At 39.3% G+C, this 72,089-nt stretch overlaps 1 protein-coding gene across 1 annotated transcript; it reads right to left on the bottom strand.

Moving 5' to 3' along the window:
* Window positions 1-11,697: 11,697 nt before the first annotated feature.
* On the bottom strand, window positions 11,698-60,674 carry LOC128360494 (cGMP-inhibited 3',5'-cyclic phosphodiesterase 3A-like). The gene is made up of 15 exons (XM_053320934.1): window positions 59,769-60,674; window positions 26,450-26,695; window positions 23,278-23,423; window positions 23,087-23,202; window positions 22,751-22,994; window positions 22,571-22,647; window positions 22,069-22,265; window positions 21,121-21,258; window positions 20,660-20,771; window positions 19,290-19,397; window positions 18,691-18,890; window positions 17,471-17,674; window positions 17,111-17,272; window positions 13,556-13,820; window positions 11,698-12,014 (listed from the first exon to the last, which is right to left on the bottom strand). Exons 1-15 carry the CDS (start codon window positions 60,672-60,674, stop codon window positions 11,698-11,700), a joined length of 3,438 nt encoding a protein of 1,145 aa, XP_053176909.1.
* Window positions 60,675-72,089: the final 11,415 nt, after the last annotated feature.

Raw genomic sequence — 72,089 nt, 5'->3', positions numbered from 1 at the left:
TCTGAATTGATTTATCTTTTTTCACTATTCTGTAACCTTTATCTACTTCTTACAACATAAATCAATTTAGAGGAGATTGTATATCTCTCCAAAATACAGAGTTATAAGCTGAGAATTGTAACTGCATGTTTACATCGAAAAACTGTGATATTTTCTGAAACACTTCTTTATCTTTTGTGATGTTTCATGCTAGTCCAAGTCATGGCAGAGGCTTCAACTGTGTGTCATCCAACGTTGTATATGGAGGGAATGAAAAGGACTTTTACTTTTGCTTAAAATAGCTTCTCCCACTTCACAAGGTTTCCCTCCTCAGACAAAGAGAAACCATTTCAATCTCTTCTTGCTCTGGTTGATTTCCCTTTTGTTACATGGCACATTTCTTCATAAAATGACCTCGTCCACACTACAAAGGGAGATTGTTAATTTACTCACACTTTTTGAAAAGCTCTTTCTTTTGGTCTAACAAATGACTGTTCAATAAAGACATAATGTTACAGGTGGATTAGGCAGGGGAGCCATAAGGGGTAGAAAAGTTAGGACAATTGACTGACAGGGGCCCTAAAAAAATATTAGAACATTAGTCTACACAGTGTTATATTTTCACAGCTTAATGTCAGTAAATGAGTTAGTATTGGACTACAAGAGCCTTCACAGGTAGAGGTGTGGATACAGCAGTTGTACATAGTTGGCGTCACCTGTTTGTAGTGGTGGGGCCCAATGTGATCTTTTCATGGGGCCCAAAATCCCTGGCGGTTCCCCTGGGGGTAGGTAGGGTTGACGTGTGTGGCTGAGTGCACCAGTACTGTTATTTGCTTAGCTAGTTAATCAGCTAATTAGTTACACTCTCTTCTTACTCCCCTCATCCCCATGTATTCATTTTGGGAAGGTAACACATAATAAGATGTATTTTAAATGTAAACATGGTCTTAGTGCGATAGATTAAATCATGCAGGGAGAATGTGAAAGGTCTGCACCTGTCTTGTTGATCCTTGAGCAGATGTGAGTGGTGGTGAATGGTGATCCCTCCTCTTGTCCCACAAGGCTTGATTCCCATGCATGCTCATTACCCACAGAGGCCCCAAGGTTACATCTAATAAGGCTACGGATTATAAGGAAGGGGGGACTGGATGAAGGAGAGTTGAAGATCTGAGATAGTTGTGGAGACAGAATGATGGAGGAAGAGAGAGAGGGGATCATGGCAGAGAGAACAGAATGAGCAGTGACGTCTGCAAAGGATATGGAGATGGTTTACAAGAAAGCCAACAGTGTGTCTGCAGTGTGTATAAACTGCATGTTGCCCTTGTAGAGGAATAAATGACATGCATAGATGAGAGCTTAAGTCTGCCCTCTGACCCACTTACTGTATATCATAATTCATAGATCGTAGAAGATCAAGGGCAAGATGTTGATATCAAAGTATGAATAAAGCAGTATATTCTTAGTTCACACAGTAGTTAGAGGAAGAGGCCATCTCTTGATATTTAACCTTCGTGTCGTCCTCACTGGTCAAATTGACCCCATCTGTTTTGACTGTTCCTTCTTTCCTCCCTTCCTTCCTTCCTTCTTCCTCCTTCCCTTCCTTCTTCCTCCCTCCCTCCTTCTTGTTTCCTCCCTCCCTCCTACCATCCTTCTTTCTTTCCCTTGTTTCCTTGCTTCCCTCCTTCCTTCCTTCCTCCCTCCCTCCTTTCTTCCTACCTTTGTTCGTTCCTCCTTTCCTTCCTTCTTCCTCCCTTCTTTCCTCATTTCTTTCCTCCTTTTTTTCCTCCTATCCTTCTTTCTTCCTCCCTCCTTTCCTTCCTTCCTCCCTCTTTTCCTTTCTCCCTCCCTCCCTCCTTCTTGTAACACACCCAATTGTAAATTCTAAGGTCTGGGGCAAAAATTGATCAGACAAAGAGTACTTCAACGAGAAGGCAGCTTCAGTGAAAACAAGATTACCAGAGGGATTTCCTTTCAATCTATACTGGACACAACATGTAGTCAATTCATTAAATGCTCTATCAATAAACACAAAAAGCACCAAGAATTTAACAATTGGTTGATAATGAAAAGCAACAAGATGCAGAAAACAGTCACTACAACAATAAAGTGCATCTTCACATCCTGGATCCTTCTGCCTGCTTTTCCTATACACAGCATTACTGCATGTATTATGCATTACAGAACAAATAGGGAACTAACAGAGACATCTACACAGGAAGGATTTCAGCACTAACCTTTAAAAGGAAGGAAACATTAATATTATCATATTGTACATGTCATGTGTTTTTCTGTGTTTGGAATTTCTGGACTTTTTGTATTTTGGGGTTTTGGGTTTTGTTTGTTGCAGATGGAAAGGTTGAAGCATTGTGTATTTGGGTTTGGGTTTCATGTGTGTTCTGCTATGGTTTTATGTGTGTTAGTTTATTTGGAAGAGGGTTGTTTATTTAGGTTTTGGTTTTCTGTTATGCCTGTGCTTTTCCCCTGTATTGATTTTCCGTCCTTTGCCGTCTACACACCTGCCCTGCATCTAGCCTTGTTAGCCCCACCCTGCTTTTAACGCTGGATTTCAGTTCAGTCTTTGTTGGATCCTTGGTTTTCAATTCAATATACTTGTGCTGTATTCTGTTCTGACCTGCCAGCCTTGTTTTGCATGTATTAGCCTTTAATGAAAAAGTTTATTCAGCCTTGCTCAGCTTGCTATTCTTCTTCTAAACACTTTGGGGCATCACTCGACTCATGATTAACAAAAAACTCTTGTTTAACTCATAGTGGTGCTTTTTGCAGCCCCTCAGTTCAGCCTCTGCCTGAAACAGGTCGTTTTTGCTCCTGGCCCACCTCCCAATGTGCCCACCCTGAAACCTGCATCTCAGCTAAATTTGAGCTGCTCTGTAGGCACAATTTAGTAGTAGAAGGAATTATTTTCATTTTCTCGTCCTTCACTTGAAATATCAACTTCTCTAATACATCTGTACATGTTTGAACGGAAATCAGATCCAAAATAGTAGACAGTACAAACAGCTTTTTGAAAAACTGCTATGGAAGAGACAACCATTTATGTGCATGTGTGTCAAGTATGTGCATGTATGTCAGCTCAGCAGCAAGGTAAAAAAAAAGCATAAAAACATTGCAAAAAGCATTCAAAGCAGGTTGAAAGTTTCAAAGTGTGATAACACCAATAAAATCAAATTTTGATAGTGTAATGAGTCCTTTGATTGGGGTTGTGACACTTAAAATAATGTATCCACTGTTTTACAGATGTTTTTGGGCCTGTTGGATCTGGAAGTTGTTATTCCATGGTTTGACCACTACGTCAAAATTGGCTTCAAAGCCCAGTGCTGTTCCTAGGGACCTGAGATTGAGGCTGAAGCCAACAGGAAGTACCTTAAAGTATAATGCCACCTTTGAAATACTAAGTCAATCTTTTTTGTTTTTCAATTCGTTTTTACAGTCTCAATCCGAGCCCCCTAATAAGTGTTCTAGTAGTCATTTTGTTGTGGGAAGTGAGTGTGTGAGAGTAGTGCTTATCCATAGTCACGGTTCATGCTGCTTAAGGTGGTTAAGTTACCATAGTCCATAAGCTCAGAGCACAGCATACTTAGAGGCTAGTCACCGCCTACCAGCCAGGCTAAACTGAAGTAAATTAGCCTAGAATTAGCGGTCTGGAAAGGTAACAGTAATCAAAGTTCATGTTTGTGTAACGTTGTAACACAAATTATTGCAGACTGTGTGAAAATCTCAGCTAAGTACAATAACAATTTGTGAAAATGTGCATGGAAAAATGCAATTTAACTGCTTGTGTTTTCCAGGTGATAATCAGAGTCCAAGAGAGCTGCAAAGGCTTCAACAGGTGAAACTGCTGAAATGGACATGCAATTGGGCATCAGCCTGCATTAAAATAGTATATTTTTGGTAAAAAAACCAACCTAATAAACATTTAATTTTAAGATTAAGACCGACCTGCAGAGCCAGAGAGCAAAGACCACTCCACAAAGACCTGCCCTAGTCTGTCTCTGATTGGCTAATACTTGTTGCCTTTGTTGATTACATGGTTGAGTGAGATTGTTAGGATTAGGGTGAAAATATCAGGGACAGAGTGGGTCTTCGCAGAATGCAGGTATGACAAAGACCCACAGTTTTAGATGTGCGCATGTACAACCAATTTGACCCTGATATCATGCCTCCACCTAACCAACAAAGGCAACGAGCATTGGCCAATCAGAGGCAGAGTAGGGGAGGTCTTCACAGAATACCGGTGGGAAAATGAGTCCGAAAATTGCAGCGTTTAAAACTGTGGAGTTGATGTTTCTCACTTCACCAAGAAAACGGACAATTTATTTCAATAAAGCTACCAGACGGAGATTGGAGTCTTTACCTGTGTGTTTTCATTTGACTGTTTTAGCACTTTGGCAGACTGGGGCCTTGTCTCAGGTGTGTCATGTCTTTTGTCCTGTGCATGCTGGATCACACTGACCCGCTAGTGACCCAGAATCTGATTTGTTGACACTCATTGCGTGAATGAAACCTGAAAGAAAAGCCCTGCCACTAAACTGTACTGCACTTGGCTGCACTTCCATTACAGAGGGCTAAACACGTGGTGAGAGGGCTAATTAAAAAATATGAGCTTCAGCCAGAATCAGAAAATGCATTAACATCTAACAGCATTATTTATGACAAAGTCACACAGCCAGAGCCACAGTTACTGTAAATAGGCTAAACATAAAGCTGATGTTAGAAAGTGCTTGGCTATATGTCAAGTTGCCTACTTTTGGCTAACAGGACTAGAACAGATACCTGAATGAAGCTAGAATCACAGTGTTGTTGGTATAATATAGCTAAAGAACAAGACAGACACATATGCAGCATTTATAAATCTTATTATTCAACAATATTCACATTACAACATCAACACTGCTCTGCTAGTGACAGGTTCTAATAATCCCAATATATTGTATAGTTACTTTGTAATACATTATCAAGAGGCACTTCCAGTATGTCTGGCAATAGAGGAGCTACAGTATTGTGTCTAAATTACAAAACAGTAAAAATAAATATTTTTCTAAAAGTTTTTTTTGTTATAATATACTTTTAAATCTGTACAGTATATATTTTTTTATACAAAGTCAAACAATATCAAGAAATAAAATGTCATATTCCACTTAAACAAATACTGGTGAATCACACAATTTCCCCATCCTGTAGGTATTGCTACATGTGTTAAGTGCAAGATACTGGAGAGAAGAAAAAGAATTGAGTCTGTGAAGCGCCTGCTATAGTAGATAAAACATACCAGCCTTGTTTGTCTTGCTTTAAAGGTGATGGAAAAAAAAAAAAGTTTGTTTTGGTTTCCTTTGTGGCAAACGAGGAAAGCTGACGAATAGCATTCAAACAATGTATGCATACATACATACATACATACAAGTGAAAATGGTATGGCACAGGAGCATAGCCCCCTTTTAAAATGGCTGAAACAACAAACAATACAAAAAGGAATGTTTTTGGTTCAAACCATCAAAAGAAAGTACAAGGGCTTCGGTCTGAGCACAGAACACTCGGTCACTTCCATTGTAGTGCTACTGCTGCCTATTGACACGGCAGTGAAAAAAACAACAGACATGCGGACCAGACCGTGAACCCAGGTCTGTTAGATGAAGGTTAACATGGTTCTTATGTTGCTTTATTTTGTCCTGCCTTCACATAAGAACTGTTATATATGCATATCCAGATATATATCCTCACCATTTTTCTGGATTCTGGATAACACCGACAGAAAAAGAAGATGCAGGACACATGCACCTTTTTAGGGCTCTTTTTTTTGTGCAAATCACAAAAAACCACAGAGTTCAAAAAGTTTCTTTGGTTTGCACAAGTTCATCCAGTGTGCAGCAATCCCCTTCTTCTTGTTATTTAAAAGTTACCACTTATACTGGCTTTGATAAAAAACCAACATAGTAGCAGTGGACCCTGCACTTTTATTGTTTTCTGGACACGTTTTCATATGATGATATTGTACAACAAGAGGTTTATGATAAAACACTGGCCTGTGTAGCCATGACGACCAAGGCCAAAAAGAAACCGAAAAATGAGCTCTGCTTAATATATTTAGAATTAGAATAAATAATTTTGACATAAATATTTCTGTCTGTTATTGAGAGCCAGCAGATAGTCAATTCTAAGAGACAAATAATAAATAATGTAATACCCTAAAAAATCCTGTTCTTGCTTCAATGATGCACACGTGTTACTCCAAGGTGTGTCAGTACACCATGACATCACTGTTGGGTGTGGTTACCAGAGAAACACAGCTGACCACACCCATCAGTGATGGACGAGCTGTGGTCAGAAACTTTCAAACTTTTAACCAGTGAGGTTGGTGACTGGTATTAACTTGCTCTTTATGGGACCATACCAGTGGTGTCACATATTTTAACTACAGATTTCTTCACGAGGAACCATTTGACTAAAAGTGCTGCAGAGTTTTACACATTTGGATTTTACACAGCATAAAAACTCTTTAAAATTGCTTGAGTTATATAAACCAGCTAACATCAAATAAATATGAATTATATTATTAGTTACATTATTGTTGTTAAAAGCAAGATCGTTTTTGTAAAATCAATCTACAGTTAAATGATCATTAAATAAATAATATAACATTGACAAACTGTAAAGAAGTAATTCACAACTCAAGCAAGTTTCAAGAATGCATTCATAGATTTTCATATTGAGAGAAATGAATGGAGACTAATGGCTGCCTGAAACTGTAGGAAATATAAGTTTATAAAAATAAATGTATAGGCTGCATGATTTGTTGTTAAGGAGCTAAAGCTTGTTAACACACTGGTATGGTCCCGCAGTGAGACTGTAACTTTTGGCGTTTTCAGACCTGTACTTTTTTAGTCTGATTGAATTGGTCTCTGGTTTGTTTTCCCCTTGGAAGGAAATACAACAATAGTATCATTTGGAGGATGTGGTTTCAGTCCAGTCCCAAATGGTTCGTTTGTTGTGGGAGTTGTGGGCCTGACTCAACTACTAGGCATATCCTATGAGTTTGAGGTACACAGCATCCAAAGCCAGGTCTTCTTTGCATACTGGGTGAGCAAATGTAACAGTTGCTAGCAATTAGATGGAAAATGAATCAATGTCAGACCTGAACTTGAAGTATTTGATTTCTGGGCAGATAGGATCTTCTTCACAACTTTCTTCCTGTTGTATGTTTTCTGTCTTGTATGTTTTTGCTCAGACCAGTAAGCAGTGTGAATGTTCTCACATGGCTTGTAGGGTTGCTTGTATTTTTCTAAATGTGAAAAGGAAAAAAAGTGGAAATCACATCAAGTTTACCATCAACTGATGATCACTCTTTGACTGAGATTTGAATCAGAGCAAACAAACATTAGGTTTGAAAACGCCTGACTGGGGCAAACTGGACCAGTTGACTAATCCCACATGGCTTCCTCAAAACCACAACATGGTGAGACACACTCAAATGTTTTGTATTGTTTACGACAAAAATAGCTACCCCAAATTCTATCACAGCTTTGAGTCTCTTTGATTGCTGCACTATCGTGTACACAGTTTGTGAGGCAGGGCTGAGAAGGGAGATCAGAGGAGGGAAGCGTCTATTTTGACTAACTCGATCCCCCCAGGTAACCTTTGAATTTTCTAAATCACACAAAATTAAAGCAAAGCGACTGTGAGAAAGTCCTCGAGCAATCCTAAACTTAGAAGTGGAGCATGGAATGATACAGGTGAGAAATGCAAGAAAAAGATCCATTACAAGAGTATGTGCATTAGATTGCAAGTGAGGCATCAATATACTGTATGGTGAGAAGAAGGATATTTACAGTGCGCGGAGAGCTCTAGCTCATTCATGTGTGCTCAGATTCCTGTGTGTACAGGAGACAGCAGGCTTGTACAGCTTTATACAGTCTTGGTTACTTTTAGAATAACAGAAGTTTGAAAGCTATGTTGCTGTACAGAGCGTCAAAAATACCTCTTTAAAAAGACCCCAGTTGATGTCATACGTGACCCACAGCCGTGTAGGTCAGTCATGTATTAGCTGGTGCATTTATAGATTTTTTTTTACAGCTACAGGTGGATTTCTCATGACAAGCCGATGCAAGGAGACACAACTGGAAGACGTTTGGTCCAGGGGAAGGGAATGCCTCTTGCTGCATATGCTAGAAATATGCTACTGTCATTCGTGTTGGCACATTGGACCAACATTGTTTCAGGGGCCAGGTGCCAGCTTGCCGCTCCCTTTTTTCTCTTCTTTCTTTTTTTATTCTTTTTTAATTTTACATGATTTTTGTGCGGGGCTTCCTGTCATTGGAGGTAATTTCACTTCAAATCAATGTATCATTCTGGATTCCAGTTGGTAAAGCAAAACCTGGTTTGGTTTTAAGTTTATTTTAATATGTTTTTTTTCCTACGAATGTCTGCAATGACTACTGCATATCAAATAATAATAATAATAATAATAATGATAATGATGAATCAGTCTTTCAACATCTATTAAGATCTCTCAACTTGAACTAAAACGCTGATAATGAGCTCAGGCTTTGGTCAGCACAGACGTTCTTTTTCTTACAAGTAAAAACAAGCTCAACCACTGCGCAGGGAATAAGCAGTCAAGGGCATTGTGTTTAGCCCTCCTTTGCACAATGGGCATTTTGATAACAGTGCAATGGATACAGCTGAGGATTTAGACAGTATTAGCGTTCGCAAAACTCTAATTGAGTTAAGAAATTGGGTCACAGTAGGGCATGTACAGCCAGTAAAAACTAAGACAGTGTCTGCAAACAAGCCTGTTCAATAGATTGGTTAGTCTGTTTTCATCCAGCATACAGTATGTGTGTATAATGTGCTGGTCTGGTTGCATAAAGGGATTCAATCCTTAGTGGTTGTTTGTATATTTCTGTCACATGCTCCTCTGTCGTTTTTCATGTCGTTGATATTTCTGTTTCAATTCTATAACTATAACCATGTCATCATCGTAGTGATCAGAGTGCTTGACCCTCACCCAGAAGGTCACCAAGCAGCAGTAATGACAAATAGGGCATGCAGTGAATGTTTATGCTCACATTAACAGGGACATTTTGCACATGCATTGTTTAAACTAAAACCTAATGAAAGTTGGCTGTGTACCTACAGAGCTACAGAGCTACAGAGCTGGAGTGATACCACAGATGAATGCTACTTAAATACCTCGACTAGGGAAACAGCAGATATCACCACAGTCCCCACTCTGCTTTACCCTAGAGTTAACATTTTCTAAGCACCTCTGCATTTCACTTCTTGAGCCAGTCTTAGGCAGCACAAACTAAATGACAGTTGCCTAGCAATGTGCTCTGTTTCAATTAGCAATTTTGTCATAAAACACATGCTACAGATCAGAAAGTCTTAAATGTCCCTAAAGTTCCTATGGCTTCTTCAATGTCAGTATAAATACACCATTAAATCCCTGTATCATAGTCTGCACACTTTGAAATGTAGATCATCACATGATTTTGAATCCAACAAAACTGGCTCATCTTCAAAGAGTCACGACAGGACTCAGCTAAAATGTGACAAAAAAAATAAAAGATCTGACACCTCTCTGACCATTCCTAAGCAGCCACGAGTCAAAGCCAAGTGGCCTCTCCCTCTCCTCCTTCCTCTTTCATTACGAAGCCTCATTATCCAGGCTGTTCTCCTCATTCACACTTTCCTCTTATCACCACAGATCTGAATCCCTGAGGACATCAAAGGAGAGATCCGACCGAGAACCTGTTAGGCCACGCGCTACAGTATGTTGTCAGTAATGACTACAAATGAAAGAAAAAAAGCCAGAGGTGTGGTGAGTCTGCTTTCTAATCATAACCTATTGCACATTTGACCAAAATCTGCAAAATTTAAAACAACCAATGCAGCATGCAGGGATTGTTTTTTTTCCCTCTCCTGTCTTAGCACACTCAATATATTTTTTCTCCATATCTGCATTATGGAGAAGCAGCATTTGAGACTCTGGGATTTCAGTAATGTGCTAACAATTAACATCATATAATAACAACATATTAATTGTGACTGTCTTGAACATGTTTTTTTTCTTTTTTCTTTTCTGTGTTTTTTTTTTCTTTTTTTTTACACCTTTTGCGTCTACAGTTGTGCAACAAAATAATGAAAGACTTTTGTGTGACTGAGTGCCCAGATTCTTTTTGTGGGTAGTGGGTACACAGCACCTCCTGGATGGGAATGGTCTCCACAGAGAAGTTTTTTTTTTCTCACTGAGGTAAATCCTCTTGGGTGATTTGGAGCTGTGAGTCAGCTCTGGCTTGGGCCACTATGGCTTACTGGATTGCTTCACTTTCTGACATATTTGGCCTACATACCAGGCTATAAATTATATTGCACAGAAGAAAGAATTCTTGTCATTAGTGAGGACATTACTGTTAGGTTTTAGCAAACAAGTTAGGAAGTGACAAAATATGGAAATAAATGTAGCTTAACAAAACACATAACTGTATTAGCTAGTTTTGTGTCTTGTAAGTTACATTAAATGCAATAAACCCTGTAATCTGTTATGGTGTAGTACAGGAACCAACGGACACTGACATTGAGAGAGTGGGAAAAATGAAATAGAGTTGCGATATAAACTATATTGTAATCAATCTTTTTTTCCTTTATGTTTCCTTTGTGATGCACAAAGAACATTTTGAAGTAATGGCCAGTATAAAGACAAGGACACTGCGAGTCTCTTTCTCTGCAGGTTACTGCCTTCCTGAGTTGTATGATCTGAAAAGTGAAGGTGTACTGGACTGAATTTGAGGAACAAAAGACAGGGAGAAAACATGCAACTAAGGACAAACACTGTTTGACATGAACAAAACATTGTTTTGCATGTTTTTCCTTGAGCAAGAATAAAGCTTTGAGAGCAACAGGGTTCTTTGTCAAACTTCCTATTCTGTTACGTGTACGGAAAGTGCTCCTACTGTAGCATTGTGAGTGTGTGTGTGTGTGTGTGTGTGTGTGTGTGTGTGTGTGTGTGTGTGTGTGTGTGTGTGTGTATGTGTGTGTGTGTGTGTGTATGCGTGTGTGTGGTTTGAAGCTTGTGTGAGTGGATGTCTGTATACACAATGAACTACAACTGGCTCTTTTTTCCGTCTTGCTCTGAAATCCACATGGCTGAGCCTCAGTGGACACAGCTTTTTCCCTGGCTTTCATCCCATTGTCCTCAAGGAGAAGGGGCTTGTTGCACATCCTCAACCAGCCGGGTGGCTCCACACAGTGCTGACAGCATGGGAGCAACAAGATGGGTGGGAGGGCTTGTGACAGTGTATTACTCACTGGTGGAGTGAATCTGTGAATCAGTGTGGTTGGCCCATACAGCAGAATGGGCGGCCTGGGTGAGGGCAGGACACCAGATCCAGACTAAAACACTACAATAAAAACAAATACAGTCCATGTTCATTCTCTTTTTTTCTTTCAGCTTTTTCTTGTTCTACTCCTAAATTACTTCCTTTGCTCATCTTACCTGTCTCCCCTTGTTAGATGCCCTGGGCATGCATCATCCCTGTCCTTAAACCCTGTTTTTGTTAGGCACATATTACCCAAAACATCTTCTACAGTGTTGTGTCAAAGTGATGTGCTGGCTACCATATCAAGAGTTTAGTTAGGAAAGAAACAAACATTTTTAGACAACGTTCAGATTCCTGGTTTAAGAGAAGGTGAAAGTTCATAATATCACTCTGGTTCCTCCTCTTTTTCCCCTGAAGTCTCTGATTGCGGAAGGATTTCTTCTTCCTCTATAGCCGGCACCTCTTCCCTTTCATCGAGGCTGTCTGCCGACTCCTCCTCTTTGCTTACTTGCTCCTCCTCTTCCTCATGGATGGCTGTGATTGGATCAGTGGGGCTACTGATGCAATTTGGATCTTCTTTCTGGGCTTCCTCCTGGACTTCTGCATCAATGACTCTTTTCCACATTTCGTGGTTCTCCAGGATATGCTGTGTGATCTGGCAGAACACTTTCCTCCTGCTTTCTTTCTTTGTCTCTTGCCTCTCTGTAAGACACCAAGTTGGGAAAGAACAAAGGCATAATGCACTCAACAGTTAGACGAGCACCAATACATCTCTGACATGAGCTGAGCAATTAAGCAATTCAACAAGTGTATTTTGTAGCTGCACTACACAACACTACATTCATAGCAAATGGTTTCACAGTTAGCTTTAGCAGAGAGGAACTCCCGAAGAACCTGAGCAGCACTGACGATTCTGCTGGATGAGAAAATACCATAGATTGTATAAAAGAAATGGACGTAACATCCGTGACGTCACCCATTGGTGTGTGGACTGCTGTTCGGAAGCCAATAGTTTCGAATCTTGGCAGCGCCATCTTGAAAATTTCAGGTGCATGCTGGGGAAAAAAACCCCACGGATTCTACTTATATGGGCATGAGGCGGGGCCAACTCAGCCAACAGCAGAGCGGGGAGGTTGCGAGGGCTGGATCTCGAGGACATTAGGCAATCAACCTGTCAATCACGACGTAGCCACGCCCTAATGCATACCCTGCTTTATCGTCAAATATAAAATCAGGGCGGCCAAAATTTCACAAATGAACATCATACTGCATTGAAGAAGGCTTTAAACTAGCAATTGAGACCATAAACACATTTTGAAAATGTTTACTGAGGTTAGAAATCAAGTGAGAAGTTGGTGAATTCTCCATTGACTTGTATAGAGACGGTCGCCCCCTGGTGGCCTTTTGATAGAATGCAGCTCTAAGTTACTTCCACGTTGGCTTCATTTCAGAGGACCGGAACTCCCCGCCTGGGAAATACCCGTAAACAAACATACATTAACATTAAACCACTCAATCTGCAGAATGAAATACATTTTGACACTAGAAGGCTGTTTTCACATTCAATACCAAGCGTTGTTACAAGGCTTTCAGCAGAGTAACAGTTAAAGTATCAGCTAAGTACAGCTTATCACACCTGTAGCCAAGCAGCTGATAAATGAGGCACTGATGTTGAACCATAACTTCAGAAATCGATGCCAATCAGCTGATTAAAGCATGACTTTAGTGCTCTGCCTGAACTCATCCAACGTTACATTTGTGACAATACTTCTTGAATGATAAGCCAAAACAAACTACACTTTATTTAATAATTATGTGATGGGAATCTAATGCTCACCTTCAAACACCACAAAGTATGTTTTATATTAAGAAATAAGTCAATGTCCAATTACGATATGACATGAATAAGACCTTACAAGTACATTTTGTCAAATAAGACACTAAAACCCAGGACAGAGATTTGTTAGTTTTTTCACATTGGCTAAAAATGAAGCCTGTTCCACTCTAAATCAACCAAAGCTCTTCAGACTATGTTGACTTATTCATTTTCTTTTGTGAATCAGCGCTGGTGTTGAATCCTAATCAGATTACTTTAGGTTCCACGAAGCAAAAGCACATAAATCTCACGGCTTGATGAAAGATTTGGGAATCTGTTCCATTCCGTCCACATTATTTGGTCTGTGTGTATACTACTCTGAGATTTTTTTGGGGAAATAATGCATGAATAATTATGGTTTACGTACGGGAGTTGTCAGAACTTGTAGATGCATCTTCTTCCGCCATGTCTTCCTCTTCCTCCTCTGTATCATGCTCCTTTCCCTCCTCTGGCTCAACCTCTCCCTCAGGTGGGTCAACCCAATGACCCGGCATAAGAGCAGCAGAGTCGTAGGAGGAGCACAGAGGTCCCACTATGTGAGTGATGAACGACTCCTGTAGTTTAGCCAGTTGTGGAGCGGACCGGTCCATGAATGGGCTGATGGGAAGGCCCAGGCTCGCTTCTTCGTCACCCTGGGAAAGTGTAATCATAGACAAATTGTTAATATGCTTGGACAATTGTACAAGAACGAACAATTTTCTCACCTGTAGCATATTTGCATAGCTCCACGGCATCAGGCTTGAAATCCACCACTAAGTAAATTCAGTCCACTGAACGTTCTTAAGAATTTGATGTTTGGATTTAAATTCATTATCACCAACCAAAAGTTTAGTTTCACCATACATTAATTCTAAAATTATGTTTTCTTTATTTTTATTATAGATCTTTTCTCACGGGAAAAGCTTTTCACTCTGTGGGTGAGAAATCTTGATGTCAGATAATATATTCAACCTGTTTACCTTTTTACTCTCAAAAAGAATAAAACAGGCACATTCATTCTATAATAAAAATTATGCAAAACCTCTTAAATATAAGAAATATGTTTTCATGTTGTGAATGTTTTTTTTGCATTTATTTCCCTTTGTGTTGTTTCATTTGTACTTTATTACTACACTGTTGCCCCTAAAGTTGGAATAATTTTGTTTTCAGACACATTCCTCTTTTTATTTTCTATTTAAACACATCACTAATCACCTTTGACCAGGTGTAATGAGACTGATCAATACAATTTTGAGAATATATACACTTTATCTATCAATAATAAATCACATTGTCACAATCATTTCATGAGATGAAGTAAAAAGTATTTTATTCCAACTTTATGAGCAACAGTGTAAATATGAAGCAAACTTTAAATTTATAAAGAAAATGATCACATTATGAATATTAACACCATTATTAGTATGTTGGTACCAAAGCAAGAACAACCCAGTTTGCACATGTATGTAAGCTCTATGTGACTCCAGAAATGTGGCACATCCTGTACACAGCGGACACACTGTATGTCCTCTGTACAGTACGTGCCACATTCTCCACTGGATAGCACAGAATGATCCAGATACGCCGCCTCTGGGTACGTTCTCCAGAAAGTAGGTCAACAAGACTGCAAATAGAAAAACATCCTATTGCTGATTTGTAGGTATCAATCATGCAAATAAGACTGCCGGCAGAGACTTCAGCCTCAGTGACGGTGACTATAATCTATGTATTTGCTTCCCACAAGGTTATCACTGATAAAAATAGTCTGAGAAACTAGCCATGGCCACGAAATCTACACTTCCCACACCGTATCAGATGTACTGTATGTAATCGTGTTTGTTGAGGGAGACATTTGTGTGACAGCCATCTGAACCAAGGCCAGCTGAAGACGAGCCAAAGTAAAGCCATCCTGTTCCCTCCCAGGCCTTGGGATGCTTTTCATTCGTGCTTTTCTATTTTTCTGTTCCATTTCTCTAATGTGCATCCACAAACACAGAGTTATGGTGGATGCATACTGTACCAGTGAGCTAAGATGGTTGGTATCTTATATTTGGATTTATTTTGTTTGATTTCATTCTTTCTGACATTCATCTTCACACAAACTAAGCCCATAAGTAACTGTCAAAATTCACCTCTAGAGAGGAAAGTCCAGCTAAATGGATTGTTCCGGATAGAAAATATATAGAAAATGGAATAATATGAAATTATTCCTCAGCAGAAAAAATACATATATCTCAAAAACTTTATTATTTATCTATCCTTTTTAACTTAATTTCTTGATAAATAAAGTGGCTCAAAGTCAAAGTATGTGTTTTTGTGTTTTCCATATAGACTGATAGAATACAATATATGTATTGTGCTTTCACATATTGTCACATTCATGTGTTGTGCATTTGTTTCTGACGTCAGGGCTTTCAAAGTGATCCACTAGAAGGACAGAGGAGCAAAGGCTCCTATCACTATGGCAACCAGAAACCTGGATGGCGTCAGTGCACTATTGGTTCATGTAAGAGATGTTTGTGTTTATACATTATGTATAGTAAGTAATTCAGGGAGAGCATGAGGGAAGAGAGAGGAGGGGGGGGGGACTGTTTCTCAATACTAGAATTTTCTACCGGTATAATGCATAGCATAATGCATAGCATAGCTTCCTTTGTGTGTGACAGTGAATGAGCACTGTCAAGGATGACACATTTAGGTCATCTGTCTTCCCTCTGAAAAGAAAAACATACGCACACCCTTCTGTCTCTCAAAGGACAAACATATTTCTCAAAGCTATTATAAGAAATGAACATACGGTTTGAGTAGCAATAAAAATCTAACACATCAGAGGGAGGACGTTTCCCCTCAGCAATCACCACAGAGATTTCTTGTTGCTTACATAATGTTCTGAATGATATCCTCGATGCACTATTTACCTTCATTAAAAATTAGACTAAATAAACAAGATATGTACTGATACTAAGTTTGCCAAGTGTCAAATAACCTTCTGTCACAGCTTGTACATCCGTTTGGAGAAGAATGGATATCATAGATGTATCTGAACAATTATTCTTACTTATCATATTTGCCTCTACATTATCATAAAATAGCTTCAATTATTAAAAGTCTCTAATTACTATTCCACTAACACGTCATTGCCAGGTAAGTAATGATAGCTCAGAGACTAATCTGATTATATTTGTATCACTTGCTCGGTGCAACCTGAACTGACCAATCACAGGCATTGGTGGTTAAGAGCGGGATGCGTTTCCAAGGCGTCCATCTACAGTAGTTTCTAATAAATTCATGAGCTAGTAGGTGCCCTTTTATTTTGTCTGTTCTAATTGTGTGGGAGAGGAGCATGACACAGATAAAACCTTACTGAAGGGTTATTGTAGAGACTGCATCCCTATCATCTGCAGCTGTGTTGTTAAGCAGTTGATTGATTTGATGGTTGCTCATTAAGTCATGAATATTCCATGTTACAGAGAATAGTTACCCGAGTCACATGGGGTCAGCAGGAACAAATGGTGAACAACACACTTCAGTATCTCACCTTTAAGGTTATTGTGGATGTATTTGTTAGCAAGCAGTTATGGAGCAACCGTATCATTCTTTTAGAGTCATGTTTTTATTCACATGGTAAATGTTAAGTCCAACATTCACTCTCATCTAGTTCCGTTTTTTTTAGCTCTACTGACTCATGAGGGAAATATCCGTCTCTTTAATTGCTAAATGCTCCATCATGTTCACCAGCTTCTTTTTAGAGCTTTGTCTCTGAAAACAGCTGTGGCCAAAAACAACACTATGAGATTGTTGAGATCACTACACTTTGACATTACACATCGTCTTTTTATGCTTTATTATTATTATAAATTATTGATTATAGCTTTTTAATCAATTCTTTTTCTTTTAATCCTCATCCAAAAAACTGTAGGATTGCATATGTTTATAACCATACTTGTTCGTAGAACTCGTTGACGATCCCTTCAGTCCACTGCAGGTGCAGCTCCTTACACTTCAGTGGTCCATTAACATCAGCCAGCTTGATGCACATCTGGCACACCAGCAATCGGTCGTTTTCATTGGTCCAATCAATACCGGACACTCCTTCATCACCCACCTGGGGAGATGTGCACAGGAAGGTTTGTGTGAAAAAGAGAAAGCCTTGTTATGGATTGTGAGGAATTCCCACTGATTGATTGTCAACTTACATTTAGGATAACCTGGAAGAAAACATCATAGGGACAAAAAAATTCAACAAGAGCTCAATAGACATAAAAGGGACACAACAGTGATGTCTCACAAGGTTTTTGTTTACCTTTGCATTAAACTCTGCCAGGAAGTCAAAGTGCTTTTTGAGGTCAGTGGCCAGGATGGCTTCAATGACTAGAAAGCGGAAGCGCTTGAACTCAACGTGTTCAAGGTTAACCAGGAAGTTATACTCAGGTCGAGACATGAAGAGGTTCCACGCTGAAGCTGCATGGTGGTTTTCCAAGACTGAGCGGTCGTTGTATAGAAGAGCCTACAGCGGACAAAAGAGTGGAGAGGAGAATGAAAAATTAACACTTAATCTTTCAAGATGACACATAGAAACTTGCATGGCCCCTTTTCTCACCTCATAGCTTTGATTAGATCTAGGTTAAAAACTCTCATCTAGAAAATAATATTAATAATGACATTTAAGACCTAAATCAAAGTGTCTATGACCTGCATACATGCTGCTCTCCTACAGATCGGACTGTGTCATGGTTTCTGTTCTACCTAGTTATAATCTATATAATCATTTATTTGTTATGACTTCATCATTTTAAGATGTTTTAAACTCTGATGAAATACAAATCCCAATGTTGGAGCATTATGAATATGCACATCATTTCTTTTTTCTGTAACATTACCTTCACACATCAGAAAAGCAGTCACATTTCTACAAATTATACTTACTCAGCTTAGCATCACAAAATGATTTCAGCTCAAAACAATGGTTTTATATGACAGCTTCTTTCAGTGTTCTCCATATTATATGTGCATATGGTTTAATCTGCTGCTACATTGCCAATCTTAAACTCATTTAATGCATTAATGGCTATCTACTACTGTTACATTTCATAAAAAGAAATCAACTTCCCTAAGCCATTAATTTTTTTGAAAATAACATGATTAAGTTAATGATTGTCTGCTCCATTATTGATGTCTGATGTCTTGGCTTGCTTGCCCCACAACACACAGAAGAGTTCAGATGTAGCTAGTTTGGGGCTCTGTATGCAGTTTCGGGTATTATTGTTTTCTCTCCCCCAATTTATAAGCTTGGTGCTGGCTTTTGGGAGATACTCTATACATAATCTATATTCATTTAAGAATACACTTGATTGGTCACTTCAGTATATTGAAACTTGATTGAACTGATGACAAGAAATCTCAGTTCAAGCCACCCTGTTTGTTGTGAAACCCTTAGTATATTCATCATGCATATATATCTGTTGATCCATTACTACACCACCCCTCCTCTCCAGGGCAACTGAAAAAGGCCTGCTTATTTACCTGTGGTGCACTGGTCGCTACTAGAAAGGCGTTGGTTCTTCCAGGATGGTCATAGTCATGCATGGCAGCCGCTACATACAAGGCCATAAGCTCCAGGGCAGGGATAAGGCCAGACAAGGAGCCATAACCTTCCTCCAGCAAAGAGTTCATCTTGGACACCAAGAAGCCTGTAGCACCAGGAGTAATGCCATTCTCTGAGTCTATGAGCAGAGAGAGAACCAAGCTCAAACCCAGTCACTGATGGTGCTCTTAGACTGTTTTATCCTGGAAGGAAGCATTTGAGCATTTTGACTCACTACACCTGCGAGAATGAGTCATAAAGTGATAAAACAACAACAAACAACAACAGGAGAGGAAATAAATACAGAAACAAAACGTGAAGGTGAAAATGAAATAACTATTAATTCCTATCACACTGAGCTTTTGACCTTTTAACCGATACACAAAAATGTAAGAATAGATGGATATGAAGCATTCACAGAAGTAGTTGAAGATGCAACACTTTATTAAATACCAGGAAAAAACAGTTTAAATTCTGTCTAGTTTAATGAATAGGAGACAGGTTTCACGTTTGGTCTTCTTGAGTATTCAGAACTCACCAATGTGTATCCCATTCTCAGTCAGCAGGGTTGGCAGGCCTGGCACAGACTGCGTGGTGAGATACCAAACAGCATGCAGCACGTCAGTGGCATGGATCCGGTTGTGATCTGAGGAGAGTAAAATAAACTGCTGACTCACACCAGTGGAGGGCAGTAAGACCACTGTGATGAAATCTCAAACATGCTGCTTCTCAGCTGGAGCAGAAGGAATATGAAGCTATTAAACTGGCAAAAAAACACAAACAGCAAAGCCTCTTATAGACAGGGAATATGTAACATTTCATAATTAATAGGGTTTTTTTTTTGGTCTTTTATACATTGGGTTAAGTTATGGGTGATTTGTTCCATGACGACCCTGTTTATACATGACAACAGAAGGAGACAATGCTCCTTTGTTGTTGGGAATTTGGCACAAGACTTTTATTTTTTTTATCTCATCTGTTGGAGGGAAAAGTAGCTATGTCATTTTCAGATAGTTTTATAGATTTACATACATATCTTTAAGTGTTGTGGCTGGTGTCGCATAGGTATGATACACTTAAGATACATCAAAAGTAGAAAAAAGTCACAAGATCTGATGATAGTATAGATGTTACATTTACTTATTAAGGTTTTGGAACTTTTTGGTTATTTTCTTTTCTTTTTGACGAACAATATAGTTTCTGTTTTTATGGTAACTTAATATTGTTTACCTGATAAGAGTACATTTTGTCTCTGTTTTTGGCTTGTTTAGCTTTTATTCTTTGTTTTATTGATTCATGTCATTTCAAATGAGCAGATAGTTTTATTATTATTCTTGTTCATGTTGTGTTGATCCCAGTTAAGCTTTTTGTAAGGTATCCAAAAAAGGAATACATGAGATATCTGACAAAAATAACACACTGATCAGGGGCCTGAAAGTGATGGACTATAAAAAATAGAGTATATAGTATGTATTAACAAGCACAGTTACATCTGTTTCATTTCATTTAATAAATAGAAACTAAGTAATAAAATACAATGCTAATAAAAAAGTAGGCCTGTGTGGTCTAACATCAATAATATACTATAGTAATATACTGTCATTTAAATCCCTGCTGTCAAATGATCTGAAAGCTAATGCTACCTGTCAGCGCATAGTGTCTATACCCGTCTTCACTCTCAACATGAATTGATTTGATATTTCAAACTAAAAGGTCACACAGTGGAAAACTCAATATCCTAGCTAATTCTTAAATGTATTAACATCCTACAACTGCTGACTCAAAGCAGAGGGCAGGTCTGTTAGAGGGGCTTTATTTAAACGGCAAAGCTATACACCCACCTTGTGGTAGATGAAGGTAATGATAGATCTTATTTTTTTCTTTCACATAAACAATTTGTCAACTCACAAGGGATGTCTCTGTATCCGTTCTCCAAAGCATGGAAGTAATTCATAAACTCTTGTACAGGAATCCTGAAGGTCTCAAACAGACCTGTGTCCTCAAAGAGCCTGTAGGAAACCTGAGGAACACAACATGAGGGAAACATCATCACATTCAGATATGTAGTCATGCCTAATAAAAGCTATTCAGTACATTCTTGACTGATGTTAACACCAAGGTAACACATCTGCCCATAAACCTAATTAAACTGAATTAAATTGCTTTTATTCAATCTAACAATGTCGTTAAAAGCTGAAGATGCAGATTTACTCTTCCCGCTGACTAAATTGAAAGCTAATTGAACTCTGATGGTTTGTTAAGCTAATAATAACATACATAAGTTGCCTTTAACTGAGTGACTATTTATAAGCTTTTTATAAAACAAATGTCGTATGGGTTCTGATATTTCATTGCTCATTAGTGCTCACCTGGCTGAGGATGCAGCCTGCTTTGCCATGAGTCTTCTCCACTAGACTGAAAATGGGAAAGTTCCAGTTGTTGAGTTGACTCATCAGAGGCTCCAGCGTCGGCTTCACCAAAGGCTCCGGGGCCAAGATCGGCTTGTCCTGTGGGTTAGAGGCAAATGTAAAGGGGGAGGTATGCAGATAAAGACAGTTTATACCTAATGTTGTAAAATAATATTCAACTTTTCAGTCAACACAGTAGTATGATGATCAAGAGGAAGGTTTTGGTTGTAAGGCCCCATTCTCTCTCTCTAGACATACACTCTCATGCTGCATCAGAGACTGTTTTCCAGCATTTGAGAAACCAGTAAATAAAGCTTAAAATGTTATGAAAATTCAACCTAACCATTCTATGATAGTGTCTGTAGCATTTACCAAATTCAGACTTTTTAGGGCCTTAATGATGCCACATACAATGCAATTTTGTGAGTTTTTTTACAGTCATACTGCTCAAAGAAAAAGCAGTAACAATTATGTATTACAAACACACACATAGTAACATGAATACACAAAAACATCCAGATGTATGTAACATTAATTCCTGTTAGAAGACATTAATAAACATGACCCAGACAATGTCAGAAAACTGACGTAATAAAATAAAAATAATTAATTAATCTTAGTTAAAACAAGTATTGTCTGAAACTGTCACAATCAACTGTTGCACCAGCCTCACTTGACTCTTGACCACCCACATCTACATGTTGTTACCATTACCTTCATAAATCAAACTTTTAATGTCTTTAAATGCCTTTTTTGCAGGGAACTGAATTCAATACTTAAAAGTCTTCAACCCCTGAAGATACCTTGTTAGAAACCACTACTCCAATTTTTTTATTTCTGTCTGTCTTTAAAGGAATTAGCAACACATTTGTACTCATTACTAAAAGGAAGCTTGTATGTTTAGTCTACCTCTGGTGATGGCAGGAGTGGGTGAAGAACGATGCCCTCTGCTGGATACTCCCTGCAACCTCCCCTTGCTTCAGGCTGCTTCCTGCCTCCCTCTCCCTCCTCTTCATTCTGTGCAAAGTCACTGCTGTCACTGTGGTTGGTCTCGTAGGTGCTGTCGTAGGTGCTGTCGTAGTCTGATGACGCTACTGCACGCTCATCTGAAGGGGAAATGACACATGTTAGAAATGTGCAATCTTCTGTAACCAAGTTGGTGGTTATGAAAAGTTACAATAGGGAGAAAATCAGTATGAGTAAATCAAATATCAGAAAATAAGCTTGAAATTAGAGAAGATAATACTAATCAGGTAACAATAAACTCTTGAAGTTTTGGAATACCTCTAGTCTTGGTGGAAATACTGCACATGATTTAATTCCTCCTAATACTTTATGAATCTATTATAGCTGATGGATGGATGTGTATTATGTCAAACAGAAGCTGAGATGCTTGCAGCGCTGAGTTTACCTGGATGAGGTATTCTGTCTGCTTTGTCGACAGATTCTACCCCGTGGTTTAGTCGATTGTTGAACGGTCTGCCGCAGCTGAAAGACAGAGAGCAGAGAAACATTTCCATACAAATGGATGCATTTAGACATAGATGCTTTCAAAGCCTTATTCCAGTTTTTGTAAATTCCAGTATATTACCTGCTACAGAGCGATGGAGGCCGCCAGTGAGGGGTGGTGGAGCTGGGGGCACTCTGGCTGTGAGTTAAGGCTCTGTGGTGGCTCTTGGGGGCCACAGAGCTTGGGGTCCGCTCTGTCAGGGGCCCAGCCGGCTCAGGAAGCTGCACTGAACATGTCTTGATGGTAGGGCTGGAAACAGGACTGCCCTGGACAGGAGGTGATGGGCATGGAGAGCCCAGAGGTGATATGTTGGAGGGGGGGAAACCTGAAAAAGACACAGATGCTGTTTCTGCACAGAAATGACTCCGATATTATCAGTCTCCTTCTTTCCTTTCATGATGATATTGAAACACACACCTGGTCTTCCCAGTGGTTTGCTGTAGATGTGGTTGGAGGTGACAGTGGCAGCACAGGAGGCAGACATGGAGCGGCTCTTTGAGATGGTCATCATCACTGAGTTGTTCCATGATTCACTGGTTTAATGTAAGGAAACAGTCAGATAAATGAATTACTGTAAGCCTACATTGTATGTGAGTAAATTACATTACCTGTCTGTGGTGTGTTTGATGCTGGCTGAACGGTCTCTGCGTACAGGGCCTGGCTCGATGGTAGGCAGCCCTGTGGCCGAGGTGGTCGTGGTCCAGGTTGATGAGATTCTCCTCAGTAATCCCGGGGGAAGGCTCCGCCTTAAACGCTGTAACATAGATACACAAACACACGATTACACACTCACAAAACACTTTCTTCTAAACTTCTAACTAACAATGTACATACTGAGGCCTACATGAGTCTACTACACACACATGTCTACATGACTACACACATCTGTAATTGGAACCTACCATATGAATTGATAATAGTTTATTTTACATTACAGTTTTGGTGCTGAAAAGTCTTAATTTCTCCATGTACATGAACATTTCTTATAATCACTGGGACTCTTGATAATCATTTTCCTCTGCCCTTTTTGATCATTTAAAAATGCCACCATACCATGTCTAAATTTGTTTTTTGCAACATGTGTTTCTAACAAGTTTCATGTAGATGTGAGGCCTGATTAAGCAGCAGAGTGTCAGCCATTTGTTTGGATGAGGGTTGGCTTCAAAAACAGTTTAAAAGGTACATTAGGTTTCTAATCAAACTAATACAGCTAGATAAGAAAAGGGAAACTGCCAATGAAGCCAGTAGGGCCAGCCAACATAAGGTCAATCTAAGCAGATATGATATAGATATTAGGCTGGATCAAGCTGCTAAGTATCTGTACTTTGTTTGGGTGAGAGTACGATTCAAAGGCAGTTTAAAGATATATTAGGTCAAGGTTGGAGAATAGTGTCACATGTCAGATTGGATAATAGATTTATGATTTTTTTTTATTTTGATATTTATTATTTTACATTAATAGTGTTTCATAGGGCTGCTCACCCAATTTTTGGCCGATTTACCTATGTGTATTATTAGTTATAATAAGTGCTGCAAAGTTTGTCAATGTGACAACTTTTTAATCTATATCACTTTTTTGTTTAATGTATACTACCTTTTATTTGCTGCTGGAACAATTTCCCAACATTGTTTCAAAGATTATTTATGTCTTGTCTTGTCATGACACAGTAACTCTTACACTGTTTGGATCTTTTATGAACATAACAGGATAATAAAGAGGAAAGAAAACAGTTGTGAAAATATATAATTCTTTTCATTAGTTAAAATATGACATATAGCATCAGGCTTGTTGTGCCTCCTTTTTGCCCACATCAAAAAAAGCAAAGACACTGAACTATAATCATGCCATATTGTTTCTTCCAGGCCATTCCTGTTTTTAAAAAGCATATGGGGGACAGGATGGTAAGTAGATAGGAGACATGCTTGTTTCCCCCTGCGGTGTCAATCTATCCACTGTTGTAAATGTTGTTGTAAAGCCATGAGCTAAACTCAGTTATTTGTCAGTTTGAATATTTGGTTTTCTAAAAGGCTCTCTCTATCTTTCTCCCTCTCTCTCCCTATCTCTCTATGTCTCTCTCTTTCTCTCTCTGTCTTTTTCTCTCTGTCTCTCTCTCTGTCTCTCTCTCTCTCTCTCTCTCTCTCTCTCTGCCTCTCTCTCTCTCTGCCTCTCTCTCTCTCTCTCTCTCTCACACACACACGCACACAATCATATTCAATTCACATTCTACTGAAGAAAATAACGTCCATCCTACTGTCTCTAATCACTTCCATACACAAGCATCACTTCCTTCCAAACACACAGACTCTATGAGCTCTATTGGTATATTTATCTTCCAGAGAGAAGGAAATCTAATCAAACATCTCTAATAGTGTGCAAAAGAAAGAGAGAAGTGGAGAGATTGAGTAATATAGAAACAATGGGTGAGTTAGAGAGAAAGAGACATTTGGTGGTAATCAATCACTGTAAACATCACAGCTGTTTTTAGTGTTGGGAAAATGTGACTTGTGCAGTTATGCAGTTGTAAGTGCAGATCTGAAAAGTCTGTACTGCATTAATATGCGACAATAATAAAAAAAAATAGACATAATGTTTAACTGTGATGGATTGGTGTTATCCTCAAGTTTAAGTTTGGGATATTAACAAATGACCTCACCAGAAATTCATGAAGCATAAAATATCTAAAATTCAACCTCAATGTATGTAAGCAAATAACCAGAAGTGCTAGTGTTGAATCATGGAAAAAGAGTGAAAAGTGAAAGCCAAATGACAAGTGTGCTGCCAACGGGAGTAACAAGTAAATTCAAAAAGTTGTACAAAGTGCTTTGCTGTCCAGTTAATCTGCTCAAAACCTGAGTGAGTGAGAAAATGTACCTCAGTCAACAGTTCTGATTACCTTTATGTAACAGCTATTTCTGTCCTCAGTTCAGAGCCATACAGCAGGGCAGCACCAGTAAGCTGAATCACAAACTTTACCCATTGCCACATGCAGACTCACAAATCCCCAATGAGCTAAAATGAGGCAGCAACTCATTGACTTCCATTACATGGGCCGAGCATTTGAGTGCACTCAGGCAACGTTAAAGCTGCTAGTCACTTTCCTGGTAGGCTATCCTGCATTGCATCACACACTTTATTTAGTTTCTTTGCCGCCTTAAGTGCCTGCATACATTTTGAAGTACTGGCCTTGTAAAACATTAAAAAGCTCTGTGGAAGGCTGTGCGTCATTGTTAGCTACGTTAGAGCCACACGCTACGCCAGCAGTGATGCAGAGAGGAAAGGGGGGAGGGGGGGGGTGTTTGCAGGATGAGGTACACCTGGGTATACGTGTGTGTGTGTGTGTGTTTGCTTATTGACACACACTGCAACATATAACTGATCTAAAAGTGACTTTGCTGAAGTCTTCCTCCACTGATTTTGATGTTTGCTTCCTAATAATAAACATTTTTTAAAGGACAAGTTCACGTAATTTCACAGCCCTCCTTTCATACAAAATTGTCTACAAAAAATTAATTTATAGCTAACATCCTTCCATAGCTAATATATGCTTCAGCTGACTTAGTTAGTCAAATCAATTTACTGCCTTCTAATGTCTACAACGAACACAAAGTATGATTACAGCAAATTTTTTTGAGCACAATAAACTCTTATGATGACTTTTGGGGCTTCTGAATCACTCCAGTCGGCAAAATCAATGTTTATTGTTTGGACAGTATCACAAATGTGTGATGGGGGATGGGTGGGGGGGCATGGATGAACAGAAATGAGAGAAAAACACTCACCTTTGGAATGGCCAGTCTCTCTGTTTTTTCAGGCCCATCCTCAGAGTCGGAGCAGGCGTGTGTGTCTGCTGGGATGCGAGGCCGGTGGAGTGGCTGGAGGTTAATCTGGGTGCTGAGGAGGCTGCTGACGGCCTTCAGAGAACTGCAGGTGTTAGGGGGTAGCGACGGGTCTGCCAGCAGGTCTGAGATCAAACCGTGGGCCTCACCCATCACCGTGATGTCCACTACCACACTGGTGCCCGAAGACTAAAGGTGAGAAGACAGAAGAGGAAGATACAGAATGACATTGTCAGTTATGTATCAATATGTGATGTAAAAGTCTCAAAATGTGACTGCAAATGTTGATGGTATATTGGGACAACTAGCTGGGTTGACCATGTAAAGGTTAATAAGGAGTGTTAAACATATCACAGCAATGAAAACACCATTAACAGACACATGATAGTATCTTTATAAAGACTAGCACACTCTACTCCCATTTCCCTTCCTCTCTCCTAAATTTAGCAGTCACCGATTGACGGTATTGACTGATAAGCCCCTAAGGCTCAACTATGTCAAAGGTCAACCATGTGTAGCTTCAGTAATGGATTCCACTGTTAACGTCAACATGTGCTAATCAGCTCTTTAGCTTATAATCAATTTCCACACACTTTGCAACACATGTACCAACATTCACACTCATACACAAATATAAACGTGTGTATAGTATATTTTAGTGTATCCAATTACAGGTGAGCTAAGGGGAAGTCGGCCCCCCCTGAACAGGACACAAGCTTCCTTGAAAACCTACCAAGAGATGTATAACCCTTGTGTCGTCCTCCCGGGTCAAATTGACCCCATCTCTTTTGACTGTGCCTTCTTTCCTTCCTTCTTCCCTCTTTCTTTAATTTTTTCTTCCTTCTTCCCCTTCATCCTTTTTTCTTTGCTCCCTCCTCCTTCCATCCTTCCTTCCTTCCTCCTTTCCTCCCTCCCTCCCTCCTTACTTCTTTCTTTCTTTCCTTCCTTCCTTCCTTCTCTCCTAAATTCCTTCCTGTTTTCATCCTTACTCCTTTTCCTTCCTTCCTTTCCTTCCCTTCCTTCCTTCCTTCCTTCCTTCATTCTCTCCTAAATTCCTTCCTCTTTTCATCCTTCCTCCTTTCCTTCCTTCCTTCCTTCCTCCTTTCCTTTCCTCCCTCATCTCCCTCCCTCCCTCCCTTCCTCCTTCCCTCCCTCCCTCCCTCCCTCCCCAAAAACGGTGCACTCTTAGGTTATATTTTATTTTCCGTGTGTTTATTTGCGATTACATTCCATTTTCAGAACATCTGTCTGCACTAATTGATACAATTCTGTGTCTATTCCTGCTGTGGCCATCCATGCACGGCAGCACTGCACTTTAATTCCAGGTTTACGAAGCCACCTGACCCCTTATTGAATGGTTGCAGACCAGTATTTGAATGGAGTGTAAGCTAAGTCAACAGACATCATGTCAAAACAGGAGACAACGCCGCCTGCTGGAACAGTGCTTTTTGTGGTTGTAAACAGAACTTTTGGTCCTAATTCAATTTTCCATTTTTATTTTGTTGCAATCACACAGAAATTGAAATGTCAGGAAAGCGAAGGGACAGAGCAACAGAGAGGGACAGAGATTGACAGAGGGAGAGAGAGGGAGCAGGGTGGTATGTGCATTTTTAGGTCATTCGATTTTCTTTTCAGGAACGAGTATTGAAAAAATCCAAAAATGTGGTTATTTGATTTTCATTTTAAAATACCAAAGACTAAATTGAAATACAAGCTGTTTTTTATTTTTCCTGGTCAAAAAGGGATGAGGAGAAATTTTTAAAATGGTTTGATTTTCTTTTGTCGTCATCAAGGCAAGAGCACAATAACGATGAAAAAGTAGTTTAACACTGCTGCAACATATATGCATAAAGCACGTAATAACAGAAGGACAATCTGTGTAAAGGACTAGTACGTAACATTAACAGGCCTTTTCCATTGACGTTGTTGGCTTAGTTTGACTTGGTTTGACTCCACACGTCAACCCAGCATGGCAGGGATTTGCATCTCCATTACAACATAGCTACTGCTTGAAAGTGTGTCTTTAACTGATGACACACTGTTCTTGAGACGAAAAGCAGCAGGTTGTATAAGTCATAGCTGTGAATAGTCAATGTCGCAGCTGTAAAAGAGCGGATAAACACTTTTCATTCCCTATAAATTCTTCACAATAAAAGCCTTCCATTAGTTTGTCAGCAGGAAATGTTTTCATCAGCAGTAACTTAACACAGCTCTGACATGGGTAATAGTGATCAGGAAATGGTATATCTGAATATCTGATATCTGAACGTAGAAACAGTAACAGTGAAGAGAAACTACATTTAAAACCACAGTTAAGGGGCGTCAACACTGACAACGATAACTATAAATGTGTAACAGAGGAGAACGATATCGTTGGAATCACTTTCAGAGCGATTTGATGAACCATAAAAACGCAGACTGTCAATCAAAATCATTATTTATTTATTTGAATGCAGCTTTGCTCCTCTCTCGCCACAGACTGACGCGCTGTTAATGGGGTCAGGATAATTTATTTAGATAGGTCTTTATTATTACAAAGTAGCTGGATCTTTGTTCTCTATTATTATTACAAAGTAGCTGGATCTTTGTTCTCTATTATAATGTAAAATAAACAAAGTTAGCAGATCTTTGAAAGTGGATCTGTGCTCATACTGTGTGTCACTGCTTCAACATCTGCTGCAGGTCAGTTTGGTCTGTAAATACTGAAACATCACAGCAACTAGTGTCTGAAATACTTCTGATCAACACACTGAATCAGCACACACCTCTGAACTCTTTTGGTTTTCTTTTTATTTCCTTGTACAACATACAACAACTCGTCAATGACGCTGTTACAGGATGTTATCATTCTTAGTGTGGACGCTCACATTGTTGTTGTCATATTCATAGTTATAGTTATCATTCTCAGTGTGGACGGCCCTTTAGACGCAACAAAAGTACTGAGCACTGAACACACAGAAAGAGTTGAGTCTCACAACACTGTTTGAGTGGGAGAAGAGGGGATTGGCCACATTTAGTGAGCCATCACTGCAACCCGCTTAGAGGCAAGTCGGGCCTGTTTTGGCTCTGAGGATGGTCCATCTTGGGCATGACTCAGAACAATTTAGCATGTTTAAAATGGTAATGGAAATGCAAATCAACACAGCATGGTTTGACTCATCCAAAAGTGCCAATGGACAAACCCCATTAGTGGCCCATCTAAAACTGAGGATGTAGATTATAACCAAAGGAATACCCCTTCCATTCCAAGTTATTGTGTGTTGCTGATTTCGGTAAAATTGTTGATGGAAATGCAGGAGGTAACAAGGACAACACTCACTCATTAAAATTACACTAACTCATGGCACAAACTATTATTTCTCACTCAATCTTGTGATTTCGGTTCTCCCTGTTCCACTTGTAAAGGTCAGACATGTTTAAAACAGTCAAAAGGCAAAAGGCAAAAAATAAAGGGAATAACTAGCAATGGGAACAGAAAGAAAACATTTGAATTCTTATACATAACTAAAACCAGCTTGGTCTGATTTGTCTTGATGCCCAAATCAAAATATAGTCATCTTACACTGACAATAGCACTGGTGGTCATCTGTTGATAAAAGAGCCAATACAATATTTAGTTTTCAGTACAAATACTGAAACAATACTTTTTAAATACCCCCAAGAAATATAAACATCCTTTTTTATTATTATTAACAAAACGAGAAATACACTGTTGTTTAAATGTCATCTAAACACCAGCAGGTGTCCAAGAACTATGCCCAAATAAAACAAATTAGGAACTATCTGAAACATTTTGGTTTTTGGTTGGTACCAAACTACCAATAAAACAATGAGGTTTGATACGAAGCTGTAACTAACAATGTGATGCATGTTTGTTTGTTTTTCTTAATTTTCAGATAAACTCTTATTTTAACCCTCCTGTCGTCCTCCCGGGTCAAATTGACCCCGTCTCTTTTGACTGTTCCTTCTTTCCTTCCATCTTCCCTCTTTCTTTAATTTTTCCTTCCTTCTTCCCCGCCTCCCCTCTTTCTTTGCTCCCTCCTCCTTCCATCCTTCCTTCCTTCCTTCCTCCCTCCCTCCCTCCCTTCCTTCCTTCCTTCCTTCCTTCCCTCCCTCTTTACTCCTTTCCTTCCTCCCTTCCTTCTCTCCTTACTTCCTTCCTCTTTTCCTCCTTAAATTCTTCCTTGAACTGAAATTAAGGACAATTTCTAAGCTTTTTTTTATTAAATGTGATCATCAATAAAATATGAGAAAGTGATGTAGTGAGTGTATATTACAGGCTGTGCAGCATTACTCACAGGTCTATCAGCATTTAACACAATGGAATCTGGAGGGGAAAATACATAATCACTACATTTGTTGCTCTATCATGTACTTTATCTATGTATTTAACTGGCTGTCAGTACAAGATGTGGTTATCAATATGCCTGCATTGAGGCAAAATCAGCTGGTAATATTGGTTTTCAATTATAGGCAAAGCTACCAAAACATAATGCTGTGAATGTAAAACAGAATAATCGTGAGAAATGCTCAACATCTGTTAGTACTGATATGGAATTATGTTTGATTACTACAGTAGGTAAATCAAGACATCCAATCTGCCCCAGATGTTTTCTAGTCTTCCACTCCTCCTCTCCTCCTGCATCCTTCTCTCCCCCATTGTGCCAACACACGAAGCAAAGGAGCTCACATGATCACTCCATAAGCCTTCGCTCTCCATCTGCCTGCCCCCCCTGAGGCCATATGCTTGGCGACTGGCAGAGACCTCTGCTTTTGCCACTTAGCTTGTATCTGTGCCTAACTTTTTCACTTCAGTGTTTGTTTTTTTTAATATCCTATATAGTTGAATGCTTTTTGCTATTATTATTTTATTGTATTTATAGTCAGGTCTTTAGGGAATTAAAGCTATCACTTTTTCCTCTAACCTATGCTCATATATTAGTCCAAGCTAAATCTTAAGTAAGAAAAAAGAAAGATGAGTGGGTGGTGTGAAGGGGGGAACATTAAAGGTAACAACCCCTCTGTATTCAAACAAACTGACAGATGATTCTCATAATTTGCTTCCTTAAACAGATTGTATTAGCTCTTCAAACATGTCAGAGCTCAGGGCTGTGATGTGATGAGTAAATGCATTGAGCACGCAGGAAGACAGTTTCCTGGAAGAGCGTGTGTCTGCATGTGTGCATGTGCGAGTGTGCATGTGTCACCTCAACCTGAACAAAACCCATTAGACCACTCCAGAGCTTTATGACATCCTGCTATTGTGACATTCACCCATTACCTGGCAGTAATGGACTCTGTTCGGCTAATGTCAGGGAGAGAGTGAGATAGAGGGAGCTTGAATATGTGTGTGTGTGTGTGTGTATGTGTGTGTGTGTGTGTGTGTGTGTGTGTGTGTGTGTATATGGTATGTGTCACTTTTCTCAGTAAGAATTCTGATATTTAACTTTTGCATTCCACCTTATAGTTAAAATTATTTTACAAAACCATATGTGAGTGCATTTGCAGTTGCGTGCAGCGTGACATTCGGAGCATTTGAGCAGATCGACCACCACAGATCACTGTGCTGGTATAGAGACAGAGTGGTGAGGCAAGGCAAGGGAGAAGGTTATTGATTCCTCCCAGCATAAAGGCCCACAGGAGACAGCAAGGGGAGCGACGGTCAATGAGTAAATCAACAGCGGACACACACACACACACACACACACAGATGGGAGTATATACACACATACATAGACGTGCATGGACCACAAGTGCCCCTCGGGATCTGTCAGTACACACTGCACATAGAAAGATGGGTCATAATCCCTCAACAAATGCAGCGCACTGTAACAGAAGACAATATTAAACATTGGCCTGGGATGATGTACACTGATTCAAGCTCCTAACAATAGAAGCAATGATTTAGATAACTAGTCAGGCTTAGTGTCAACTTTAAAGAATAAACTAATATCCGTTCAGGGTTTGGCATTCAAGCAGACACACAAGGAAATACTTTTCACAACAATTATACTTTCAATTAAACCAGAGTTGCAACAATTAGCCGATATGTATACTTAATTATCTTAAATATCTACATCTGTACTATTTTGATAATCTATTAATTGATTTGTAATTTGCTGGTTTTCTTAGTCTTTAGTTATAACCTGAATATTTTTGGATTTTGAACTGTAGGTTCAACAAACCAGGCTATCTGAAGACGTCTCCTTGGACTTCAGGTTTTCAGATGTTTCATAGAGCAAACCATTAGTCCTTAAATCGGCAGATGAATTATGAAAATAATTGTTAGCTGTGGCTCTAAATGAAACTACACTACTTCTAGGCTAATGGGTTGGATTGAATTATATTGTTTTTTTGGCTACCCAGCTAGAAAGAGTAAAATCTCTCATCACAGGAAATCCTCTTGATCATTATTTTTCTGTTTTAAATTACACTGAAGTTTGGTGATTTGAAAAGCAGCCTAGTGTAAGAAACTCAATGGAGAAAGTCCACACAAATAATATGATGTAACTTGATTTGAAATGTTTGAAAATAACTCCAGCATTTAAAAAAAGATACATTATGATTTATACATGAGCACAGATGTACTGTATGCTGAAATGATGTGGATGTACATCATTATCAAACTCAGAGTTGGTGCTCATTCCACAGAAAATGGGATGATACATACACAAACACACTGATGAGTCTCCTTTTTTTCTATTCCTTTTCCTTCCTTCCATATTTCCAACTATTTTTCCTCTCTTGCCCCATCCCCCAGCTATCTCTTGAGAGACAGTTAGGAGATATGTAGGCAGATCAGGCATAAAGGCAGATGGCGAGAGCAGAGAGAGAGAGAGAGATAAAGAGAAAGAGAGGGAAAGAGCGTGATAGGCAGACAGAGAAAGAGAGGAGATGAGTCCACAGGCAGGCCATGGCCAGTCAAGTGAAAAAGAGAACAGCTCTATGTAGCAGACCAGCTGAGCTCCTCCACAGTTTAATCTCCAACAACTGAACATACACCCCTACAGTGGTGATCTGCCCATTGTTTCTGCTTCTACTATAGCACAGTAAAGAATAAAATAGGACTTTAAGAATGCTGAAGCGGTAGAAGCAAACAATGCATATCAGAGGCCAAGTTCATGTTCTGGATACGGGAGGATGAACACAGTAAATGCAAACAGTTGCAGGATTGCAGAACAGGAGCACCTCACAGCTGCAAGACTATTGATCCTTAACAAATGTATATATTGATTTGTCAATAACGATTAAAGTAAAAGTGAGCTGACATGTGTTACATTTTTCATTTTGCAATAAATCTACCTTTTTCTCATATGCATGGTGTTTAAAAGTGAGATATATATTGATATTATTCTAAGGTTACAAGTATACATAGATATAGGTAGAGATATCAAACCATTCTTATAAGATATGCTGCTCAACAACAAGGACCCATTTGAATAGTGACACTGAATGTCTCAGCAGTGGCTTCACTCTTCTGTTTATGGGCACCAGTCTCACATGCGTAATTGACCTAAAAACTAGGCTGTATCAAGACGCTTAATTTGCTTCAAGTTGTCCTATTTAAATCATCTCATCACGGCTGATTAAATGGCTTTCTTTTTTTAAAGTGCGCACACACAGAGCACAGGTACATGCACATTCACTTCATACTGTCCAGACAACAGCGTACACACTCCATTAAACTGATACTGAACCTGTTTAGGAGGACGTGTGTTGTCCTGATGATGTCCCATGATGATACTTGCTGAATGCCTCCTCTGCATGATTCGTGTTGGGTCTCAACACAACCAGTCAAACCTGATCTAAGCTATCAAGATTCTTATGGATATGATACAACAGCCTTCTGCTCTCTTTCCTTTTTTTTAACTGTAACTCAAATACCACATCAAGTAAGAGTCTAAATCCAAAGCAACTGACATTTCAATAATGTAGCCCACAAACACTTCCTCGCCCTCTCTTCTCCTCTTGCTCTCCTTTACTCTGCTGCTTCATGAACCTCCCTCTGTCTTCTCACCCGCCCCTGTTTCTGCATCTGCCAATTGCAAGTGTTCATTGGTGGTTCAGGGATAAGAAGACCTACACAGCACATAGAAATCAGTTGTATTGAAAATACCTGGTTGCTAAGATACATCAGGACAAAGATCAAAGTGGCTCATCTATGGACTATAAAATTGTTGTTTGGGGCTCAGTTGGCTACGGATATACTACGCCCACTACTTGTCAAGTGTTTCCTGTGATAGCAGGTGATGCATGACAACCGAGCAGCGAGTAATGTGTATTATCAGAACAGGGCTTTCTATATCAGGACACTGAGGCATATATTGATCACTAAATGTTTATTAATACAGTGGTTTGGTTGTTGGCTTAAGCTTGATCTGAATGTCCAGTATGAAAAAAAAAGATTGATGACTGAAAAATCATTTGCGGGGGTAAGTATGAAGTAAATGTAATCATCAAAAGTTCAGAAGACACTGACTTCAAAACTCTGGGAGGTTTGGTGGGAGAAGTCAAACCTGGGGCATCTATAAGAGTGATTTCATTTTTTCCTTCAATTTAAATGGCTATACTTTTTTAATCAAAATGTTTGTCTTATTCAGTGATTTGTTTTGTGTTGTTTTTGAGTTTGAGTTTCTATAAAAATTCCACATTGGTCCTTTACGACAAGCAATGTAATAACTAACGGGTGTAATTACATGTGCATCAGTTATTTAAAAAACAGTACAAATGGAAAAAGAGAAACACACATCAAGCCACAATTTTAATGAAATAGACAATTTTACGATCCGAGTTGGATCTTCGTCAAGTCCAAATGCTTTTGAGCAATTTTTTTAAAGTCAGAAAAGGTCTAAAATTAAAAAAAAATAGGAAGGAAGCTGAGTTGACTTAAGAAAGAAATTAAGAAAAAAAAATTTAGATGAGTTCTTTTTGTTTTTAGTTTTAAATCATCAATTCATTCAGGTAACATTCATGGTTGACATAACAGCCAACCAAATTATAGGAATTTAGTCTGAGCAGATCTGATCTGATCTGATCAGTGAACTCACTAACTAAATGAAAATGGTTGTTGAAAAATGTTCCACATTAACAAGTCAAGTCTGTAAACTGAAAAAAACAAAGACAACCACACATCCTTCCTTCTCGTCCTCTCTCTGCTGCACTGACCTGGGATCTGCTCAGAGCCCTCTTGTAGTCCCATTCTGGCTGGCACATAATCTGGAGATAGAAGGATACAAACAGAAGCGACTGTCAGAGACCTGTCCACTCTGTGACACTATACAGCAACTAACTGGGCGCAGGAACACTTTTTTCTTCTTCTTCTGCTGTCTCTCCTTCCTCCTCCCTTCATCCGTCTCTCCGTCAAACTATCTAAAAATAAAAGAGGAGCAGGCGCTGCCGATGAAGGAAAGGACACATCATACTTAATGCTGGAGGGCTGATCTACATACAGCTCCCCTTCACCACCACCACCACCTCCCTCCTCCTCATCCCCGCCTATCTCTCCCCCCACTGGAATGATTTTCCATTTGAAACTGTAATTCAATTTCACAGTCGGATGATGAGATTCCAAGTGGATTTCACTAAATAAGACAGCTTTGAAGTTTTTTCGGAAGGTACGTTTGACACAGTTAGCCATTTCCTCCTGCTTCCGGTCTTTGTGTTGAACTGGAGCTAAACACAAAACATTCCAGACCCAAACTTTGTTCTGCAGAGCTGAAATGAATATTGATCTCCTCAAATGATAAGGTTTGGCAACAAGGGTTATTTCCAAAAATGTGGGAATGTTGTTGAAAGCTGCAGTAGACAGCTGGTGGCCCCAAATGGCAGTGGAAATCATGCAATGTTGCATCAATAAAGTGTGCACTGCTTTGACCTACATTGCATTTGACTAACAGCTGGTGTAGTGGAGATGAAGAAGAGGTTAAGCCAAAAAATGATAAGTCCAACACTCAGTGAATGAAGAACTACAAATTGCTATGTTGGAGAAAATGGAGCATTTTGTGCAATAGTTTTGATTCATTACTTCCTGTACAGTACATAGAGAGGGCTTCCCACTAGTAATCATATCTGACAGCAGAGGTTAATTTGGGAGCTGTGGCATCTCAGCTGAGGTCGACAGGATGTTCTCCTCTGCAGCGAGCCTCACAGCTTGATCTGAAAAAAACGGGTTTACAATAAAAGATCCTATTCTTTGCATATTCACTGTAACACACACTGTATTATTTTTGTCATCTTTGCTTTACAGGATGATAAGTCTTCACAAAATATATACATCGTGAAGCTTTAAGGTTTCACTGAAGCTGGTATCTTCCATATAATTTCAAAATACAATTTGAAGTATAGATATTGTTTAATCATCCATCTGTGGGTGTGTGTTGTGTCTGTGCACTGCCCTAGCTGTCATAGTTCATAGGCTGATGTCATAAAATGAGATGACCTGACAGAGCAACTGTCATCCACAGGAGATGACTTTGCATCTTGAATGGCAGATGAGATAATCTGCCTAATACAGCGGACTCATGTTTTATCTAAGCCCCTCAGGATGGGATGGTTGTTTAGAGGAAAGAAACAACATGAATGCTGCATCACCCTCAACTCCTTGTTATAATGTAAATATGTAGAACTTGCTTTTTGAATGCTGTTTGTACCTTTCTTTGCTTGTTAGGGGAAAAAAAGTGGTGCAATGTTTAAGTGTAGTTACAGTGCAGTGTTGTATGGCAGAAATCAGACTTGAGTAAACCAAATTAGTCCTTTTTTCTATCACAAACAACACACTCCCATCATTCACCCAGGCCCTTAAATCTTCCTCTGTGCTCTGCTGTCCCTTGACGACCTCCATTACGGCTCAAATACACTTCTCATGTCAATGTCTGTAAGAGACTGGGAAATCGCAGGGCCCTAATGGACTTCAGAGCCACATAATCTTTGACAGCTCCATCATTCAGTCATTCAAGTAGACTGCTACTAATTCCTCTCATGCTTATATCATAGCTTCATATCAATAGATGTGTGTGCTGCCGTAAGAAACATCAACATCATGTGTCACGGATCTTGTCTGACACACACACGTGACACACACACACACATGCACACACACATACATACACACACACACACACACACACACACACACACACACACACACACACACACACACACACACACACACACACACACACACACACACACACACACACACACACACACACACACACAGTGCTTTATTGCTGCTAAGACCATCACATGTACAAACACACTGCAAACTGAAGGGGGAGCTCTTTTTGTTTACATGAACACTGGGAGTTTCAGGGGTGTGTGTAGTATGCAGAACCTAAACCAGTCCATAGAGACAGTCAAACCTATGCAATAAATCAGCACCAACAAAAACATGAAGTTACAGATAGACAATCAAACCTAATTTTGCTGTTATTTCTTATTTTTTCTAAGAACATCACACATAAAGTAAATGAATGAATAATAGGTAGTAAAAGCTGACAAAACCTTTTTAGACTGTCACCATATTTACAAACCCCTCAGGCTGTATCCTATCCCAGCATACACTGGGAGGACAGCAAGGGGACACTCTTCACATCACAGTCCATCACAGTACTAACATAGACGTTCAAGGAATGTAATCCCAGGTTTGACTAACTGTTGTGCACTGGGGACTTTGTTTAAATGCAAGGAAGGGCTGTAACTACGGATTATTTCCATTATCAATTCATCTGTTGATTATCTTCTTGATTCATTGATTACTTGATTAATCTTTAAAAAGACAGAACGTGTTGAAAAATGTCAATGACTGTTTCCCAGAGCCCAAGTTGGAGGCTAAAATGTCAGGTTTTATCCAACTAGCAGGTCTATAACCTAAATATTTAGTTTAGTATCATACAGACTAAAGAAACCAGAAAATAATCACATTTAAGAAGCTGGAACCAGATATTTTTTTTCTTCTTTTTATAAACTGACTCAAAATGATGAAACTAATTTTCTATAGAACAACTTGTCAATCCATCATCTCATCATTGCAGTATATAGTATACAAACTATTCCCAGAGGGTAACAGGGGTCCAAGCACATGAACTAATGTTGTCACTTACAAATTAGAGCTTTGTCCTGGACTGACATTACTGAATAGACTCTCCCAATGAAACTACTGTTATCTATATTATAGATGTGTTAGCTCATAGTAATAATTGATAATACTCTTACATGACATCTACTGGATGTCCTACATTCATTATCATACCAAGATATATTCAAAACCATGATGGAGTACTTTTTCAGACATTGTGACCCACTTCAACTGCCTAAAAAATAAAACTAAAAACAATGAGATTTCTTCAGCAACATCAGAAGCTTTAAGAAAACACGTCGTGAAAAATACTACTTTGATTCACCACAGGTACAACATATGGCATATCTCAGCATTCCTCTTTTTATTACACTATATCATGGCAGGAATGATTTTTATAGAATTTACTATACATGAAACCCACTGTGACAATGTGAATCCTTTGGGATCGTTAAGATAAGCTGTAGATATTGCTCTGATAATACAATGTGAAACTGTCCTTAACCCTGTTCTTTAAACATACTGCAGTGTGCGTGTGTGTGTGTGTGTGTGTGCATGTGTGTAAGTGTGCTTGTTATGAGGCGCTGTGAAAAACCATGTAAGGTCTAAAGGGACATCTGCCCGGGTGAATGTCTGTAAGCCTATCTTTACACACATACCCACCCACACACTTACACATAGAGACACACACACACACACACACACACACACACACACACTGTTTGTCACGACTCAGACACTCCAGTCCTGAAGAGCCCAGCAAGCCTGACCCAAACCCCTACTGGCCAGCAACTGTTCTCGCGAGATCCCAGCTGAGGCAGAAAAAGAGAGAAGGGGGGAGAGAGACATAACACAGAATACAGAAATAATTCCTTGTATCATGTATATTGTGTTACTGAACTATTACTGTAGTGTGTGAATAACTAATATTTGTAAAAGCTAATGTGGGTTGTTAGGGTTTGTTGTCAGGGTAACCAGACATTCCGAAAAATTTGGGACAGTTCCAAATCATGAGCAGTTGTCCTGAATCCTAAATCCTGTCCTGTTTGTCCCCAAAATGAGACTAAGTCTGAGTTTTGATTAATTATAGTAAAAAAAAACATTAAATACTGAACATTGTGAAACATTATTTTGGGCACTGTTATATCTGTACATGAATTATGGCTGTTGTAGTTGTGAATTGATAAATGACTACACATAACAGCGATGCATAGCTACAACATTGTTGAATTAAAACATTTATGGAGGACAATTAAATCATCCTGATGAATTAAAAAAAAATATAGTGTTGAGTTTTGACTTTCATGGGTTTTACTGTGGTTGTTTTTTTTGCACAGTTGGTGGTAGAGGTGCTGACAGGAAACAAGGAGAGAGAGAAAAATGGGTATGAGATGCAACAGAGGTCCCTTCCCAGACTTGAACCAGGGACATTGCAGATATATATGGCATGTGCTGTAACCACTCGGCTAGGAAAGCGTTCCACATGTCTTATAGTTTACTAAATAATTCCCACCATAGCCATCTGAATTTCACCCCTTCCAACTGTTGAGTCAGAGTACGTAGCTCTTGTATTGTGTAGCCAGCGATCAGGCTCAGTGTGACTGTCTGCTCTGCCTATGATTAAATGCCACGTTATCGCTTTATTCAAGATCTGATTTGCTGTGTTAAAATAACTCTAGCTATGCAGTGCAGAGCAGAACGGTATTTGAATCTAAATAATGTAAAACCAGGGGGCACAATCATGAAAACTAAGACTTAAAATAGAAATTTAATTTAATAGAAATGTTTTCCTCAAAAGGAGAACACAAGTAATTTACAGAGAAGATAATGCACTAGCAGACAAAAAGGGAATTTTATTTCAGTTGGACTTTAATATGTAGCCTATGTCATGATTTGGCAAATGTGCCCAAAATTACTGATTTACTGTTTTTTCACATCTAAACCAAGAGATTTCCATTAAAATTTGCTTTAAAATGTAACTTTTGGTCAACATTATTTCCATAACACATTATGATCAAATTGTACAAAAAGTCAGTAATGAGACAATATAGAATTGCTGCTTAGCCACACTTTGATGAGATATGGTCAGGTGCATCAGAGGGAACATATATAGATAAATCAGCTCCCTGTTGTAGCACCTCACATACAAAGTTTTTAAAAATGGTTTATCATTGACACCAAATTGAACTGTAGTGTTTCTGTTCAATAACCTAATTCAGTTGTATTCCTTATAGTGCAGTAAAATAAGATTGTTTCATTGACGGTAAGGCACATAATGTTTTTTCTATACCAACTGCTTCATAGTGAACCCAAGAATCACCGTTTACTCACTCAACACACTTAGCTTGCCAAATGGATTTGGCAAAGCTGCCTGTGTATGCATGACTTGCCAGTGTGTCTTCATGTGAGTGTGTGTGAGAGAGATGGGACGCCTGGGCTGGATGATGATGACTCACCCACCCCCACATTCACACACGTGAATTCAGACATGCAGTCATCACCGTCATCACTCAAAACCACGTTAGCGCTGCTCACTGATGCTAATTGTTCCCAATCAGCATATCAGGGGGCCTGTCAATGCACTGTGAAACCAGACCACACCAGCGATTGCTTATTGATCTCATTACCTGCTTACGTCACTCCATCAAGCAAATGTGTTTTTGTGTGTGTTTGTGTGTGCACATGTGTGAGGGGTCAACTGACACGTCCATCAGAGTGCGACACCTGAGTCCAACACTGGCCCAGCTATCCAAAGCTAATCTATGCTAACGTAATCAATACAAAACATGTGAACTGAGTTTCACATGAGTTTTATTAATTGAAAAAATGTACCTGAAGTTTACTATTTAAAACCAATTTACTATTAATATATTTTATTGGTCAACATATTTCATGGTCTTTAATAGGTTTGCATATGATTCAAGGCTTTTTATACTGATGATAACAGTTAGCATAGGATTAACAAGCGTCATGCAACAATGTGAAAGTACCTTCAAGTGCAGCACCACTGACTAGATACTGACAACATAAAATCCCAGGCTCCAACTGACTGCCATTCAAAAAGCTTCAACTTCTCTCTAGAAATATTAATACATTTCATTTGCTAAATTCGGACCATTGAATAATAATAAATCATTGCTCCATTAATAAGATTTGAAGACTTCTTATAGGCTTTCATGTCCGCTGTGTGGGTTGACAGTTCAATTAGCACTGTCTCATGCTTTGAAAGCTTCTGCTTAACAAATTTTTCTCCAGACACGCATTTTTACTGTGCTTGCAGTTAAAGAGTTACACTAACAAGACCCTCACCAGATGCTGTCACAAAATATTTTGGCAAGTTTAATGTCACTTAATTATGATAGCAACATTTAGCAATAGCAACATCCCGTGGATTTTACAGTTGGGATGACACAACTGTAAGAGATTAATACATTAAGGTTAAATGTTATATACTATATTTAAGGATATTTAAAACAAACATGACAAAATAAATGCAAGATTCCCTAAATTAAAGTCAAATAAAAAAAAAAACTGGCCTCTCTCAAAATAAATGGATGTGCTGTGAATGGATTGTGCTGATGGCAGCCACTAACAGCCTCAGGCAGGTACGTGTGTGTGTGTGTGTGTGTGTGTGTGTGTGTGTGTGTGTGTGTGTGTGTGTGTGTGTGTGTGTGTGTGTGTGTGTGTGTTAATGAGTCTGTCATAGGCTATAAGGTCATATAATTGGAGACGGCTTGTCCAATTGGTAAAATCCTGATTTTTGGGTCAATGGTTAAGGTTATGGTTAGGGTAAGTCTCCAAGAAATGAATGTAAGCATATGTAATGTACCCAAAAGTGACCTAAGCAAACATGTATGTGTGTGCATGTCTCTAAGCAGAGTTGCATGACTAAGCCTTTGCATGTACTGTCAAGTAAATGCATGCATGCATCTGTCAGCGAATTTAGATATGTACATCTCATCTTGGCATTCTCCTTCACATGTGGGTCACATGACTTGCTGTGTACGGTACAGTGGGTGTATGTGTTTGATGCTTAATATAACTGCACCCTGAATAATTAGACAACATGCTGCCAAAGCACGACAACGCAATTTTATCGAACCACATTAAAAATGACATGAAGAAATGTAAACTTGAAATGGTATGCAAGTTTTGAAGACGTATTGTTGCCAGTCTCCTTTAATTTATTTTCTTAAGAAGGCAATATCAGTCAACATAACATTTCTTTTTTTTCATTATGATGCTACGAAACTATTCTCAGTAGTTGTCTTAAGATGGTGTTTTTCTTATGTGGACATAGCTTCCAGATGTTGCATACCACAATGCAGGTTACTGTGGCAATAGCAAACTGCATCATGGTAATAGATTTTAACCATTTCACCCAACCTTACTATTAAATACATTTCATTTGTAATAACTCAACCTGAGTGTGTTTATCAGGATTTGGCAGTGCTAATGAAAATTAATAGAAATAATAGTTTATTTATAAGCTGACTCATAGTCATGTGTCTCTCATTTAAAATCAGCTGTTATATGGCTGTATTACAGTGAATGAATGAATTAGTGATATTTCATGCAAACACAGCACTGAAGAGACTAATCATACCAGCAAAACATACACATTTAAATCTACACCAATAAAGACTTTTGGATCATAACAGTGCACATTCCTGTTCTTGCAACATACTTGTCATCTTTACTTCACTGAGTAAGGCACATCACACGCCAAGAGGTCCTCATGCATGCACAAAACTCATCTGAAATACACACACCGACACACACACACACACACTATATTTCATCCCAGTCTTCCTCCCTCCCTCCCTCCCTCCCTCGCTCCTCTTTCTCCCTGCAAGGCTCCATAGCTAAGTGGAGCTTCTCCCTCACGTTGTTGTATCCACGTTCAGCTAATGACGCCAGCTTGTCATTCTCTACTCCTATTACTGCAAGAGGGGAGTGCGTCACAGCTCCCACAACCCACTTCTCTCTGTCAGCTTCCTGCTCTTGCTGATTGACAGTGACGTTGCTGGGCGTTAGCATTTCAGGCTGAGTGCCATGGGAACAACGTGAGTGTCCAGACATTGGTCTTCCATTTGGAGCTCCGTGCATAATGACTAACATCCCATTTTGCGTCTGCACTTCTTGAAATTTTGCTCTTTTATTCTTCTAAAATCTTCATGATGATACTATTTAAGTAAGATAAAATGAGTTTAATTTCATTTTTATGAGACACACAAAATGATCTGGCATTAGGACCCAACAGAGCCTGTTTAGATAAGCCAGGTCCTTTTAGAGTGGATCAGTGGTGCATTGATTTGTGCAATGTATGAAATGATATTTATGTATGTTTATTAAACTATTTTATTGTGGTATAATGCTGACATGGGTGGGAATGATTTCACAGTATCAATGCAGCAGCAGCAGCATTTTCCAGAAGCAGGTGATCTATTGCATGAGCTCAATGCATTAGGGGGAAAGCTCTTAAGATACATGAGTGATCACTATCTCACTTATCTGATCAGATACATCAGCTTATATATGTGTGTGTATATATATATATAATGCTGACAGTGCTTGAAATACTTGAAATGATACTCCTGCTTTGAAAATACTATAACAAAACTAATTTCAACCAATATTCTTAGCAACAAAAGGCCAAATTATTTATAGTTTTCGGGCCAGCTGTGATATGCAAAACCCACAGGAAACAGCTATTTCATGGATGTTTATCTGAAACATTTCTCCTGGGAGGAATTACCCCAGACTCCCTGGAAGAAGCCTGTAATTAGTAAGTATCCACTGTAAAAAACAACATGAAGATGACACGATTATTTCTCTATTGATTCATTATGTTGATATGCCTTGTCCGGTCATGCATACAAAAGCTATTAGTCCATACAAACCTTATGTTCTTTACTGACTACTCGTTATGTTGTTTGTGTCAAGATAACACTTGGTAAACACTGTCTGAGAGACCGACAAGAAAAAGAAAGAAACAAATCCATAGAAAGAAAGCAGCTCTTCCGAGTAGCCTTGTCTTCGGGCTAAACCACAGACACTCATCATGTTTCACACCAGAACAGCTACATCTAATAAAGACTTAGTCATTGAATTCCTTGTTGAATGAAATTGGACAGAGAGACATAGAAAAAGAAGAAAGACAGATGTTGGAGAAAATAAGCTGAATGAAAGAAGGGAACATGTTGACATTAGCACACGCTTTATCGAGCCTAATGAACCAAACAGACCACATTTATATGTCTGTGTGTGTGTGTGTGTGTGTTTGTGTAAGTGCTGTGTTTTTGTTTGTGTGAGTGAGTGATAGAGACTGAGAGAGAGAAAGAGAGAGAGAGAGAGAGAGAGAGAGAGAGAGAGAGAGTGTGTGTATGTGTGTGTACCATCCTGCACACACACATCACAGCCGAAGGCCAACTCCTTCGTCTGCTCTTCAGATGAGAACCAAGCGCTCACTTCGTGATGCTTTACCACAGCTCAGAGAAAGCAGGATGCCATTTATAGAATGGATCCAATTATTTCTGAATATTGAAACTTGACCTGGAATAAACTCTCTGCTCTCTACCTGGTTAAACATGACCTGGAAGATGTTTGAGACATTATGGACGATCGCGATGAATGAATTATAGTGTTCCACAAAACACACAGCACTGGGATAATGACAGATATGGTTTAAGATCTGCTAGTTTTAAATGTTTATGGTGTTTTTTTCAGTCCAATACTTTTAAAATCCAGTTAAAAGTCCATATTCCACATTCACCAATATTCCCTTTTAAGGTTCCCAATTCATTTCACCATCAACATTGTTATGTCTACATGTATGCAAAGAGTGAAATGAAATGAATATTAGTGAATTTGTTTATTCCATGATTTATCTCGAACACAGTGCAGTCAGTTAGATTCATAATTCAATTTAGCTTGATTCAATTACATCTTGGTCACTGGTTTTGCACACGTGCCCACAGCAAATGACCACCATCATTCTCAGAGTGGACGAACAGGTAAAAGCACAAGTACAATCCTTTTTTTCTTTTAATTCTCTCATGATGGCTAGAAGGCTAAGTCTTTTAAGCTACTTCATGTTATTGTAACTGCCTCACTCTCCAGCAAACCCCTCATACTAAATGGCACACACTCTCTCTCGCTGCAAACTTCATTCACTTTTGCACTCCATAAAATCTCTGGAGTCTATTGATGTCTGATTTTAAATGTTTTTTGCTTTCCTAAGTACGAATTAAGTACAGTATAAATTCATATTAAAGCAGAAAAAAGTAAGAAAAAACTTCAAGTTGCAATATTAAAGTTACAATACATGTTTATGTTTCATGTATTGGGAGCTCCCAGTTGATTCATGTATAGTACTTATTGTTAAGTATAAGCCAAACCCACAATGACCATAACCTACTTAAAAGTACTGTGTGTGTGTGTGTGTGTGTGTGTGTGTGTGTGTGTGTGTGTGTGTGTTTGTATATTTAAAGCCTCTTGACCTTGTCCTTCATTGTATATTTCTCAAACAACTTCTTTACAAAGTCAAGAGGTCAATGTAACACAACAAGCTAGTAAGTCTCTGCAGCCCAAAAACAGAATGGCTGTGTTTGGATCTGTTCTGCTGGGTGGAACATGTCACCCAGTACAATAGTTTGGCTCACTGACGTGTTTTAAACAGCTTTTTGGACAACGACGGAAGTTTACTCCACAGAGGAATAAGATACATCAGGCTAATACTTGTACGTAGTTCAATCCATTGCTGGTTTGGCTCTGCACATGAGATCTGTTGACAATAAGAAAAACAGAGAAAATCACTGGCCTTATTGTTCTCTCATTGTCTTACACAGAACAGACCGCAGATACAAATCAGCACCCTAAAACCGATCTCAATGGAGCATTTTGCCAAAACGAGAACTAGAATCCAATTATACATGAACATACAGGACATTTAACAAGAGGTCAAGGTTGAAGAGCTACAGACCACACATCTATAGAGAGATAGAAACTGGCCCCGCATCAGTTTGGATATGCTGAGATGATTGTGAATTCAGAGAAGGCATGTCAGGACTGAAGCAAGTCAAAAACACACACACGCACACACACACACACACATACATCAGCAGTGTCTTACATAACACAGTGAGTGATGGCAGCTGAGGACACAACAATACTGCCTTTGGCATTTGTCCTGTGAACGTTGGACAGAGAGGAAATTGGGTGAGTGGGAGAGAAAACAGAGAGGGACGCGCAGACAATAAAGTGACAGAAAGTGAGAGGGAGAAAAGGGAGGCAGAGAAAGAGAAAGAGGCTGGAAGAAGCAGAGATACAGGGAGAGATAGGTTTTTTTGACTACAGATGCCCACGGCCTGAGGCAAGATGCCCCGTGGGAGAATATCATCCAAATTAATGCTGCAGTCCAGTCATTTTCCTGTCTTCTCAGTTTTCTTATTCCATCTAGAGTCCCTAAAGCCTGTCCCCTTAGACCATGATCTGCAGCTCCAGACTATATTCACTGATAATGCATCAAAGTACTTTTTACATGAGTGAATTTTACCATTACACCATTTGAATTTCTTTCCAAGCTAAAGGCACAAAACTCATATGTAAAATACTACAATTTCATAGTCATCTACTGTGAAATTACACAGAATTTACTTAATCAAGACACTATTCAAACAGCTGTCTGCTTTGAATTTCAATTTACCTCATACAGTCGCACCAATGAGACCGTAACCTTTGTGACAGGAGGTGTGTCTCTGAAACAAGAGCTTTTTTTCATTACAAGACATGGACGATGAATTTTTAATTAAACTACAGAGACACAAAGAGAAAATGAAGAGTGAATATAAAAATCATTTTACTCACATGAGGTGTATCAGATTGTGTATAGATAGAGTTTCTGGGTTGATTTGTCTCTTTTGGTGTAACATCAATACAATAAGAGATGCTCATGAAATGTTCAGCCTCAAAGTATAAAGATATTAAGGTTTGTAAAGGAGATGATGTCCTTTCAAAAATGTTTAAAGTAAAGCTGTGGATTTACTGAAAAAGAAAAGTCTGGATGCATTAAGGTGTCTACATTCCTGAGATGAGATCCTCATAAACCTTTGGACCATGTTTTGTCACGGTTTTTTAGATTGCATGTCTTTACTTGCTTTTAAATTTAGGATATGAGATCTGTTGGATCCCATTTTAGACTGGAGGGACTTTTCTCTGACTACAGGGTTGCTGCACATGTTCTGAAATCAAATTTAATGCTTTTGAAGAAGCTTTTAAGACCTTAACAGAGAAAACTGAATAACCTTTCCATAGCTAAACAAATGCACGTTAGCTTACGCTGCTACTTCACCAAGACTGAGATGTAAATTAATTTATGTATGCAACCATGTATGTAAAATCATAGGAAATAATCAGGTTAATGACAAATGCAATGAACTGTGTCCATCTGTTAAGCTTTACATTAGATAATACTGTGTTAAAACAAAAGCTTTTTAATGTAAAATAAGATTAGCTTGTCACTGTTAATTTTGACAACATTTTACTAAAACAATAAGGCTGTTCTAGTTATTGTCATACTCAGAGACTAGACTGTACTTAATTCTCCCCATTAAGACACATACACATTACAGTATATCTACCTTTCATGCACTTTAAATCTGTAAACTCCAGCTAAGCAGTCACCAAATTAAAACTCCTCTCCTTCCTGTCACATGTTGTTCGTAGCTAACCTGATGCACCAGATGGTTTGTTGCACAGAACCATCTGAAAAGTTGTCCTTGAAAACTGGCTGGCACTTTCAAAAATTACTTGGCAGGTGATCGGATGATAGCTATCCTCTACAGGGGAGAAGAAAAAAAAGCCCTCTGTTATTCATGTTGCTAGAATCTGAATAATAAAGTTTTTAGCTTAACCACCAGTGATTCGGACCCATCAGTGTCTCAAATCCAGCTGCCAATCAGCAGTAAAGCAGTGACAGATGGGGATTAAATAAGAAGAACCCAAATCCAGGTGGAACAGGTTTTACTGTTAAACTGCTGATTATCATGTGATAATTACCAATCATGTGATTGATGTTCGATGTTAATGGGAAGAACGTTGACACACCTACGGTAAAAATATCTGTTATTTTAAAATGAAGATATCTTTTTGAGTTGATCTGTGGTGTCTGACGTTTGTCTCAAATCTCAGAAATTAGTGAAAAATATTCAAAGGTCAAAGGTTATATCGTATTTTGTCCAACAATAGTCCAATAAGTATTAATTTAATTCATATTAAAATACTTTCTAAGAAATTTAGGGGTGAAGTTCCAATGCTGTGTTTTGGTGTCTTGGGGATTTGTCCCTTTATTCTGGTGATGTAAGTTATTCAATAAAGTAAAGTAAATTTTATTGCACTAATAAGATAATAACATTAATTTATAAAGTTGCATCACATCTGTATTTAATGATGCATGAGACAAGATAACCATGAGTCCAACTGCTGTGATGAATGTCTTCCAGTAATGTTAAAAATGTAAAAACTTTTTTCTTTTTTTTTAACTAATACATTAGTACAATGTAACAAAATGAGTCACTCGTTGGAGAAGAGGGCTCATTTAATATCAAAATATTCCCAGACCCAGTGCATTATTTTAAACATCAGAAGCAAAGTAACATTGTCCTGTCTTATCCATCATTTCACGGTCCACTTCCTCATCATTATAATAACTTCAGACTCAGTTTGAAAAGGAGCAGGTATGTCAGAGTCTCTCTCTCTCTCTCTCTTGAAAGGCTTTCCTCTCAAAAACACAAAACGACACAACCACGAGTGGACTTATTGTTTCTCAATGCAGACAACCTCTAGGCAATTAGCTGCTGAATGGACGTCATCAATGTGTGTCTGCAGCATGTGTGACTGCGACGTGTATGTGTGCATTATGAGGGATAATGGAAGGGAAAAACACTCCCAGATGCATGTGATGCAATTATGCCCTTGATTATCTGATTGGGTAATCTACAGGCAGGCTGGAGGCGTCCAAGACAAACACACTGTCGGCAGACTGTTGACCAAGCATAAGCCACTAGGAAGCACACACACACACACACACACACACACACACACACACACACACACATTTGCACACACCTGTGTTTGTGTGTGTGCTCAATGGTGCATAGGTGTACAGTGAATGGCCCCAAAAAACTCCAATTGATATTTAGTAAAACAAACTGCATTTATGTATGTGGATATGCAGTAAAGTATATAATGTATGTGTGTGTGTGTGTGTGTGTGTGTGTATATGCGTTTGTTAGAATAGAGAGTGAAGTATGCAATATGGAAGCAAGTAAGGCAACCGAGCTGTGGATTATGTTGCAACGTTTGTGGTAAATATATGTGAGTCTTGCAGCTGACAACACATGTGTGTGTGCGAGAGAGAGATCACTTGACTGGGTCAGTGATCTAACCCACAGTGACACTTCAATTCAGCTCAATCTGAATAGAGGCCTTGCTTTACGAGGACACTGCACATCTGGGAGCTTCATCAAGATCAAGCTCTCTCTCTCTCTCTCTCTCTCTCTCTGTGTTTGTGTGTGTGTGTGCGTGTGTGTGTGTGCGTGTGGTATGTGTCTGCACACAACTTTATGCAATTCTTGTTATGCAAACATAATTAACTATGCAAGATATACACCAAAAAGGGCCTAGAAAAGGATTAAGGTTTAACTTTAACTTTACATTTTCCCCAGTAGAGGGCGGCTTAAGTGCAATACTTAGATAAACTACTAAGATAATGCTGTAAGTCATATTGCGAAGGTATCAATTAATCTTAAAAAAAGTATGCAATGCCTTGAATATATTGCTTTAACACAGTTGTATCTACAGTATGATCACACACAACTGCTGACAAAGATATGTTGTGGATCATTTCAGCTGAACTATGTTGGGTAAGTTTTTAACAGCTTGTATTCTATAACTCCAAAAATATTGTTTTTTTCTTATAATTATGTGAATGGCCTCTTGTTACGTATCCCCATTCACCTCTGGCCATTTTCCCCAGCTTTACAGTCATTGGTGAAAATATTGCAGTATTTGAATTCAGCCTGTCTTAAGCTGTTTTATGGCATCATCATGAACTTGTCTCTGTCATAGGTCAATCACTGGTGGCCAAAGGTTGACCGAACTGGTGACTAAAACATCTGGTTACAGTGTCTAAATCAGGTGTGAGGGCTAAAGTGCTTTGAATAAATAATCTCAATGAAGTAACAGAGGCCTACAGAAGATATTGGAGTTAATAGGCAGAATTGTATTTGGTTCTCATGAAGAGGATTCTTTCACTTGCCCTCTGAAAAGATGTCAGCAAGATAAATAAGTAGTCTGTCCTCCATGATCAACATATGTTTGAAAGAAAAACACTTTTATTATCAGCAAATGAATGAAAAGAATGAACAACCTGATCTATTGATGATGAATTACACCAGTGTGTTATTTCCTGTAACAACTAAAGAGTGAAATTTCAAGTTTCCTGAAAAACCTGATGTATTCAAACAGATGCAATGTTGAATGACTAAATATTTTGTGGCTTATTTTATGGTAAATTTCTGTTGAAAATGTGTGTATCATATTAGATACAGCAAGTATCTGTAAATCTGTTGCTTTTCATTTTATTGCATTTCATACATTATGTATTATTATCATGAATAAAAAAGTTAGGTAGCAAAGGTAGTGAAATGAGCTTTATGCAGGACCTTAAAAAAATGTTGAATATGTTAAAAAAAACATGCTATGAAAAATAAATTGAAAAAAATTCCAGTGTATTAAATATGATACAAAACAAAACTCATGCAAAGTCTTAATCAATTCATTATTGTTGAATTACTTGTCAGAAGGTCCAATAAACTGCAGTTTCAAATAATTATAATTTTCTGGCAGTTATTTGATGGTTCAGGCCTCACAGGTTAAACCCATTCATGGGAGTTACTGATAATTATTATAAGAGATTACATCAAATCAGTATTATTATCTCAGTTTTTAACAATGCAAGAATGCAGAACTATTGGGCAGCTCCCAGGTCTGTCAGTAGGTCAAAACTAAGTCAACAAACCAAGGTCATGGCTGCATGTAAAAGAACACGTAGATGAGTAAATGCCAACCACACCTGCATAAATAAGGTTTAAAGTTTCTTATCGCAGACTTCCCAAACAGCCCATTCTCTGTATCCACAGAATAGAAGAACAGGTAAAGACAGCAGGGGCCTAATTGTGCTGTGTGAACTGAGCGTTGCACTCAGTTTAGTTCAAACTGACAAATGTTAAGAGAGTAAAACAGACCAGAACTGTTTATGACATGAGCGAGAGTATTTAGAGGAAGTGGAAGGTATAGACAGAAAGACATGGATATAGATCTAGATTCTGCTTGTATATGCTGCCCCCTGCCCAGGCCAACAACCCTCCCCCCTCTCACCTCTCACCGAGCATATTTTGGAGCTAAAACACACCATTGAGTCAAGTAACAAGGCAATCCTTGTCCAAGGCCACCAAACCTCATCTGGACAGCCAGCAGGGAAGCCACTGTATGTGTATGTGTGTGTGAATGTGTGAGCACGTGTATACAGTAGTGGCCAGGCCAGGTTAAAATTATTTGCTGCTGCTTTTCAGCAGCAAGCTGTGGAGGCTACTCTTGCACACATTTTCTTCTTCTTTTTTTCTTTTTTGCTCTTGCGCTCTTTCCCCAGCCCTCTCGTCTCTCTGTGGGAGCATATGGCACGGAGCCATATTCACATTACGTGGAGACAAACACACAAAAATGCAATCTCTGCCGCACAAACTACAGTATATGTGATCAACACAAGCTGTGTGTCTCTGCATGAGTCCATGTGAGAGCTCAGAGCGATGGTGTGTTTAGGTTGAACACAGTGGACCAGATAGTTGTCCTTTTACCATCAACACTTCTGCTGTGCTTGGCAGCCAACCACCTCTCATTCCCCCCCCTCCTTTCCTCACCCTCCCCAGCAAATCTTTCAACACTCTCCCTTTCGCCTTTTCTTGCGCCCTCCCTTCCTTCTCTCTCATGCAGCAGCTCCTGCATTAGGTCCCTTCAAACTACCCCCCCTACACCCCCCATCTCTCTTTCACACAAACAAGTTCATAAACACACACACACACACACACACATTTGGCTATTTGACTGCTTCTTGGAGCTGGATGCAGCCTGTGCTAATGCTAGTGTGTTCTTTTCTATCAGTCACTTATTTTGTCCTTCTACCTTCTACCTTTCCAGTTTCTGAATGAAACTATCCATTCAGGAAGACTACTACTACTACCTAGCAGCAAAATTCCTATTCGCCAACCATTTTCCCCCCCTAATTTCTGCACATCTCCCACGTCAGTTTCACCACTTCAGTCCCCGCCTCTCTCTGCTCAGCACAACTCTTTGGAGGCTCACTGTTTTTCATTGCAATGAACAATCAAGCCTCCCTTAGAGTAAGACAGCTGATATTGTGATTATATACACTGCTGCTTTTGACCCCTGATTGCATTTGCATTTATCTATATGTATTTTTGACAGAGAGTTTTTTCTATAACTGATTTACATGCAGTTTAAGGTATCACATTTATTCCTCAGTTTTGAATGTCTTTGATGTTTTCATGGTTCTAGACAGATGTTACAGTATTTTCAATGTATTTGGCTGCATATATGTACACATGAGGTATGTGATTATAATGGTGATATGTAAATAAAATATCTCTTACCTTTCTCTCTCTCTATGATTGTCTGTCACACAAACATGCAAGCTGTATCAATGTGTCCCTTTCATATCTTGGTTGTGTGATGTGATTCTGTGTGTCTGCACAGCATCATCTGGTAACAAACTCAATGAACATGATGACCCATCAGATGAAATTGTGTTTGCCAAAGTTCCAATATAAACCACTGACACCTACATTCATTTGTTTAGATATACAATTGCGTAAAGTCATTTAAAGTACAGATTTGGTCTATGATGCACATTGATATGATAGGACGTTATAGTTCACACACATATACATAGACACACACACACACACACACACACACACACACACACACACACACACACACACACATTTTACCCAGTGCATTTGATACAAAATCCCTGTACAGACACTGAAAAGTTGTGGCTGTTGAGTTGGTGGATAATATGTGGCAGATTTGTGATATATACAGGATCCCTAACCTTAACCAAACATTATAGTTGCTTAACCTTAACCATAGCAAAGCTTTGGTATTATAACTTTTTTGTACAATTATCCAATATTAGTATTCCGCCTACTGAAAAGATTAACTCAATGTGCAGCCTATTCATTCATTTAAAAAAAAATCTCAATTATCCCAACAAAGAAGTAATAAGTCTCGATGGCACACAAAGTCAGATCGCTCTGGAAACCAGAACAGGTTGTGTGTCTCTCTGGAAATATACGTGCGTCAATGAGAGAATGTGGGCCTTCCCTCAAATAGATTTCAGCACATGTCTTTCCTTTAAAATCTCTGTCCCTCACTCTCCCCCCCCCCACCCTTCCTCTCTGACATAGATACTGTATTATGATGATGAGATGATGAACATACTGTAGTCTTATCCAACCTCCGACCTCCATTTCTAAAAGGCCAATTACTTCCAAATGAAAAGACAATGTATTGTTTGTTTTACTCTGCTAAGGATTTGTACTTTGATATCTTTACAATCATAACTTTGCCATGTTTAACAGCCTTGTATGAAACGAGTGACTGAATGTTTGGACAATCATCACTGCAAGGAGGTAAAGATAACTGAGAGTTAAAACAGCAAACAACAAGACACTTTGAAATATTGTTCCTTTTTTAGACTGTCTATTTATGGCTGTCCTTATCTTGTATAGAGAAAATGCTTTTCAATTGCATGTGACCCAAAAACCACTAGCAGAGGCCTTTCCCCCCCCAAATCCCTATCCCACTGAGACACTGGCTATAAAACAAATAACTTCTGTCAAAGCACATGTCCTCTGTGTGGCTGTAGTCCAGAAAAATCATAAAAGAGTATAATCATGTCAAAAACCATTGAATAATAAGACTCAATATCAGAATTAAACATGTTCATATAAATCTCTCATTACATTAATATAAGGCCATATGTTCTACATGGTGCAACAACAGCAAAACAATAAACCCCATTCAATTTAAAATGGAAAAAAAAAACAGAAAATAAAGCCACGGAGCAGAGCCGGTGCTATTTTCCAGCTTCCAGTTCAGCAGAGTGCCTGTCTTGCCTCTGGCTTGGCAGGCTGCACCAACCTTCTTCATAAATACTGCATAACCAACGCTTGATGAAAACCCCCACTTCTCTCAGGTACAACTGCACTCTGGAGAGCTTCATTATCTACAGTATGGATAAACTGTACCTACAAACTGTGCATGTTTGTGTCAAAGAGACTTTGAAAGAGATGGAAAGAGAGAAGGGATGTTCAAACCAATTTGAGTAACAGATTTGACTAATTAGCTGACTGATTTTATGGGGAACCATTTGTTCTCTAATACCTGTGTTATGGAACATTTGACAACAAATGGACAAAAGACAGGGCTTAAAATAGTTATTGACTGAGTAGACCATGCCGAGATGATGTGTGAGTGGGTTGAAAGGCATCAGAAGAGGTAAAATGAGTCCTCAACAGCTCTAACTCAAGAGTTTCCAACCTCTTGGTCAGTTGACCTTTGCAAATTAAGACAGTGATAGGTAGATGGTTCACCCAATCACTTGTCAAGTATTTTTTGAAAGTTCCTGCCTCTTTCCAAAAAGCTTCCAGTACAACTTCTCAGATGGTTCTGTGGATCAATCAAAACCATCTGGTCTTGTCAAGTTGTATGTAGATGCCATTTCTTATGTCTTACATACAAAGGCCACAGGACTGTGACTGACTGTGTTGGTGGTTCAATCCCAGATTCCTCCAGTCCACATGTAGTATCCAAAATACTGAAGCCCTTATTGCTCCCAATGGTGATGACAGCAACATGGTTACGCCCATCGAATGTGTGAATGTGTCAATGAGTGGTATTCATTATTAGCTTTCCCCTGTCAAATAAAGGCAAAAAAACCCCACCAAGAAATACTTTTTTCTTTAAGGATAAATGAATGTCTGCATGCTCTCTCATAAGATACAAACATAAGATTTACAATGGTCAAATAATGAAATATTAATTTTAAAAAAAACAAAGAAACTTTTTTTAGTCTTTTTTCTATGTTTCTGTGGTGTTGAACATCTTGCAATCCCACGGTTCATAAGTCAACATTTTAATCACCGTTCTATATCAGCAGGAGGTCTATTAAGTTGTAGGTAACCGTAGCAACAGTACATGTAATTACTTTGTCAGTTTGGGTAAAACCAATCAACAGTACATGTAATTACTTTGTCAGTTTGGGTAAAACCAATCACACCATTGGTTAAAAAGTGTAAAGCTTCATTAATACTATTAAATAATAACTTTTAATAAAATGATGAGAGGGATCTCTAAACAGTAACGAGCCAGCAGAGAATCATCCCCTAACTCTGCAGCCCTATGTACGCAGCCTTTTTAGCTTTTTCAATTGTAATTCAGATCAACCCTTTATATACTTGTAAAACATATATTATATAGTATGCATATTACAGATTTATTAAAGATCAATGATTGGGAAAATGCAACTATTTCAGAAAAATTCATATGTAGTCTACTGTATGTTATCCAAACTATTTCTAAGTACAGTCCATTTGTTTGCGCTCTTCCATCTGCCATGCATCAATCTCCATGTTCCTCTCACTGCTCCAATATATTACACAGCCAGGATGGGCAACAGGAGGACACGCTGTCCTCAGCATCTGGTCAATCAAGAGGTTTTTTTAGTTTCAAAGTTATATTTGTCATCACTCCTGTTCCAGACGTGACAGGCTAGAATGGGTAATGGAGCTGTTAACAGTACAAATAGTCCACTAAATTAGCGTTCCCTGGATACCAATTAGCAATGAACAACCAGCATCAAGAGTAGGGCAGCTGATGTAAGATCAGCTCGAGCTTCCAAATTAGCAGCACTCTGAGAAGTGTCAGGAGTTCTGCTGTAATAGGGCCATTGGTGGGACTCTATCAGCCAAACAGACTGAGGGGCATCTCAGGTAAACTGCACTTGGAATGAAAATACTCATTTCCGACTGCTTCGTAATAGGAAAAACCTCTGGGGATCTTTATAACCCAGAGTGACAGTTTATTGACACTCAAGAGCAGTGATTTTTATAACACCTTACTACTGGCTTTACACCATCTTTACAAACTGTACTACAGCGACTCTAAGGAGGTCTTTAATTTTTGTTTTTATTAAGAAAAAACAGAAAATGAAAAATCATCATTATTACTATCGATTAATTAAGAAAATGAATAACCTAGACATAAAAAGCAATAATAAAAATGTGAAAAAGTATCAATTAAAATGACCAGTGATTGCATTTTAAGTGGCTTTAAAATGCGATAGCTAGCGTGACCCATCATCTGACTATGAGGTGTACAGGAAATATCTATGACCATTCACCCCCGTCATCTACAATGACACTAAATCAAAAGAAGAAAACTGATGAGCCATTTAATTACTGCAGTTATAAGCTTTTCATTCTTTGTCACATTCTCTTGTCCTCTCAACTCTCTAAATCTACAAATGAGATCAGGCCAAAGTAAAAAGACCAGTGTAATCAGTTTGGATTACGCTGCTTCTTTAGCTGAGCCATACATGTATGTGTGTGACACAACGCTCACCCACTCAGGATGAGATATATCACTGTGAATCCTCACTGTACATGCATGTGAATGGATCCACATCTCTTCCTCCCATTGAGCAGAAACATCACCAGCCTTTCATTCATTCCCCCTCCAACATCTCTTGGATTTTATCTCAGTTTGTCACTAGAGGGCATAAGTACAATTGGGGGCAAAAACTGCAAGAGAATAAACTTCAGAGATGGAGACATTCATGGGTGTAAGGATATCAGACATCACTTCAGACGTAAAACACATGCAAATATGAGTGTGAATTATTTTGAATAAGTGACATGAATGGTGTAAAAATGTTTCCTTATAGCTCAAGACTCAACCTGCTGGCCCTAGATTATTCACATTTTTCTTCCTTTTTTGGTGTTACATAAATCATTTGCATTCTTAAAGATCGCCTCCAGACATGTATTAAGACATTTGAAAATACTCTGCTTGGAATAATAATGTGTGCCTGATATGTTTTTTCTACCAAAAAGTAGAATTATAATGTTAAACTCCTTAAAAGTACATCTATGTCTTCATTTAAAAAAAATCCAGAATCTATAAATATGTAAATATATTTGATTTCATAAGCTGAACCACTGGACACAAGATGTCCATTCTCAGTGTTTGTTTACTGGAGGCTTCAAATTTCCATACTTACATACAGACACTTCACTACGTCAGTTCAATATTGGCTTCAAACTAGTTGTAATGTCATAAATCATACTCGAAGGCCCGACCGTTTAAATCTGATTTTAAGCACAGATAAACTTTCTGGTTTCAGCAGATGAATGTGAACGCAGCCTCCTAGTGTCAAACTCTATGTAATTTTGCACAGTGATGCACAAACATCCAACTGTAAGAAAAACACATGTTTGACTGGATGGGAAGTTTCTCTCCAAACATTTGTGTTATCAAATTGATTATTATGGCTGCAGCTCACTTTTGATATGGAATTATGTCGCTCTGTTTCTGTGATTACAAATATAGTACATAGTACATATAGAAGATTATATGAATAAGCTACCATGTCTGTATTTTAACCCTTTATTTGTTGAAAGTTTTCTGTCAAATTAGTGTGACATATTTAACTGCACTGATTTTGGGTCGATACCCATAACTTAAAATTTAGTCGTAGCCTAAAGCTGAAGACTGAGCAAAGTGCCATAGTACTATATAAAATATAAATATATTTAAACGATTTTAAGTACAGTGCTGGTATTTTATATTTAGGAATACACAATTCAGTTTAAAGATGCATATTTTTTTCAATCTGACTGTTATGGTTATGGTGAAGCAGTAATCCTGAAAGCATAGTTCTCTCCTACAACCATAAAGATAACATAACATACACATCTTTGCACTAGCACATTGAAAATGCACCACATTATGACATGCCGATTTATAGAAATCATCAAAACCTCTGCCCATTCACAAACCATAAATGAAGGTTTATTAAAAAAAACTAAACGGCCTTCTTTTTTTTTTAAACAACAAAAAAACAACAAGAAAAAACAACTACATGTGTTCCAAAAGCTGAAATCTGTGCTATTTTGGGATGTGAGTCAAGTTGGATAACAAACAGAGATGTGCTTGAAGCGCCAAGTTAGCTCAGTGAACCAGCATTCAAAGGCAGAGCACATCCACCTAATTCATATTTGGGGTTTATACGTCCCATCCAGGTAATTATCATGGATCGTATAATTAACATCTTCCTTATCAATGCCACTTCCCCTCCAACCAAAAAATTGCAGGTGCCTCCCTTTACAACTGGGGAAGCTTAATTTCATTTTGAAAGCAATAATCAGAACATGCAACACAAGACGAGGTTCTTATAAGGACCCACTTGCATCAAATTTGGCACCATAATGTGCGAAGTTTGAGAACACGTGCACCACACTACTGGCCAGCACACAGGATAAGCCGAGGCTTTCAAAATATTTAGATGTGACCTCACACCTAAGCATGCACACACACACACACACACACACGCACGCACGCACGCAGCATAGCCTACTAAAGTGCACCATCCATGTCCTTATCAGTAGCACAAACACAGCGCGCAGCACAGTGATTAAATCAGCAGCAGTGTCAGAGCGAAGGTGGCTCACAGGGTGAGGATGTTGCAATTCAAAATCATAACACAAATGCAGACGGAGCTAATCTGAGAGGTTAATCCTAAACTGGAAGGTTCGAGCATAAAAGTGTGGCCTACAACAAATCGCTTGTATAATAATAATAAAGCTTGTTAATACGATTCCTGTTATCCGTGGCGATCCTTTGTGTGCGCGTAAAGCTGTCACATGCCATCAGAGACAGAGATGATGCCAAAAAGCGTTATAGGCCCTCTGTAGTTAGAAGGTCATAAGCAAAGCAGCATTCACAATGATCTGGTTCAAACGTCCAAAGTTGGACATGTCCTACCTGGTCCCGCGGAATGCAAGGCAGCGAAGTCCTGCGGTGGGACTTGCTGTTGCTCTGACTGTGAGCCATCATTTCCGAGGCCGCTATGGAGCTGGACCTCCGTCTCCTTTTGAAGACAGGGATGTCCTCCTCCTTCGCCCCGGTCACAGAGCCACAGCACCCCGTCCCGCTGGTCCCTGAGGCCGGCAGGAGCCGGTCAGCATACCTCGCAAGCAAAACCCCCAGCAGCCCCAGCAGGTAGGCCAGGTAGGGTCTCCAGCTGGCCCGGACTCTACTCAGAGATACGAGGGAGACGGCCCTAATGACGCTAATGAAGACCAGAATGGACACTCCCTGACCCAGCCGGACAACCAGCAGAGCCCCGCTGCCCAGGCAGCCGAGGACTACCAGGGTTGCGGGGAGGGACAGCAGCTGCTCCTCGGCGCCGGGCAGGAGGGACTGCGCCGCGGCTTCACCCAAGTGGCACACCGCTAATAGAAAAACCGCGGTACGGATGAGAACCCCGCAGCGAATCAGATACAGTCCGACCCAGAAGAAGGCACATACGAGTGTAAAAACGGGGGAGACGCAGTTACACGCAGTGAGAAGCAGCTCCACAGCGCAGCCCGCCGCGAAATGAAGACGAGAGTCGGACCTGCTACTATTTCTGTTGCTGCTGTCTGCATCCCAGTCGACCAATCTGAGCAGCAGAGCGAGAATAACGGAGACGGAGGCAATGCAGACCGCAGACGACACTCCTCGGCAAGTCCATGTCACGGCGAGTCTCAGCCACGACTGGCTCCCTGCGTCCTGGTACAACGGGGTGACACATGTCTTCACGTAGCCGTTGCGCTCCAACGCTGCCCGGGGGTATTTTTCATGAGCGCTTCTTGATGAACCTCTGTCGCTGTCTGCCTCCAAGGCCATCTCTATCACTCAAGGGGAAAGCTGCGCTGACCGTCCGGCAACAAATAATAGATTTTTTTTAGTCACTGTGTGAATGTCTCAGCCTACCTACATGTCCCACCAGTAATTCCTATGATAATGCATTTTTGTCTGTGAAGCATCTAACAGACGACCCCCCCCCACCACAAAAAATAAAAAATAATAATAATAGCACTGGTCACCAATGTTTGCCTCCCAAACACAAGTTCAATAAGTGACAATGCAAGGTGTTGGTTTTCTAAATGCCAAATGATGGGGCTCGCAACTTTCCCTTCAGTTTTGTGGTTGAGAACTTCATCATTACATTTGGTCCACTATTGAGTTGCCCCCTAGTAGTGAACCAAAAAAGCAACCCCTGGCGATTCACACATCTAGGCCACTTCCTTCACTCCTCCACAGTCTCTCTCTCCCTCTCCCTCTCTCTCTCTCTCTCCCTCCTCCCACTATAGACACTCTCCCCCTTTTTTTTTTGTGCCGCTCCGGTGATTCCTCCGTCACGTTTCAGCTCTCTCTTCCCAGTCTTGTTTCTTGCTCATTCTGCGGGGCTGCAGTCTGCCTTGTTGGATGTGACTCAGTTCACTCAGTGGATGGATGCCATGTTTACATGAAGATTTCCTGGCTTGTTCTGTAAAATGGAGAAGCCCATTAGGAGAATCAACTATAGTAATCCTGTAATACATTTTAGAGGTACACTATATGACAGGACACCAAAAAGGAGATGTTGTACTATATCACAAATATTTCAATAGCAAAATGTATCAATTGCATCATCACTCAAAAGTCACCTAACACTTTGCAATATAGGAAACTTTTAATTTAATGGCTGTATTATTTGTTTATTATATGTATTCTTTAATTGAAGTGGAAACAAGTTGAAATGCATAACCCTGTAAAACAAAGAGCAGGAATTGAGCCCTGGTAATAATCTTGCTATTCCTCATTTATTTATTTATTTATTTTCTGGATTAAAATCCTAAATCACATCATCCTCTGCCTCCTATGTGGCAGACTGGTCTAGGACAAGTTAGCAGCCTTCACCTGTGTGCCCTACATTTTTATGAGAGGATTTAAAAAGATGTGCTGCAATCATACAAAGCTATTTCAAGTCTGTTCATCTTTTTCCTGCAGTGGAAAGAATCACATGAATTCATTCTTTAGAAGTAAAAGTATGATAGATGCTGTATTATGTTGCTGAAAAAAAGAAGTCTGAATATCTATCTGTTACAGGTTTGGCAAGTTTCGATGTAACATATAGGAATAATGTTTTATTACTGTATGGTGGTGTTATACAAGGTCAATGCAATCAGCCAAGTCTAATCAGGGCATAAATCTCATGCTTTAGTCATATCATCACAATGGACGGTGGACATTTGCCAGTACAAACTGCCGATTCATATTCAAGCTCTCTAGTAACCTGGTGTGGATGTCAGAGGGGTCAAGAGAGGACAGTTGAAAGCACAAGAGGCTAAAAAGTTACAATATTTGGTTTATTTCTTCTCTGCTTTGTCACGATTGCTAGAATGACAAGTTCCTGACATTTGAGTGATGGAAGGATTTTCAAAGGACATAAAGGAAGACACCAGTACACACTTAAAAAAAAAAAAAAATCAGAAGAATCAGTCATTGCTAACTTGACTGTACTATATAGCTCAGTACGTGGGGGCCTGCAGGTGCATGACAGGAGATGACTTGGTTCAGTCCTGCAGGGTTCAGTCATAAAACACATGCTGTAAATCAAATTTTGGCAAAGGTAGACCATGATAATAACATTCTCTGACCTTTGCCCCCCGGAGACGTTGTCCAGATCCGCTACTCCAGTTGTGCTGAGGAAGTGTTGTAACAGTGTCATCTATCATTGTGAAGTGCTTGAAGAGAAGGGGATGTGTGTTTCTTTTTTGGCTTTCATCGGGTTATCTCTAACACGGTGGTTTACACAATCCCAGACACTTATACAGCCTCCTGATGGCATATATCTACACTGTCACTAAATGTAAAAGGTTCACTTTATGTTCTGGTAAGTCAGAGTGGATGACTTCTGCACAAAATGTTCCCCTGTATACTTATATGGGGTATTACAGGACATACTGTATGTAGTAGCTAGACTAAAGACTCACAGAAAGAGAAGTTTTGGCTTGTATGGGTCCACAGGGTTTGATTTAGAGCACAGTGCTTCTGTTTTGTCAAGTATTCATTTACACATTCTTAGTAGTAAGTTTTATTACTAGTTAGTTTGATTCTTCTCTCTGTTGTTGCTGATAAGAGGACACATAGCCAATATCAGGTTAAGAAATTAATAAATGAAAAGTCTGTTGCCTGAAAGAATTCATGTATTTTAGGTTTAGACCCACCATCGTTTGTCGGGTATGAAGAGTTTGTTGACCTCCAGTGATGTACTCTTTTATCATAGCTGCAGTGATGTACTATACTCCATGTGTCAGTTCACTGTCACATCATTGTTGGGTATGGTTACGCAGAAACATGTTTTCTAAGTCAAAGCATCATTTGCATCAAAGCACCTAAAGCAGCTTAGCCATGATCCAAAAAGTAACAATTGTAGTAAAAATCTTTTCCCTTGAAATAAGCTATTTTCAGGATTAAAAATCACCCCCCCCCCACCCCCACACCACACACACACACACACACACACACACACACACACACACACACACACACACACACACACACACACACACACACACACACACACACACACACACACACACACACACACACACACACACACACACACACACACACTTTCTTCCTGGACACATGCCTCCCATTTATTGTAACTAAATGAATAAAAAGTACACAAAATAGTACAAATAGTATAATGCAGCCAGAATTTTAAAAACACTGCCAGTTTCCAAATTATGGGGGTGACTCATAATGATAACAGTTTTTAATGTTGTTATGGTTGACTAATTAGCTTTGTCGTGGCTCACTTATACCTTTGGGCTCTGCACAGAGTGAGAGAGAAAGCGACAGAAGCAGCATTAAACATTTTAAAAATCTAAAAATACACCTCACACACACACACAAAAAGGACACAGAGAGGAATGTTACAGGGTTGTGAGCTAATTCTAATCACTGATGAGGAGATATAATGATGAACAGGTTTCTATTTCTCTACTTTACTTTTCTCTCTTTTTTCTGCTCTTATCTTTTCTCTTCTCTTGTCTTCTCTCTTCACCTGTTGTTTTAGCACAAAAACACGTCGGTTCAAACATCTTCCAACTGCTGCCAATGAGTCAAAATTTCCAGCTGACTCTCACACATACACAGATACACCCACACACCCATAATGCGTTGTTACACATCATTGTGTTTTATCTTGTTGCTGTGAAAATATAAACTCAAACTGAGCGTATCACTGCCTTTGGTTTATCCCCAAGTTATACACATGTGTACAATTTACAGCCCTGTCCTACTGTATGTGCCATTAAATAAACTGCTTTGTTTTCATAACCTTTTTTTTAATAATGGCACATGAAGCTATTTATCATGTTCTGACACACTGGGCCAGAGCGACGTCATTGGCCAGCTGTTTGGCTGCCAGGGACAACAGACTGCCTGTAGCCTGTTGAAGGAGAACGCAGGCTATGCTGCTGCTGCTGCTGCTGCTGCTGTGTGTACATGTGCCACTGACTCCATGAGTTTGAGTATATGTGCAAATGTGAGGAGAGAGGAGGGACTGTGTCTCTGGGGGCTGTTTAGCAGTGAGATGACTGTTCTCTCTCACTTCTTCCTTCTGCCTCTCCATGTTTTGCTAAACACCATAAATGTTATTTGAAGGTGCTGCTCTGACCCCTCTTCTGCTCCAAGGGGGGAAACTTTACGCAAGCCTGTGGTGCTCTATGGTTTTGGTGCAGTGACCCCACTCCAATCGCCAGTAAGGAGAGCCTGTATTCCAAGGACATTTGACATTCAACTGCTCTAAACAACAAACACCAAATTAGCACTCATCTGTGGATGTCACAAGTAGAGCTGAGTTTGATTATATAGTATAAGATGTACCTCTTACAGTACATGATGCTTGATGCTGGAGTGTGGGATTTAAGATGCATGGAAAAATACATCTGTATACTACTGTTTGTCTGTGGAAGTACATTTTTGAAAGTGCAACGCAACTTTTAGGCCATCCTCCCAAGCCATCAGGTTGTAAGTCAACTTTTTTTTTTTAAATGTACACAAATAACATCTGAAAAGTCTTGTAAAATGTAATGGCGCTTTTCCACTACACAGTTCCAGCACGGCTCAACTTTTTTTGCGTTTCCACTAGGGATAGTGCCTGGTACCTGCTACTTTTTTAGTACCTGCTCTGCTGAGGTTCCAAGCGAGCCGAGCCGATACTAAATGTGACATCAACAGACTGCCGGCCACTGATTGGTCAGAAAAGTTGTCGCTGGGAGAGTCATGAGCCGTCCCACATAAGAATCAAACCCGGCATTTTTAAATACCAGTAACAGCGTTACAGCCATACGGCTCAATTTTGTTGTTTTGTGTGTGACAGAAAGACACATACAGCAGCAAGTACACCACTGCCTCCATGTCCTCCATTGTTTATGTGTTTGTGTCGCGTATAAAACAAAGTCACGGCAGTCTCGCTGAGTCGTGCTATGACGACCCCGCCCACGTTGAGTAGGTACCTTTTTTTAATGGAAAAGGTCGTTCCTGGAACCGCGTCGAGTCAAACCGAGTCGAGCCGAGTAGTGCTGGAAGTGTGTAGTGGAAAAGCACCATAAGAAATGTGTTGTGTATGTACACATAACTGCAGTTGAGGAAATCATATAACCAAAACAATGTGCATGTTACAATGCTTGCAACAAGAGTTAATGTAATGTACAGGCACTAAAGGTTTTTTTGTAAACCTTTGTTGCTACAGTATTTTTTTTTATAAAGGGGCATTAGTCATTTATTGCTTTTATTCTCTATCAGTGACAAAGGGAAAATAATGAAGGTCTTTTCTAATGCTAACTGGTGACTGAAAAGGGATAAACTCATCATTTCAGGATGGAGTGAATAACTGATATATCTCAGCAAGAATTACAGTAATATATCTTGTCATCTTCCTTTTTGGCTTGGCACCGAAATGTGTTGTGATGCCGGTCATTTGCTTGTAGCACCGTCTGCCATCTTTCAGTAGCTGAAAATGTACAGGATGCTAAACTGACAGCATGAAGAAAGTTAGTCTCAAGAGCCAGAAATCTGTTGTTCTATCTCTTTCATTGTTTTGTCATAGTTTCTCCACTTCACTGCTTCAGTCTGTCTACTGTAATTAAAAACTTGCCAACAATGGTTAAATTAATTAGCTGGAGTGCTAAGATAGCAGGGAAACCACACTGAGAGCTTTAGAGGAAAATCTTCCTGAGGGCTTCAATTAATGTTACATGAAACATGTAGTGTTTTATGCATCAGTAGGAAACATCAACTGAATTGCAAATTATAGGAAGCTATGGAGCGCCTCTGCATTAGCTAATCAATACTGCCTCACATCAGTTCCAGGAAAGCAAAAGATATAAATGCACTGAGAGAGAGCACATGGTAACCACATACAGACTGCAAGATAAACAGGAGTCATGGTGTTATAAGAAATTTCATTGTCATAATTCAGCTGGTAGGGCATTGTACACATTAGTTTCTTACTTCTTTAAAACCCAATGCCTTTATAAATTGAACTTGAGAGTAACAGGGGAAAAAAAGCCTTATCTCTCCGAGGAATGAGGTGACATTTTAACATCTCATCTATGCTTTGGCATTCAGGATAAGCAGATTTGTAATTATTATTATTAAAATGATTATTACCTGATTACATTGAAGCTGTTAGCATCACCAAAAATCCACCAAAGACATCTTCATATTTAACCTTCCTGTTGTCCTCGAGTCAAGGAAGGAAGGAAGGAAGGACGGAAGGAAGGAGGAAGGGAGGACAGGAAGGAAGGGAGGGAGGGAGGAAGAAGGAAGGAAAGGAGGAAGAGAGAGAGGAAGAAGGAAGGAAGGAAGGAAGAAGGAAAGGAGGAAGGAAGGAAGGAAGGAAAGAAGGGAGGAAGGATAGAAGGAAGGAAGACAGGGGGATGGAGGAAGGAAAAAAGGAAGGAAGGAAGGAAAGAAGGAACAGTCAAAACAGACGGGGTCAATTTGACCCGGGAGGACGACACAAAGGTTAATATAAAGCTTAATTATTGTTATGTCCTCCTAAAGTCATGTACTACAATCTAAAAGTTAGACATGTACAGTACTTAACACAGCAGCGATACCTGCAATTATGCCGTTCTCTCTTCAATGTAGAATTGCTGGATGGGGCTCACTACCAAACAATTCAATGTAATTTGATTCAATGTTATTTGAGGGAACTTTACTAAATAAGAGTATATCAAAATGACGCTGATATACATACATGCAATACCTCAGTCCACATCCTTCACACACACACACACACACACTAGCTCTGGCCTTGCTTAATTGTTACCATGTGATGGATTAGAAGTTGTTCATGAGTTGGCACAGCAGAAAATGAACCATACTGTGTTTGTTGCTCTACACCACGGATAAATCTCCAACAGTGGCCTGTTCACACCAGTAATGACTTGGAACATTTAGCTCAAATACACCCGTCCTACGAGGTTTGTATTTGTGTGTGTGTGTGTGTGTGTGTGTGTGTGTGTGTGTGTTTACAAAGTGGCAGTCGAGAGGAGAAATATATTCCTGATTATGAAATGTGTATTTAAGTTTTCTTGTGTTTTAGAAGGGGGGGGGACAAAACATGTAATAAATCTATGGCTCCAGCAGAAAAGCTATAATATAATCTGCTCAACCTTTTCTTTTTAACTGAACCAGACACCCAATCTAACAAAAGCTCCTGTTGCTCCCTGATCTCATCAGGGCCAGATCAGGAAATGCAACCAAACCAGTAAGTCCCTGCTGGTCAAGTTATAAGGAGTCTCTTTAATGGGTAACAGGATGGCATTGCGTCAGCAGTGTGATAAGCTGTGTCTGCTAACCCTTCAGGAATCCATGGGTAAAAACGTCCTTATCAAGGCTGTGATAGCGGCGTCAGTGTGCCTGTGTGTCTGCATGTGTGTGTGTGTATTAAAAAACTCAGGTAAGAGTCAAAGGCCTGGGAACACAAAAGGTCTAGCATGCGAGAAATTCAGAGCACTCCCATACCATATATGTATGAGGTAGTATACATGTACGTGCCTGCCGTATGACGACATTAACTATTCAACCATTCCTTTATTTGTATGCATAGAACTCTGTGACCTGAAGATATAAAAAGACAAGAGAAGAAGAAGAACTGCGATATCAGGGAGTTGGTACCTGCGCTTCAGTCCCGGTCTCAGTCCAATTTATTTACACACGATCTCTCCGTTCTTCTATGTCTCTCTCTTTCACAACTGCCACCTCTGGCTGACCCTCTTTCACTGTGTTTGTCCAGCTAACTACCAACCACCGCAGTCCACTGGGATAACACACACACACACACACACAGATGTACATAAAGAAGGGCTACTCTTCCCGCTACGCTTTACAAATCCCACTTAAACAGAACAAATATAAAGCCTAACCCGGTGTGAGCATAGAGATGAGAGGGCGTGAGGTGAGACTGCCTACAGAAAATACCAATGAATTATATAGAAAGGCTTAATGTTAGGAATACACTGTAAAAATTGTCCATAGAATTAACAGTGAAATGCTGTAAAATGATTTTTTTGATTCTTTACAATAATATTTTGTAAAATACTAAAACAAACATAACTGTTAATCTAAAAAGAACATATTTCTTTATAGAAATGGCCTATTACTGTAGTTTAAATGCAGAAAAAATGTAATACAAAAAGCAATATAATGCAGTTTAAATGACAACATGATAGTGTTAAAATAACATTTGTAGATTTTGAGGGGAATTTACGGAAAATTTTAGTTAAACAACTTATAATCTTATAATATCTTATATCTTATACATCTTATAATGAGGCTTTTAGTAAAATAGAATTCTATGTACAATAAGCAACAGCTAAGATCAGGCGGCATGGTGGTGTAATGGTTTGCACTGTCGCCTCACAGCAAGAGGGTTCTGGGTTCTGGGTTCACCCTTCTGTGTGGTACTCCGGGTACTCCAGCTTTCTCCCACAGATTACAGTTTAGGTTAATTGGTCATTGTAAATTGTCTGTGAGTGTGAATGTATGTCTCTGCTCTCTGTGACGGACTGGTGACCTGTCCAGGGTGGACGCCTTCTCTCGCCCAATGACAGCTGGTATTGACTCCAGCCCCTCTGTGACCCTCTAGAGAGAATAAGCAGAATGGATTTTTAATGTATATTGGTTTAATAATTGGTCATGCTAATTCAGCAGAAATCCAAAGTTGAATTTCGAGATTAAAATGTAAGGTTATAACATTTTTAACTGTTTTTTTACAGGTTGCCGTACTATTTGCAGGATTATTCTGGCAAACACAGCTGGCCAGTTTTTTTTCCCCGTAAAAACAATGGGAGTTTTTTTTTACAGTGTATTCAATAATCTGTCATAGTTAGCTACAATATCAGACTACTAATATAGTATTACCCCTTACAAGCACCGGCTATGTTTCCATGTAAATGCTGCAAATATTTTAATTAAATTTGCAAAAAAAGAAACAAGTTGGACTGCAAGTGGGCCTCACAAATACTGTATTCTCAAACTGACATGAGTGAAAGTCTTTTGTGACCCCACTAATCTATGTGTAGTGGAGAACCTGCAGAATCAATGAATGTTGCTAAACGATGAAATCGAAGATTAGAAAGGAACAAAAATGATGTTGCTTATAGAAATTTCCAATTATAAAAGGCAGTTGGTCACTTTTGTCGATCAAGCATAGTCCAAAAGTATTGTCCTATTTTAGTTTAAAGTCAGTTATTGACTTGCATGTAAAATACTTTTAATGAAGCAGAATTTCAGTCAGGAAGACCATAATTTTGCCTTCTCATGTCTATAGTTTTATTTCTCATCTGTCTGTTATTCTGATCCCTCTCACAGCTCATCATTTCCTTGCTGTTATTTCTGGGGCATCAATTAAGACGTCAGCTGTTCACATCACCTGGTCAAATCTAATCAATAGCATGGTGACACACCTTCATACTGCAACTGTCTTTTTAGATATGTTTTCTCCCTCTCTGCTTTAGTGCTTTCTTGATGATGTTTTGCGTGACCCACCACCTCCCCATCACCGCCCAGTCTTCGCAGATTCATCAGTGTATCACTTCATCCACCTCATCAGCCCAATCAGTCATTAGCAGAAGTCATCAGACACCGCCACCAGTGTCTGGACTGGGGGGGAGGGGGGGGGGGGGTCTATCTTTCTGCTGGTCTGGACTGAAGTCTTTTCATTTAAAAATCTCCTTGCAGAGTCCAAGCACCAAAGACTTGGACAATTATGATTTTTTTAGTCTAAGCCAATCTTTTTGTGTTGATAGTTCACAGTCATGTTTGGTTTTGGTGTGAACACTGTTGAGGTCTTACATTGCCACTACATACTACATGCAATCTGAGCTGAGACCGTTCTGACAGCATTGAGATAGCCAGAGATTGGATATGAATCTGATCTAGCGACCAAGTCACCCATGTGACTATCATAATTAAGGGCAGCGAGCACACCACATACTGTATCATACACAAATTCATTAGTAAAACAAAATCTAGCATGAACAATACCCTGCACTTACTCTGCCACTGATATGCAAATGAAAATTTTTGCATTTCTGTGGAACATGTGTCTAAGAGGGCAAACAAAAAAAATATAACATTTGGTTAATTTGGGCTGGGAGAGAGATGAAGCAAAAAGAAGAGACAGAGAGGGACGGGAGAGAATGAAACAGTGTTATTCACAGCCGTGCGTGTGTGTGTGTGTGTATATGTGTGTGTGTGTGTGTGTGTGTGTGTGTGTGTGTGTGTGTGTGTGTGTGAAGGGCCTCTTGTTGTCCTCCAGACAAGTATCCCATCTAGGCTGAGTTGTTCCTTGCTTTTGAACTTTATGCTAATAGTCTATTTATACCTGTTTGTGATTCACAATAATGTTTTGTTTCTTGTTTGTGCAACTGCAGCAGAGCCCAAAAGTATTACAGATGCTCTATATACACAGCTGATTGAATAATTGTCATGCAGATTCACAATACTCATCACATCACATTATAATACAACACCTCTCTTGTTCTTGCTTCTCTGACACCAATCTCTCTTTAATATGTAATCATGCCTTAAAAAAGTCTTTGTGTCCTACCTCGATTATCATCCATCAAAGCACAAAGCAGGTCTAGTCAGAATTTCATGCAATAATAGTACATTTTCAACAATAATACATCATTAAACAGAGCACCTTGAAAGCTATTTTGGTCTCACTTTAGGAGGGAACTCTAAGCTACCATCGTCATGATTTCAGAAACCCAGTTTTCGGAAACGGAGGCCTCCAGAGACCGGCCCTGACAACTCACCGGATTTGTGGCTGACCTTCGTGGGGTGCTCTCTTCTTCCACTTTTGTCTCACTGCTTGATTGGCAACCGTGACCCACCATTGAAGGGCCCCTGCCGGCCGGCCTCGCGCTGGTGTTCGGGTGGACAGTTCCTTTGGCCTGCGGTCGGGTTCGCCTCTATGGCTGGAGAGAGCAACATGAGGAGGAGATTCCGTCTTTTCTCTCAATTCCTCCCTGGGCCGCCCGGTTTGTATGGTTTATATGGAAATACATGGCGGTACAGCAATGACGATCATTTATCCTATGCTATCTGCTGGTGACTTGCACTAAAGCGAGTGGGTTCAAGTACCAGGGGCAGTACCTTGAGTTTTTAAACATACCTTTTCATTTTTGCACAAGGAGTATTCATGCATATGTGTGTGTGTGTGTGTGTGTGCGCACTTTCCCTTGCTTTTGGATTACATTAGACTGCACAGGTGTTCCTAATTAAATGTATGGTAAATTGAAGTTGCCAAATTGAAACATGAGGTATAGGTAGTTGGTAGTTTTGACACAGTGCATGACTAAACCTGAAATTCAACAGTACAGAAGTGACTTGCAGATTAAGAGAGATGAAAAGGAAAAAAAGGTGCCAGGGAGTCAAATAAGGAGAGAGAGAGAGCGTGTGGGGCCAGAGACGTTAAAGTAACCATGCCAAGCCTGATTAACATCAAACCAGCTTGGTTTCCCTGACAACCCCTTTTACATACAGCTAAAGCACTTACACACATATATATATGTCACTGATCAGTTTTGTAAGATCCAATAATCAGAGGATGCTTCATCAGTATTACATCATTCCAGGTCTACCATTGTCTATTCTCCATAGCAAATTGTGGCAAGTGGATGGTAATATATTCTCATTACCAACATATGATTTGTCTAAATATAGAGAGAAACATATTAAGCATAT

Source organism: Scomber japonicus, chromosome 6 (genome assembly GCF_027409825.1).
Source record: "Scomber japonicus isolate fScoJap1 chromosome 6, fScoJap1.pri, whole genome shotgun sequence".
Lineage (NCBI taxonomy): Eukaryota > Metazoa > Chordata > Actinopteri > Scombriformes > Scombridae > Scomber > Scomber japonicus.
The sequence above is the reverse complement of the archived record's forward strand: the minus strand, read 5'-3'. Positions and strand labels throughout refer to the sequence as shown.

Coding starts and splice junctions, on each gene's coding strand:
- LOC128360494 (XM_053320934.1), bottom strand. CDS start 60,674: ATGGCCTTGGAGGCAGACAGCGACAGAGGTTCATCAAGAAGCGCTCAT. Junction 22,648..22,750: donor CCTCCATCGCTCTGTAGCAG/GTAATATACTGG, acceptor TCTGTCTTTCAG/CTGCGGCAGACCGTTCAACA. Junction 12,015..13,555: donor TACAAGTTCTGACAACTCCC/GTACGTAAACCA, acceptor GGTGTCTTACAG/AGAGGCAAGAGACAAAGAAA.